Source organism: Indicator indicator, chromosome 5 (genome assembly GCF_027791375.1).
Source record: "Indicator indicator isolate 239-I01 chromosome 5, UM_Iind_1.1, whole genome shotgun sequence".
In the NCBI taxonomy this organism is placed as follows: domain Eukaryota; kingdom Metazoa; phylum Chordata; class Aves; order Piciformes; family Indicatoridae; genus Indicator; species Indicator indicator.
Window position 1 is genome coordinate 19,568,333 of NC_072014.1, and position 72,089 is coordinate 19,640,421.

Consider the following 72,089-nt stretch of genomic DNA (forward strand, 5'->3'; position numbering starts at 1 on the left):
TTTTAACCTGATAGTGCATGCTAATACTTAATCAATTAATCAGGCCTTTGATCTTCACAATGCAGTTGATATTTCTGTCGTGATTTGAATTCTAGTTATATGAATGTGTTTATCTTTTTCCAGAAGTTTCTAGACTGTGCAGCATCTAACATAAGATACTTTCAGGTCTTAAATGTTATCGTACGTAATTTTAGAAATATTTTCGGTTTTCATGATACTTCTGTGACAGTGTTGAACAGCCTGAAATGTGGTGTTCTTATGAATCATTTTAATTACATTTTGGGTGCATCTTGTGCATAAAATCCCTTTTCTGTCATCAGCTATTAGTTCTCTTCCTTCCACTATTAATTATTTTAAACTTAGAAATGTATGAATTTTTAGCTCCAAGAAGCATTAGTAACTTAAGTATTACTTCTAGTGTAATTTGAAAAAAAAATCGTTTCTTCAAATAATCTTGGGTTTCTGTATAGATGTGGTACATTAACTGTTTTCAAAAGAGCAAACATGATTCAGTACTATTCTGCAACAATGAGTACATTTCAAGTTATCATTGTCATCCTGCCTAACTTAACTATTTTTGTTTCAAATCAATAATATGCTCTCTAAGGAGGGATTAGATATAGTTAGTGATAGAAATATGAGCCCATATTTAATAATTATGCAATAAAGATATTTTTTCAAGTTTCTAGCTTTGTTCTATGTCAGTTTCATAGTTTAGCCTAAGAAGTCTTTCATTAGTTTCAGTTCCGATAGGAGTTTCTCTTCAGTAAGTTGTTCCACGCAGTGTAGTATGTTCCCCTTGCTAGGTAAATGCCAATGGTCATTATTATTGCTTACAGGAAAGAAAAAGATTGTCCTGTTTAATGAGCAATGAGAGTCCTGTAATGGGATATTTATGATATATTTAAAGATTTTTAAATTTTAATTAAATTCTTAATTGTTGTATTCAATTTTAGACTATCTGGAAAAAAAATAAAAAGTAACTTTTTGTTAGGCCTTTAAAAAAAATCGTTAAAATAATATAGCAAAAGGAGACTGGATTTCTGATTTTCGTTAGGTTGATGACCAACATTAAGATGCTCAAGCCTAGACAAATGAGCTGTGGGAAGGTAAGTCCTAGTGTCACTCTAAGCAAACTGTGAAAATATTAGTGGACTATTAACCCCTGCATATTTGTTCTCTGAGGATTATTGTCCTTTTACTTGAATCCTCAAGAGATGTATTTGCATAGCATGAATTTCCAGTAAGTCAAAGAAAGATCAAGGTGCCTCTGAAAAATACTTAAGCTCTAGGCACTTGATTTAGGAGCTGCCATATTCAGCCAACAGGCAATGTTAGGCCTAAGGGCCTTTCTTCACTCCATTACTGCTCTCTGTTTACCAGAAATACACCTTCATGTGGAAAAAGCCTGCTCCTTTAGCAAAGCTGAAGTAACTTAATTGCTTTGTTTCTAGCTATGTAACTGCCTGTCCAACTGGCTTTCTTGTTCTGCTTTGAACTTGTGAAGTGAATTGTCCTCAGTTCTTACATCTTTTCTTCTTGTCCATATGCTCTCCCCTTTATAGAATCTTAGACAAACCATAGAAGGAATGGAAGTAACTTTAGGCATCAGTTATAAGCAGTTAACTAATACAATCAGGAACAAGTGCCCAACATTCGCCTTTTCTAAAGAAAAGAATTCTGAACTTTATGCTATAGGCATTACATCCTTCCTCTCTGAAACAGATCCCATGGCTTCTAGGAAATAGCACAGGCATTCTATTAAGCAATGGAGTATAAAGAAGGAGCTCCTATTTTCCTGTTCACCAGTTTTTGAAATTTACGACCTTCATATAGTCTAGTCTAAGGCTTATAGTTTTGTGGCAGAATCTACTGAGTACTTCCTGGTACTCTGGGTTTCTTTATGAGGAGGAATAGTTTAATTTTTTCAGTATTTTCCCACCATCCTCATTCAGTTTCATTTTTTGGGAATTCTAAATTCTGCAGTTACACAAATACAGTCAGTCAGAACCCTTTTGAAAGTCGGTGGTAGTGGTCAAGTATTGATCACACCACTTTTGCTTGACCTTTCTTCTTTTGCTTTATAGGAAACTGAAAAAAAGAACTATTCTTGTCCTGGCAGGTAAGTGAAACAATGATTTTTATTTTTTTTTCTTTTAAAATACAAAACTTCATTGTATTTACTTCTTATTAAGTGGTGTATTTTACCTACTACCTTCTGATTTTTACTGAAAGCCAAACTTGGCAGTCTGCCTCAAGAGAAAATTTTGGAGATAAAGATATTCTGAAAATGTGGGAGATTATTAAAATTTATGCTGTGCAATGCTGTGTGCAGGTATTGAAAGTATAAAAAGCATCCTGTTCATTTTGATTTGCATTGATTTGGTTGCATGACAACGAATCATAGAATCAACCAGGTTGGAAGAGACCTCCAAGATCATCCAGTCCAACCTATCACCTATCCGTAGCCAATCAACTAGACCATGGCACTAAGTGCCCCATCCAGTCTTGAGCATCTCCAGGGACGGTGACTCCACCACCTCCCTGGGCACCCCATTCCACTGGGCAGCTATCTTAATTTTTAAGACTTAAAAATTACTAATTTTTTTCTTTTTAACTTTTTTCCTTCCTCTCATATAAAGAGCATGCTTAGTTACGGAACTAAGCAAAACACTAAATTCACCTATTCAGGTAGTCATTAAGAGAATGTTCTTTACTGTGGCAAATATATACAGTCCACTTCACTTTGAAAAGTATGTAAGTAAGTAGAACTCTTAGAGCTGATAAAGACATTGAAAAATTTTAACCTTTCTCTTTTGTGCTTCAGATTCTTGTTATACAATTAAGCTTTAAAGTAAAATACTGAAAATCTTATACTACCTAAAACGATTACACGCTATGATGGGATCTACAGGGAAGCTCACCAAGTGTTAATAATTCTGTAGGCAGTAAGGGTTTGTGTCTTGCAGTAAGAATGGACACAATCTCAGATAAAATAAAAGGAAATGTTGAGTAGACATGATTGGTCTTGAGGGAATGCAAACATCCGTAGGAAATACATCACCGATACTGTAACTTCAGCAGTTTGTAATGTATAGACCCCAAGGGAAACTTGATGCTTGACTGGCTACTGTAATTCTGATTTGTATTAATGGCCTTAATAAATTTTTTTGTCTCAACTTTAATTTTTTTTTTTTTTCAAATCAGAATATACAGATATTTTTTGAGCTGGAGCCACATGTGAGTGAGTGGTCAGTCTAGCTGCAAAACTAGCAGCTTGTATGCATCACATGTAAGCACTAGTAGATAAATCAGCTACTAGTGCAGGTGGCAGACTGTGAGGTTGTCCTCTCTGTGCTGTCCACTTTAGAGGAGTGGCACACTTGTGAGAATGTGCATCACTGCTTGCTTGCTGGCCAATAGAGGAATGCTGACCTTGGAAAGTTTTATGGCTTATTTGTTTGTTTTGTTTTACTTTGTTGGGGTTTTTTGTGTGTGTTTGTATGTTTATGGTTGTCTTTGTCCTATCTGTGTTCATTTCAAGCTGTTTACTTGCATGCTCTTTTGTGCCAGCCCTAAGTTACAAGAGGGCAGCTTCTGTATTGCTATAGTGCTTAGAATAAGTAATTACAGGGCAAAGGCTGCACAGCCCATGAGCAGGTTGGTGCATAGAGGGGTTTTGGTATTCAGCATACTTTATATAGGTAAAGTCTTCAGAAGCTTTAGCTACAAGTGTGATAAAACTTTAGAGGATACGTGCAAAGAAGGGTTTTTCTCAGTAAATTTGGAGAGGCTTTTGCAAGGATTGTCAATATTTACATATTTTCAGCAGCTATTTAAATAAATGCCTAATAAAAAATGTCTTATTATGAGGTGTCAGTTATGTTTTCCATCCTCCTGTATGCAGACATATTAAGATAAAACAGAAGATCTTTATGAGTAAAATAAGATAACAAGACATTGGTTAAGTCAGTGTATGATTCTATTCTTTTACAAATTGACTACGGGAAAGTATTTTAGAAGCAAGTGTCAGAGTATGACTTAGTAGTTTCCAGAAAGGGTACTAAAGATATTTAATTAAAATCTTACAAAATATGCAAATAATTGCTGAGCTGTTTTGTAGCAGGCTAATGTGCTACAAACACATTTTCATATTAAAAAGACATCTTTATTTTTTAAATAAGTATGCTGTCCTAAATATCAATAATTTACTTGCAAACCCATTTTCATTCCTCTGTATTATATATAAATGTGTATATATACTTATTTATATATTTTAATGATTGCTTTTCAAAGTGATAGAAGAGGCTTATGCCATTTTAAATAGGTGTGATGTGAAAATACTTTACTTCTGCGTTGAAAGTATAGTGCAGACACCAAAAAAACCTGTGATTGCTTTCTGATTTAAGTACGAAAGTTGATCATACTGCCGAGGTTATTTCATGTTTTTCCCATGTTCAGTCTGATTCTGTTTCTCAGTGTAGCTCAAAAGTATTCCATATATAGGTTTCCTTATGCTATTGAATGGAGTTTGGAGTTGGAAAGCTTATAGGGGAAGGTTTCAGTTTAGTGGCCTGTAGTAAGAATCATTTCACTGACTTCAGTTTATCTGAAGAGCTAAGTTTGGCTGGAGTTTCACATTCAAATTGGATTGCTTCGTCTCTAGCAATCTTGTTAGCAGTTTACATCCTTTATTTCCCATTTAGCTGGATGAGTAACATTTCTGTCAAGATGGTGTTTAAGTTGCTATTTTGGTTTTCAGGGGAAGAATATTTTATAAATTTTTTGTTCTTTTGGAGCACTCAATAGCCTTCAATAGCACTCAATAGTCTTCAATAGCCTTTTGAAATCAGAGTGGCTATCACAAACTTCTCTTCTGAAAATTTGTGTTTGTGTGTTAATCTTGTTATTCCTGTCAGGCAACAAACAGTTCCAGAGGAAAAGAGAAAACAAAAGCTATAGAATCAGTTTGTTGTAGCAGCAGCAGGTTTAGTTGTTGGTCTGTAAAGTTAACTACCGTAAGTCTTCTAACCTGTCAGAAGATTACCCAAGTTTGGATTGTCTTTTGCTGTTGTTTACCTCTGTTTCTAGTTGACATCTTTAGGGTGCACTTCAACCTTCAGAGTTTTCTTGGATTGCTCACAATTTCATGCAATCAAAACTTAGAATAAGGATGGAGATTTCACAGCCCCACTGGGCAACTGTGCCAGTGTTCAGCATCCTTCACTGTGCAATTAAAAAAAAAAATTCTTCCTCCCCTATACTTCCTCTTAACTTTCTTAGTGTGGTTCATGAGTGTTATATCTCATCCCTTTGTGGTATGCTACCCAGGGTCTGGATCTGTCTTCTGTTACAATACATTAGATAGCATAAGACAGCAAGTAGATCTTTCCTTAGCCTCTGTTTTCCATGCTGGACAAACTTTGCTTCCTGATATTCCTCTTGTATGTAACAGTCCAGCTCTTTAATTATTTTGGCAGGGTCCCTGCCAATTTATCTCCAATTTGTCATCTGTCTTGAGGGGCTCAATACTGGACACAGGGCTCCAGCTGTAGCCCCGTAAGTGCCAGATAAAGGAGCATAATCACTTGCTTTCATCTGATTGCTATGATCTTACTAATTGAACCCAGTAGGCTGTTAGCCTTCAATGCTGCAAGCAACGTGATGCTGAATTGTGTTCAGTTTGTTGTCCACCAGGAGTTACAAGTTCTGCCCCAGAGCTGTTTGACGGCCAGCTGGCTCTCAGCCTCTGCTGTTGCATGGAGTTATTTTGCTCTAGGTGCAAGTTTTGCATTTGTCTTTGTAATAGGTAAATACAGTCTTTAGCAATTTGGCTACACTAACGAGTGTGAGCCCTTTGTTTTCCAATCTTGTCAGATCCAGTTTCTGTTCAGATTTATAATGTCTAAGGTCTTGCTGGAATGCACGAGTGAACTTCTTTTCTAAGTGCAACGATTTCAGTGCTTCAGGATGCTTCCCCCCCCGCCAAATGTTAGCTGGCATCCCTTTACAAGGCATTGCCTCACAAAATCCCTTGTGGCATGCAGTCAAACAATATTAGAAAGATCAGAAAGTTAGTGTATCTCCATTTTTTTCCAGTAAACTTGCCAAGAGGACAGTATTTTCTATTTTTTTTTTCCTTTTTTACAAGGATTGATTTTCAGTTTATAAATCAGACACTGAAAATGCACAGACTCCACAAACCAAAACACGGATGTGGATTTCATATGTAAATATGTGTTTTAATAAAACTCCTTTAAAAGAGAAAATGTGTGGACGTGAAAAATTGATTTTTACAGCTTATGACCTATGTTGGAATAGATTTCATAGCTGATACTATGCACTATGCCCTATATGCATGTTTGTTAATCAGAATATTCATCATTTGGGTAGTGTCATCCCCCTGGCTCCCAATCCCTTCTTACACTTTCAGACATTTTTGATACAGATGTAGCTCTTTTGTTCATAATCTATGTGCATATTATAGTCATGTATGGTATAGCATGTATATGGTGCCTCATGACCAAGATTTTACAATCTTGTTAAATCTGTTAGATTTAAACCTGCGTTTTTTTAAATCTATTTTATTGCTGAACAAGTTTAATAAGCCCATGGGATACCTTTAAGTGTCTGTTGAAGTTTCAGATCATAGAAGGATGTGATCCTAAAGCTTCATTCATAAGGGCCTTATTTCTTACGCTGAATACTTATTCAGGAGCATTCAGGTTTTCCCCGTTACCTTCCTAATACTCTTATTGGTGACAGCACCAAGTTAGTAGTTTGAACAATTCAAGAAATACTTATCCCTTCAGAAATTCTAGACAGGTTATGAACTCTTTGGAAAGAAGAGTTGAACAGTTTCCATCCCTTATTTGCTTTAGTATCCTTTCTGTAGGATGTAAACATTTCTCTGATTTCCCTGGGTTGATAGTGCCAAAGACTCTAAAGTTCCTGGCAGACGTTCATCTCTCCTTGGCTTGTGATCAGTATCCTCACTCTGTTGAATGTATATATTTAGAAATGACACTTTGGAGTCTCATCCACTCTTGTTTTGCTTCTTTGTCATTCAGTGCCCATGATGAAGGACACTGGGATCTCCTTCTCCTTGAAGTAATGTTCAAAAAATCTGTACAGTAGATTTTTGCTGTACAGGCACAGACAAAAAAGATCAGGTAATGTGTTCCTTACAGATCTCTGAGGTACTAAGTCCTAAATTGCTTGCACTTACTTAATCCGTCTTGTGCCTAGTGCTAAATGATGTACCAGAAATACGCCGCCTTAGGATGGTTAGAGAGTTTCAGAAGCCTTGCAGCTTTTCATGACCAGCCTACTGAAGGAGAGATGGATTTATTCTGCTTGTAATCTTTAATCATAAAGACATCTTTATTCATCTTTATTTGCTTCATCAAGCTAAGCAGTGTTCAGAACTAACATTGTTAGATCTCCATACAAACACTCACATTTAAAGATGAATGTATTTCCTCCAGGGTAAAGCCACAGATGGGTTGAGAGTGCTTGTCATCTCCCGGCTAATTAGCTAATTTGGTACATTCATTCTCCATCTCCTTCTACCACCCCCACAGGTTATTTAACCTTAAAATGAGGTAACAGTGTTGAGAATAGTTACTCATCACTGTTGGGTTTAGTGATGTGACAACACCACCTTGATTTTATACGTTCATTGTACCACAACTTTTTTTGTCATTGATGTCATAGCATCCACACACTAGTTCTGTGCATTGTCCAGTGCATGTCGTCTCAATTCTGTCTGTGTCCCTCTTTCTTTTCCTGAAGTGGAATGATGCTACCTTGTGATACCTGTTCTGTGCTTGCAGGATGAGAGAGTAGAAGCATCTCTTTACATCTGAGACACATAACTTTAGAGGATGTATTGAATTAAACTGCTTCTTTGAAAAATGTTGTGTTTCATGGGTGAATAGTGGTCATTATATCATTTGTCTTTAAAAAAATCATCTATTATTACATGTTTAACATGCAGATTATTTAATATTTTCTTTCAATTGCAGTTCATTGACATGAAAAAGAGGATATGATAGTTTGCCCTGTGAAACAGATTTATATGTGAAATCTGGCAGGTACGTGTATTAATGTGTGTGATGAGTATGCAAAGCAATACAAAATATAATTAGTCTCTAAAATATTTTTTTAGCCTGTTGGTAATTTAGTTATATAGCTGAAACATAGCTACAAAAACATGCACTTCAGTAAAATTTATAACAGTTTACATAAAGGAACATCTACAAACTTTTCTTCAAGGATGCATTTTAAAGATTATTAAAAGACTAGGGAATCAACCACTTTTTTCTCTACTGTTGCACTGTATCCTTGACTACTTGGTATTGCCTATTGCTTTTTTCATTACAATGTATTTTCATTTCACTGGCAAATTGTCTTACTATGTTTTCAGATACTTTCTGCAATTAGACATACTACATACGAGTATTTGCGTTTCTGATGAGATGTTATGTTCAAAACCTACTGTCTCTGCTGTGTTTCTTATACCTTCCTGACAGAGCTTGGAATCCAGAATCTACTTGTATCCTGGATATTTAGATTCTTAGTGTAGCCAGAAGGCAGAAATTCTTGCCGCATAGACTATTAAAATATTCTGTGAATGTTGATGTATTGATAATTTATTGCAATCTCAGTATAATTCATTCCACTCTCATTTTAAATACAGGTAGCACAACGACCTGTGGAATATGAGTGATGACAAACCCTTTTTATGCACTGCCCCTGGATGTGGCCAGGTAATGGTCTGACTTGAAGTTACTAATGTTGATCAAATAAATACAGACCAGTGAAACATATGTCTAGGGATCAAAGAAAAGCAGATTTATGATAATTAGTAGGAAGTGTCTGTGTTTTGCTGAAAAGTGGATGGCAGCAAGAATTTCTAGCATTCTTTGTGTTTATTCCAAAAATGTTATCCAGAGAAGAAAATTGCTTACCAAATTGCCCTTTGTTCGCTGAAAACAATTTCATCTGTTAGCCCTGCTTCATTTTCTTTCATTAAAAAAAAAAGGGCAAGAAACATCCTAATTAGTATCAAGTAACCTGTATTTTTCAGAATATTACAGTGTTCATGGGGAGCTCATTATGAAGCTTGCCTGTCACTGATATTCACAACTGTAGTCACTGCACATAATCACATAATTTTGTATTTATGTATAGGAAGGTGCTAACAGTATGCATGCTACAAAATGTGTTTCAATGCCTGTTGTAGTTTTAATATATTCTATAAAATAGCATTAGTAGATACAGAGCTGAATATGAGCAGAAAAGTAAAAACATTGAGTCTTTTAGCAGTTTGTTGCTTAAAAGGAAGCTGTCTTAACATTTTAGGAACCTGAAAACAAATGAATTTGCATTAACTGCTACATGAGATAGACCTCCCTGCATCCTTTTATATAGAAGTGATTTTTAAAACAAGCCATATTTTTTCATTATATAAGTACGTTTGGATTTATTTTGATTTTGAGTTCAAAATATTTCATTTGGATTCTGAAAACTTTTTTTTTAATGGTAAATGATAGCTTACCATTAAATTAGTGGAGTCTTCTGTATTTTAAGTGGGAAAGGACTAAGATTTGTTTTGTCTGATATGTTCAGAGGCATTAAAAATAACAGAAGAGAACTGCTTTCTAAGCAACATGTTTGTCCTCATCCTCTTTGAATCTCATTTCAATGTAAGCTCTGTCAAAAGATGCATCATGGGACTACAGCAGTTCTTGCTTCCATTGAAGGAGAGAGAAGTTCATGTCCCTGAACATGGTCAAGGCTTCTCCAGATGACAGCTTGTGCTGTAGAATGACGAGAGAGAGTCAGGTTCTGGAGATCCTATTCCCTCTGAAGGAGGCTGTCCATCACATAGTAAGGACAGAAAGATGTACTTTAGTCTTAGTGTGATAAAACAAGAAAGTTTCTGACTTAGAATATATCTAGAGATAAGGTACAGGAGCTATGGAGAGCTGGAGATTTGGAACCCTGGAGAACAGAGTTCCATGAAAAAAAAAAAGTGCCTGGCCTGTATCACCCTGTCTTTCAGTGATCCTTCATTTTTAATTTCCCTCTCAGCTGCACATACACATGTCCTTTTCTCACAGAAATATTCTGGATGTCTGTGTTCTGAGGTCAACTAAGCTTCTTGTATTATTCTCTAAGAGATGACACTCCACATGTATCAGTTACAGAATATGTGTTGAGTGACTTTATTATTGAGGAATAATCAGAAACATATTTTGGGAGTCAGATGTTCACTCAGAAAAGTAAGGATTTGAATATTCTGTAAAACATATTATTTTTAGGAAAAGAAACATTGGGAAACATTTTCTTAAATTACCTTATTTGAAACACAAACTTCACCCACAATTAGAGGTGCATAGCAAAGTTCAAGTTAGCTGTTCTTGCTTGTAAGAATATGTTTTACAGCACCTAGTTTGTATGCTTACCTCTTTTGTTTGTAGAATGTACCTCAAATTTTGGGGGAAGGATGCCCAAAATTGGCATACTTCTGAAAACCTGAGAGATTTTTAAAATCCTGCTTAGCTCATTCACAGCTTTTCAATTGTCTGACATTGTTCTAGTGTTTCCCATTCTATCTGCCTCTTACCATAAGTAGTAAATAATCAGTGGCAGGAGCTATACTTTACGCTCTTAGATACTGCGAAGCCTGTGTTTGTGATTACAGATCAATTCTCATTATTGTGGTAATACATACAATAGAGAAATCGAATAGTGGTAATCAGTTACTAAATATTGTCAAGATCCATTAGTGTAGCAAATGGCTGTTTGCAAATGCTTGATGAAGTCTGCAGCACTCTGAAATTTTATCTTGGACTTTTGATGAATGCAGGTATTTATACTACCATTTCCCTGGTATCATTACTATTTAGTTACTGTGAACATCATTTGAGTTTTATAATGTGGCTGCTTGGTACAGTTTACTAAGGAACAAGACATATCTGCCTGGGAGGGTTGTCTGTTAGTGTAGTAATGATAGGTTTATGTGTTGTACAAATGACTTTCTGTAGAGTTGCATTTTCTTTGTTTACGCTCAAAATTACAACTATTTCTTAAAACTTTCTGCTGCAGCGTTTTACCAATGAGGATCATTTGGCTGTCCATAAACATAAACATGAGATGACACTGAAATTTGGTCCGGCTCGTAATGATAGTGTCATTGTGGCTGGTTAGTATATACTTTTATAATTAGTTTACTCATTTTCCTGATGGAATGAACATACCTTTAATGTGTTTTCTGAAGATAATGCATAGAATTATGCTAAGAGAACATGAAACATTTCCTTCACTGTAGTTGTTTGCAATGTATGCTTAGGCAATATTTTTTTTGCATAATTAGCATTTGTCAGAATTTGCAGACAGTATTATTCTTCATAAGTAGATTTTATTTGGATTGGATACATAATTAAATATTTTCCAATTATCCATATTTTAATAATTAACTGATGTTAATTGTTTGTCCAGGATCAGAAGTAATCATCAAGGGATAATTGATTACATTGTAAATTCTAAAGTTCATGAATGAAGATTGGTCATGCTAATTATTCTAAAGTTATAGCCACTTTGTTTTCTTGTTTTGTGTTTGGGGTTTTAGTTGGCTGGTTTGGTGTTTTGTTTGTTTGTGGGGTTTTTTGTTTGTTGGTTTTTTTTTTTTTCCCCAGTGATGGAACAGCATAACTCAACTTCACAAAGGGTTTCAGACGTTTTCTGAATTTTTTCCCTTGGAAGTGGCTAATTTGTTAGGACAAGCAGACAAAAAAAAGAGGATTTACACATTTTAAAATTCTAGGTGGAGTCCTTGGCAATTAAACCAGAGGAAATAAAACCTTTCAAATAATCAGATGTTTGAGGATGAAACTATGGCAGTGTCTTTCTCTTTGCAGCCACTCCAGCTTCTGTTAGTAAGGGTGCACATAATACCACTTTAGAGTGTTTTAAATGCATGCAACTCTGTGGAAAATGTGATTAGTTTTGACCCAGTAATCATAGTTAAATAAGGGGAATTTACCCAGTACCAAAAACGTTATAGAAAGACTTTTGTGAAACCTGTTTGTTGCAGCAGTCACCCAGATACCAGAAGTCTTGTGATTCCAGCTTGACTATACAGGCATCATGGGAGTAAAACAATCTTGTGTACAGTATCACACTTTACTCCTTCTAGAAGTTCCAGGCACTTGAAAGCAATCACTACTGTTTTCACAGTATGAGAACAAAGAAGCAAACTTTGTGAGCTGTGCACTTTTCTCTCTTTTTAATTTTTTTTTCCTTTCCTTTAATTAAAGCCTTCATGTAGGCCTTATCTTTATGTGAAAATAAAGTCTGCTTGCTCACAGAAATGATGTGCTGCTCTGGACTAGGCACTTGAGAATAGCTCCCTCTGGTTTCTGGACACAGCAGAAATGCTTCGCACTCGCAAAACTCGGGGGCTTACTGGTTTGCAAACTTCAGTTGCTTGTCTCCAGCAGGTGGAGTATGCCTTCTGGTTTCTGCCCTGCAAGGCAAAAGAGAGTTCTTAACCATGCCTCTTTTTTAAAATTTTTTTATTTCCAGAAAATATTTACTGTAAGTAGGTTTATAAATAGTATTTTAAAAATAAAATTGTGGGGGTTTCATACACTTCATTTCAGATCAGACGCCAACGCCAACTCGATTCTTGAAGAACTGTGAGGAAGTGGGCTTATTCAATGAATTAGCAAGTCCTTTTGAGAATGAGTTTAAAAAGGCTTCTGAAGATGACATTAAAAAAGTACGTTCAAAATTTTTTTTCTTCTCAGAGCTTCTACTTTTTTTCTTATCAGAAATTCCATTTCAAAAATAAAACTTTAAGTTTATGTATTGCCTTCTAAACTATACCAGTAATCATTTGCCAACTGCTTATATATCTTGTATAGAAAAAAATGCAAATGATAAGATTACTCTTCTGAAAGTTACCTTGCCTAATTAATTTTGCATAGCTAGCACAGACAATGGGACACATTGACTGTCTTAATTCTTCAGGGATGCAGTCTATATTTGTTGAAGTTAATTGTTGGCTTTGATTGACATTTCATTAGGAAAAAAATGTGTCTGAAAAGTAAAGCTTTTTCAGAAATAAAAGCAGACCATGTGAAAAGAATAGTGAGTGAACACGTTATTTTGATTAGCTTTAAAATACTGATGTTATTCTGAGAATTAAGTCATGATAATGAGAATTAAAGAGTTACTACATTTAAAGAAATGTCAGTAATTTGGCTGTAATTATGTTATCTATGTGTTGAAATTGCTTTTCCCTAGAAATTATTGATCTGCTTACTCTAAAGTACAGATTGTAATACAAGAAAAATTTGGACCGTATTAGTGTAGTGACCTCATGGGGGTTTTTTGAACTTCCCTCACATTTAAATGTGGTTTCTTCTATTTATTTTAGTACTTCCCAGGTATCTGCATTTTCTTTGTTTCAGTAAAGGTTTTAATAGGTACTTGTGAATAGGGTGGATTATTATCCATTCCTGACGATGCCTCACCCCTTGCTTTGTTACTGCAACTATACCAATCATGATTTTTTTTTTTTTTAATTAATGTGTACTAACTGCTCTTAAATCACTACATATGGTAATACTGCTTTACTCGTATTTTCTGTGTAATTCACCACTTCCTTGGAGGAGGTTATAGGTCCTGCAAAATACTTTAAACATTTTAACAATTTCTCTAATTTATACTAAATTTCCAAGCTGCCTGCTGTGTTATGAGAAGAAACACAGTCCTGCCGTATCTCTGCCTGATTAATCCACATAAGCAATCATGGCAGTGAGTGGTAAAATTTACCATAATAGTACACTTTCTAGGAGGTTGATGATTTAGGGTTTTTTTCTGTACTATTTCACATTCATATGTGATATGAAAAGAGATTCTACTTCTAACAGTCTTCCCAGCCCAATAGTAATATATTCCTTCGGAAAACCAGGAAACAAATTGAAAAAAGGCATCTGGAAAAACATAAACTGGAGATGAGCATTGGAGGAAGTTTCTTCCAAAAGTATTTGGATAGCAGGATAGACAGGAGTATAGGCTTTCAAATATTAACTTCTTTGTGGCATTTCAGATCTCCTAGTGAGTTTTAACTGTGTAGTAATATATAACTTGCTTTTTCAATAATTACTTGCTTCAATAAGATTTAAATTAATTGTCCACAGTAGCTTTCTTAATTTGAAAATGTAGTTAGGATTTTGTGCTCTGTGGCATGTGATTTAACAACTTATAGAAAAATAATGCTTCTGTTTAACTGTAATTTTAAAGTTTAGCAGTCCTTTCTCAACTGTAATTCTCCTGTGAATCTTGAGAAAGGAAAACTTTTAGAGTGCTTTTAGTTCTCAAGAAGAAAATACTTAGTCTGACATTGGTGTTGAAAGACCAAGTGTTACTGAAGATGGTGTTCATGGAAAAGTAACCTTGCCTGTTAATGCACCTGCATCAAGATCTTCCAAACATCAGCACCTCTCTGTTGTTACAAATCTCATATTTCTCTTTAGCTGTTTACACTTCCTTGCATATTTTAATATTTTTAGAGATTCAGTAATTTTGTTTTACACTGTTGCTCTTAGATGCCTCTAGATCTGTCTCCTCTTGCAACACCAATTATAAGAAATAAAATTGAAGAGCCTTCTGTTGTAGAGACAACTCATCAAGATAGTCCTTTACCTCATCCTGAGTCTACTACTAATGATGAAAAGGTAGGAACTTTTTTGTTAATTTGTTGTACATGATGATAGTCTCACTGCTTAGCTGGTTGATAGGAAATGTTTGCCATATTTGTTTGGGCACATGTTTAATTTGTTCGACTCTTTAGTTAGCCTTGTTCATTATAATTATTTCTTTGCCTTGCACTGGCCATTGAGTAAAGCTATAAAGGAAGTAAAATTTAACATTCATGCTATGTTTGAAAAGGCATCATTCATAAAAAAGCAATGTAAGTTCAATTTCTTTGATTTTTTTTTTTTTTAAATAATGTCAATCGTTTGCGACACTTCATGTGTACGTTTTTCTGTTTATCCTGTGTTCAACTGTAAATTGTTCTGCAGAACAGCAGGGGATGTTCTGGAAAAATGTATAGGGATGAATGGGCTTTCATTCAAAGCTAATGCACCAGATAATTTTGCTTGAAATTTTATACTCTTTAGGCTATGGCAGTGTATGTTTAAAATGGTCATCTCAGGCATTTGCTAGTTAAGCACTGAATATTGTTTACTAGAAGACTGAGGTATTGTCTGTCACTGAAGGAAGCTGCAATCAAATCAGTTTTAGAACTATTGCTCTAAAGAAGAAATACGAAGTTAATTGTAATGCTAACTTCAGTATGTGCCTTGTAGTGTTTTGATCCTGTGGAGTTTGCTTGAAGAACATGAAATTAAGTAAAATCAATGAAATTAATTATTTCTATTCTTACTTCAATAAATAAAAATGTTAGGAGCAGAACATAATAAAGCAATATGGTTGCTCTAGTCAATCTTTAATATACATTTTCAGTGGGGGGTTGGCATTTGAGAGATTAAGCTACCTTATTCCCAAAATTCAGCAGGGCTTTTTAGGATCATAGGTTAATTTAGGTTGGATGGGACCTCAAGATTTTGTGGTCAGACTTTCCCCTCAAAGCAGGGGTTAGGTTTGTGATCAGATCAAGTTACTTGGGGCACTACACAGTTTGGCTGTGAAACCTCCAAGGAGGAAGGCTGCACAGCCTCTCAATGCAAACTGTTCCAATGCCAGGCTATTGTTGTAAATGTATTTCTCTTTGGATCCTATCTGTTTCTCTTTGGTTTCCAGTCTGGAAACCTCTCATGTTTCAGCTTATCCCCCTTACCCTGCCAAAAAGCACCAGCATGAGAAGAGACCTAAGAGTGTGACAGAAATTATAAGAGAGTTTTAGTTCAGCTTTGTCTTTACAAAGCTTCACTGAGTTTTATTAGTTAGCAAGGATGAGTAATCACAGGTAATCATGTAGTCTCAAAAAACAGTAAAAGGAATACACGAAGAGCTGCTTGGATTAAGCAAATCATAGTCGAAATCTTAAAACTTCTTTCTTTTATGTCGTCTTTATTTTAGAGGTTAGTTTGTTTTTTCACTGCTAATGCATATTCCCAGTACTCTTAATTTTGGCAGGGTATTAATATCTTTATACAGTAGTGGTTCAGTATTAATTAGCATAATTAGAAGTGAAAATTATATCTCAGTGCAAATACACCTCTTGAAAACACTTCTTAAATAATGATCCTCATCTGCAAAATATTTTCTAATTCAATAGTTTTTAGTTTCAAGAGTAAAATAATAAGAGAGGTTCTTTCAGTAAGTCTCTAATACCTTTGAATAGGCTTAAACTTCTTTTTGTAAAAGTGAGTAAAGTTATGATCACTTTGGCTTAATCTCGTGATTGCAAATTCACAGAATCACAGAATGACAGAATGTTAGGGGTTGGAAAGGACCTCCAGAGATCACCGAGTCCAACCTCTCTGCCCAAGCAGGATCACCTAGAACAGGACACACAGGAACGCATCCCGGCAGGTTTTGAAAGTCTCTGAGAAGGAGACCTCACAACCTCTCTGGGTAGCCTGTACCAGTGCTTTGTCACCCTCACCATAAAGAAGTCTCCTTGCGTTGAGGTGGAACCTCCTGTGTTCTAGCTTGTGCCCATTGTCGCTTGTCCTATCACTGGGCACCACAGAAAGGAGACTGGCACCTTTATGTTGACACCCACCCCCCAGATATTTATAATTGTTGATAAGATCTCCTCTCTGCTTTCCCTTCTCAAGACTAAACAGCCCCAGTTCTCTCAGTCTTTCTTCATAGGAGAGATGTTCATCCTTGCAGCTCTCGGTTGGACTCTCCCCAGCAGATCCTTGCCTTTCATGAATTGGGGAGCCCAAAACTGGGCACAGTATTCCAGGTGTGGTCTCATCAGGGCAGAGTAGAAGGGTAGGAGAACCTCCCTAGACCTGCTGAACACAGTTTTCTTAAAGCACCTCAGGATGCCGCTGGCGCTCTTGGCCACAAGGGCACATTGCTGTTCCATGGATACTAGATGTCTGCTAGGACTCCAAGGTCTTTCTCTATGGAGCTGCTTTCCAGCAGGATGACCACTAGTCTGTACTGGTGTTATTCCTCCCCATTTCTATTTTCAGCAGAACATATTTACAAACTTTTATTTCAGGCAGAATTTTTACTTAATTAGTGCAATGCTTTGAAAAGGATTATTTTTTTTCCCTTTTACTGAAATATAAAACTCTTTTAAAGGTTTTCTGGCTTAAAGCTGGAACAATGGACTGAAAATGAAATGTACACTATAAAATGTTTTCCATATTCAGAGTGTGGGTAGACATGATAGTGCTGATACTGCCATGCATATCTTAGAATTTATTTTTTATCAGGCATTAAGATTTTTTTCCAAGTAATAGTATCTTAGCATAAGTAGATCCAGGGTTTGCCATAAAACTAAAACTACTGTTGTGGGAACAATTTCAGTTTGAAGGTTTACATAATTCATCCAAAGGGTTTGGGTTTTTTTGGACTATTTTTAGTTGTAACTAACTCTACTTTCATAACATTGCAGAAATTCTGGTGTGTTCCATCAAACTGTTCATTTGATGGTTGGAATGAGTAGTCTATGACTGTGTTTTGCAAACTGATCCATCTTTGTTTTTCCTCAGGAAGTGTCTCTGCAGCAGACTGCACAGCCGACATCAACAATAGTTCGTCCAGCTTCGCTACAGGTTCCTAATGTACTCCTTACGAGTTCTGACTCAAGTGTTATTATTCAGCAGGCAATACCATCACCAACATCTAGTACTGTTATTACCCAAGCTCCATCCTCTAACAGACCAATAGTGTAAGTTACATCAATTTTAGTAACATACTCTCTTACAGAAATTGAAATATTTCATCTTGTTTACTTTCAGTTACTGGTTCTGCAGTTAATGTACAAATTTGGGGTGCTTTGGTATGATGTGGTGCTTTACCACATACAAAACATATAACTTTCACTACATGTGAAATATAATTCCATATTCTCCCCATCACTAAGTACATATTTTTGATCTTGAAGTAAACAGCACATTGCAACTGTAAACAAACAAAGCAATTTAAAATAATGTGTAAAGTTGTTCTCTTCTCTGGATAAGTTTTCTTTTATATAGTTCATTCCTTTTTCAGTCCAGTTCCAGGTCCTTTTCCTCTGCTGTTACATCTTCCTAATGGACAAACCATGCCTGTTGCTATTCCTGCATCTATCACAAATTCTAATGTGCATGTCCCTGCCGCAGTTCCAGTAAGTAAGCATGATGCTATATTAATTTCAAAGAGGAGCAGATTTGCATAAGTGCAGCATAGAGCTTAGTTTTAAGCAGCTTGATAGCTGTTTTGGCTTCAGAGGGTAGTGCTGTCATATGCTCTCTGTTATGATAACATACTCAGGTTTTCTTCATTTTTATACTTTATCTGGTCAGCTTGTTAGACCTGTCACCATGGTGCCTAGTATCCCAGGAATCCCAGGGCCTTCCTCCCCACAGCCAGTGCAGTCTGAGGCTAAATTGGTAAGTGAAAAACTCCATTATTCCTCAAGAAGAGTAACTTGAGAAACTGATTAAATTCCATTGTTCTTTAAAGCAAGTTTACTTTTCTTTTGTTAGTCTAGTTTCTGCAAGTACAAATTTTATAAAAACAGAAAAATAACAGCTGCAGTTATTTTACAGTTATTTCAAATTCTGGCCTATGTTATTTCTGTTATTAATGGTTGTTTTGATCCTAATTTTAATCATTCTTTTAAATGAACTAGTATTCTAACAAAATGCCTTCCCTGTATTAGACGACAGGAAATGTTGAAAGAAAGACAAGATTAGTTGCATCTTTACAGTGAACATCATCTTCAGGGAATCAGAATATATTTTTCTCCCAAAAAATATGATGTTTCTTTTAAAAACTAGGACAGGAAAAAAAATGTAACAGTGTTTTCCAAATCTCAGCTGTATATAGTCCATTTGCCAAGAGCTTTGTAATTATTTGCGTTACTGATATAGTTATGAAGTTGCTTTGTGTGGAGGTTGTTTCTGTTGCATTGGGGCAGTTTGGGGATTCTTTTGGAAATCACAAGTGAAAGAAGCAGAGGAAAGTTTGTTTTGTTTGTATTAATTTATTGAAAAATATTTTGCAACATTAGGTATTTGCTTCTTGCTTCTACTGTCTTGTTTGTTTCAGCTGTTCTAAAGCAATCTAAAATTTATTAAACATAACCCACTTATGTATTTACAACATGCCTCTGTAAACAGTATCTCTCTTGCAAAATAGTGTTCCTCTTCTGACTCTTACTTCATACTAATAGAGAATCAGGAACACCTGCTGTAGAGAGGGACAGAAAGGTAGGTTTGGTTTGTGCATTGTTGTTCCTCTAGGAATGGGAAAAGGCATCTTTTAACACCTGAGGAACTATTTAAATGTAACCAGCTCTGGTGAGATCCAGGAGAGAAGAATGTAAGAAAGTGAAAACAAGAACTTCTTTTTTTTTCAGAAATTGCACATTCCTTAGAGTCAGGAAACTTATGCACTGAGTTCTGCTTTGTGAATTCAGGAGGAACTGGTTCCAAATAATTTTTTAGATGGGCAAGGAATGAGATTTCAAAGCATATTACCAAATGATTTGCTCTTCAGAGTGTTAAAAGGTAGAAGGAAATATGTGTATATGGTGAAGACTGATCTCACATTGGAAGAAGCAATCACGCTGGAGCAAATAAAAACAATCTCAATAGTCATCTTGTTGGTATTTAGATAATTTATGCACTTCAGTGATTGCTTATCTTTTTTTTTTTTAAGCCTGTAAAAAGGGTAGTTGCAGTATTTCATCTTTGTTGCTTAATATAAAGCAAGAGCAGAATTCAGGAATATCAGAACTAAGCATATTTCTTATGCCTATTTACTTTTACATAGCACCTACTCACAAAAATAAAAGCCATAATTTCTTACCACTCCTAAAGTGAGAAGCTTTATGTAGAAAAGCTTACAATAGGGAGACTAACTTGCTATGCCATGTGATGCATTGTTGGCAGGTATGTGATGGTTTATTAACTGTAGAGTTTCATTTAATTTTTAAAACGTTAATCTTTGTGATGCTAAATTCTTTATTTTTTCGTGTTTGCTTGCCATGTCCTAAATTCAGCAAAGATAATCAGGTTTATTTTTCACTTGTGTTCTGGGTTAAGCCAACTGAAAACAATACTTAGTTTTACAGCTGCTTGTTTGCTTCTTATTTCATTAATAGTTAACATTTGAAGTTGAAGTGTAAGCTAATACACTGAAATTTCCTAAGTGAATAATCTGTGTTTCATCACAGTGTATGTTTAATCTATTAACAGGATACTGCAATTAGTGGATTTATTGTTACATTTAAGTCAGTGGAACACTTCCTGTGTCCTTTTGCCTACCATAGTCACATTTTTCCCTCATGCTGGGAGGCATGGTAAAGGAGTCCAGGAAGGCTGGACATACTGCAGAAAAGAAATCTTAAAGGTGCACAAGTATATCATCCCCATGTGCCAAAAGATGAGCTGATGGGAAAGGCCAGCCTGGCTGGAACTCTGGAAAACAAGGAAAACTTATGACCTTTAGAAGAAGAAGGTGGCAACTCAGGAGGACTACCAAGGGTGTTATGAGGGTATGCAAGAAGAAAATTGGGACTAAAGCCCAACTAGAATTTATTTAGGCTACTGCTGTGAGACAGTTAAAAATGTTTGTATAAATACATTAACAACAAAAGGAGACCTAAGGAGAGTCTCCATGCCTTATTGGATGTGGTGGTGAGATGTACAGGTTGAGGTACTGAATGCCTTCGTTTCAGTCTTTAGTAGTAGGACCAGTTGTTCACTGGGTACCCAGCCCCCTGAGCTGGAAGATGGGTATGAGGAGCCAGAATGAAACCCCCATAACCCCAAGCAAAGTGGTTAGTGACCTACTACAACACTTAGACACACAAGTCTACAAGGCTGGTCTGGATTCACCCACAGGTGCTGAGGGAGCTGGCAGAATTGTGCTCTTTAAGCTGCTTTCCATCATTTGCCAGCAATCCTGGCTAACTGGAGAGGTCCAGGTTGACTGAAGGTTAGCATATGTGACATCCATCCACAGGAAGGGCTGGAAGGAGGATGTGGGAAACTACAGGCCTGCCTGTCTGACCTCAGTGCTGCGGAAGGTCATGATGCAGATCCTCCTTAGTGCCATCCTATGGCACATACAGGATAGCTAGATTATCAGATCCAGTATGCATGGTTTTACAAGAGGCAGGCCCTGCTTGACAGATAGGATCTATGACAAGGTGACACATGTAGTGAATGAGGGAAAGGCTGTGAATATTGTCTACGTGGACTTTAGAGAAACCTTTGACACTGTCCAACAGCATTCTCCTGGAGGAACTGTCTGCTTGTGGCGCAGATGGGTGTACTTTTCACTAGGTAAAAAAACTGAATGGATGGCCAGGCCCAAAGAATGGTGGTCAGTGTAGTTAAATCCAGTTGCTGGTTGGTCACAAGTGGTGTTCCTCAGTGCTCAGTACTGGGTCTGGTTTTTTATCAGTTATGTGATGAGGGGATTGAGTTCATCCTTGGTAAGTTTGCAGATGACACTGTTGGGTGGGAGTGTTAATCTGCTTGAAGGTAGGGAGGCTCTGCAGAGGGGTCTGAACAGGCTAGATTGATGGGCTGAGGCTAATGGTATGAGATTCAACAAGACCAAGTGCTGGGTCCTGCACCTCGGTCACAACAACCCCATGCTTCAGGAAGAGGTCTGGAAAGCTGCCCAGGAGAAAAGGACTTGAGGATATGGTTGGCAGCCAGTACTCAGGTGGCCAAGAAGGCCAACAATGCCCTGGCCTGTATCAGAAATAGCATGACCAGAAGAACTAGGGCAGTGATTATCCCCATGTACTTGGCACTAATGAGGGCACACCTTGAGTACTGTGTTGTTGAGCCCCTTGCTACAAGAAAGAAATTGATGTGCTGGAGCATGTTCAAAGAAGGACAAAGAAGCTGGTAAAGGGTCTAGAGCAGAAATCTAATGAGAAGCAACTGAGGAAACTGGGGTTTTTTAGTCTGGAAAAGAGGAGGCTGAAGGTAAGACCTTAACACTCCCTACAACTACCTGAAAGGAGATTGCAGTGAGGTGGTTGTTGGTCTGTTCTCCCAAGTAATGAGTGATAGGACAAGAGGAAGTGGCCTCAAGTCATGCCAGGGGAGGTTTATGAAGTGTTTCTTCACTGAAAGGGTTGCCAACCATTGGAACAGGCTGCCCAAGGAAGTGATTGAGTCACCATCCCTGGAGGTATTTAAAAGACATTTCGGTGCAGCACATGGATTTGGCAGTTCTAGGTTAATAGTTGAACTTCATGGTATTAAAGGACTTTTCTAACCTCACTGATTCTATGATTCTATGAAATCTATCAGTTTAGTATTTAAAGAGTCTTTTGGACAGAAAGATGGATGAAAGGGTAAAGCTGTGATACTCCCTTCTCAGCAGTCAAGGAGTCAGGATTTTTATAGACCTTTGGAATTTTCTTGACTGTTGCATTATTTTGTGTTGCTTTTTATTTGGAGAACATTTTGTTGTTCTTTATAGACAGATCTTGCAGTCTCCAGGATTTTTTCATATTGGATTATAATATGTAGCAAATACAAAACATGCTTAAATAGTTTTCCTGACATTGCGACTATTCGTCAGATACTCAAGTGTGTTTGGTAAAATACATTTGAAAATAAATGTATTTTTTCATATCTTCAGGTGGTTTCATCACATGCTTTTGGCTGTTGTTTGAGTTTTTCTTTTATTCAAAGACTATACCTTCCTAATATGGCATTCTGCATTTTCTCTTATCACATGTATGACAATACTGTTTCAAGGTATTCTTAATTGACACAGATCTGTCTGCTTCAGAGGCAGAGTGAATTTATCTTTACAGTAACTTTGCCACTTTAAGCTGCAATATCCTCACATATATGTAGCTGTCATGTGTAGAAGGCACAATTCCATATGTTTTGAACTAAATACCTGGCACAAACCAAGGCAGGGACCAGGTGCTTCTCTTCATTTGTGGATTGTGCCTCTCTTACAGAGGCTTTCTCTGCAGTTCATTCCTTGCATGACATTTCAAGGAACTAACTTGTGTTATAGTTATGTAACAGGAAAAGCACTTTGAGTTCTGATTTAATTTCTCATCTCGATCATTCGTTTCTCTTACCTGTTTACAAAAAGCTACTGGTGTATAGACTTCCTTTTTTTATTTAAGTGAAGAAAAGAGCTAATTTTGATAGAAATCAAATTAGAGAATGTAATGACATTGCTTCTGAATGCTAGAGAGTTAAATAATTTAAATATGGGTTTGGGAAATTTAATTTCTATATTTTTTATTAATGGGGGAACAACACATTTTTCTCCTGATGAATACATGTTGTTTCCTTATGAGTTGTATATGTCTGTTTGCACCTAGGGCATCATATATTTTCTTTATATAAACCCACGAATGAACTACAGTAAAAAATAATGACGTCTTGATTTCTAAAAGCTAAAGCTTAAAATAACTAGCAGAAGATATCTCTGGTAATGGGCACAGGATGCCTTCCCATAACACAACTGAAGTTTTTGTTCAGCCGTCCTACAAGTCTTAAAACTCTTTAAAGATAGAGGAAGTGATAGCTTTTTTTTTTTTTTCCCCTGATATGGACAGCTTTTTGAGAATTCAGATTGTAGATGGGCTTTTTCAACATTTGGAAGTGTTTTTAGATTAGAGTGTGCAAGATTAATGCATAATCATCAGAACTGTGTTTTTGCTAAAACCTTTTGGTCTGCAGTGTCAACCTCTACAGCATGGCAATTTTGGTTATTCGTGTGAAGTGAGTTACTGAGATGTCACTTTCAGAACTCTGTTCTTTCTTTGCTTTAATGTTATTTTCTCTGGTTACCATTAAGCTGCCTGACAATAAACAATAACATGTATTCCACAGAGGGACAGTTGCATGTGAGAATAGGCTCACTGAGTGAAATAGCAGGTAGAAAAATACATACCAACTGTGAGGACTATGACTGAGCAGGGAGAAAAAAGAAAAAAAAAAGTTGTAAACAAACAAGAAAATAAAAGCCATGAGAGAAAAAAAAACTAAACACTTGCTCTGCAGTGAGCCAAATCCTTATGATTGGCAACATTATTGCAAAAGGCTCCTGACTGAAACAGCTTTTAGTGGAATTTAGTGGGAGAGTATTTTAAATAAAGTACAATCTCTGTGTCTGCTTCAAAAACATATAGCAGTGTATGTCAGTGCAAAATTTCAGTGTTATGGGATAATTACATGAAATTACATGAAATTTTAATTTTATTGTCCAATATTGAAGTTATTGTAGTGAACATAGCCAGTCAATTCACACCTGTGAAAGGCACTGTTACTATAGTTTTGAACATTCTTGGATCTATTTTCTCCTTTTACTTATAGAACTGAGGTAAAATATGGCTAGAGATTTTATTTAGATGCAAGCTGTCTTTTGCTGCTGTTATTTTGAAAATATCCTTGTATCTTGTACTGGGAGTGACATTCAATAGGAGTGAAAATGAGTTTCAGATTTCTGGACCACGCTTTGATATAAATTCTCAGTTTTTCTGACATGATTTCATATTTGTTGTTACACTAAAGAAACTTACTTCCACATACTTAAGTAAAATCAAATGCAGGTTAGTTTTGTGGTATTTTAGAGAAACTTAGAAGTAGACATAATAGCTGTGTTTAAGGAAAAAAAAAAACAAACACCCAAAACTCAACCCAACCAACCAAAAACCCTAAACCCACAACCAACCCACCAAACCAAAATACTACGGTAAGGATTCATAATTTTAAACATTACAGAATTGCTTCTGATCTTTTTGTGAAGGTCTGTAATTGTATGCTTACTGTGTATCAAATACCCCTAGTTGTAAACCCTCCTTTTTTTTTTTTTTTTTTTTTTTTTGAGTGTACAGCTTGTGGATGTACACTTAATATTGAGACTGTTCTGCATGGATTGTAGAAGTTTCCAGAGAACTTGAAAATCAGTTTAAAACTGACTGTTTTCCTCCATCTCCTCCTACATGTATAAAACCTTTTGTCACAATCTGAGAAATACCTTGCACACAGTGGGCAACCAGTAAGCTTTCTGCAGGAGGCTTCTACTGAAAAGTGACAGAGGGCAAGCTTGGCACATGTTCAGAAACCGACATTAACTTGCTGGAGCCTGGCATGGGACCTTGTGTTCAGCAGAATTCTTCTGACCTGTCTCTCTGCATGCCGAGCTAATCAGCAAACACCTAATGAGCCTACTCTAAAGAAACAGACCCTCTCACAACCTACTTCATTTTCATATGTTCTCTGGGGGTGGAGAGACAAGACTTCATAAGGACTGATGATGCTGCAAAGACCACAATAATGATAATTAACTTGCTGAATTTAGAAGATTATGCTGTTAATTAGTTGCAAAATAAAGATAAGTAATAGAGCAGCAGATGGTAGGATAACACCCAGGAGAAGGAGGGTTATTACTCTGATGAGCTTTTGTGGCAGATATGAAATATGGATCTGAGTTTTTCACAAATCGTTTCTGGAGCATATTATCTTTTTTCTGTAGCTCTTGATGGAGTGATCTAGTCCTACCAAATTTTGACAGATGCAATGAGGATTTATTTTCAAGGATATACATGAACAGTAAAACCTTACTAATAAATGCTTTAAAAGCTATTTAACTTTGAAAATACCAATTTTACTTTGCCTTTATTAACCAAGCGATATCAAACAAACCTTGGTTATTATCAGATTTCTGCATATAATAATTCTTGAATACATTTATTCTAATGCATGATTTTTAAAACTGAGATTCTTGTCATATTTGGGGTAACTGTCGCCCTACTCACAGGAAGTAACAATATCCATACAATATTTTACTCCAGCAATACCTTATAAAATACGAAACTTTTTAAATGCATGAGCAGAATAACTCTTTGTGAAAATTTGTAGATATTCCTCAGATTTTCACAATATTTCTCCATTCATGAGTAACTTTAATCATAACTCTTTGAATTGCAGCTTTTAAACCCTGTAATATAAATCTAAACCAATTTCCTGCGTCCATAGTACATTACATTTAACATTGTAATTTAAAAAAGGAGATTACTTACAAAATAATATTTAAATAGCAGCATTACAGTAAGGGAAGTTAAGCCCTAGTTTGATTGCACTATCCCTACTGTCTTGGTTTTGACTCCTGAAAGTTTGTCATGTCCTGCTAAACAGCATGTTATGGTACAAGAGATAATTCTAACATCATTCAGACAACAAATTAAAATACATTGTGAAAAATCAGATGTTAGTAGCTTGAAGAAATTATATTGGATAAAATGTTTAAGGACTGGGACTAGTTAGAATTTTACAGAGTTGGGGGGAATCATCAACCTTTAAGTTGTCATTAGATCATAGTGTGTGGGTTTAATACTTTTAGTTAGACAGTTAGAAAACACATAGGCCTTGTCTCCAGCTTTTTAACTGGAGACAGGGACTGGATTAGGAAGGTAGAAGTTAATTCTTGAGTTTGTAAAGAAAAGTGTTAAAACAACTGTATGAGGGCTTAGGATTTTCAGAGCACTGTACATAAACTAAGAATTACGAGCATGTTACCTTAAAAATTTGTATGGACCTGCCCTAATGCTTGCAGCTATCCTAAATATTTTTTCTTAAGAGCTGAGCACTGAGGAAATTACTATAAATTTGTTTTGTATACTTTTCTGAAAGCACTTTCTTCATTCTGGGATATTTATGGAGTTGATAAAAAAATGAGGTGGGGAACAGAACTTCATTAGCACTGAATTTTTATGTACAGTTAAACAGTCCCTCTCTGGAGTAATGTGTGGTGTTAATTCAATCTAGAGCAGTCACTACAGGAAAGACTTCTCTTGTAGAAGTCACTGCCTAAAGCTGGCAGAGGAATGTTGGACTTTCTCAGTTCAACTTGTACAGTTCATATGGGATAACTACTGGTAGTGGTGCTACAGTTAACTGTATATGGCAGTTGATATAACTTGGCATATTGCAGACCTGAGGATTTTTTGCTCTTCTGATGGAGGTTATCTGCAGTCGGCTGCTCTAATTGTAGAGTAGTAACTAGGAAAACCTATCACCATGCAGGATAGGAGAAAGCTTTGACTGTATTCCAGTGGCTTAATTGCAAAGGGACATGACATACTGCAGTTTGTAGAGAGTATATACATAAATAGGTGCAAAGTCTCCTGCTTCTTTTGAGCTGGCTAAATACAGCATTTTTAAGCCTCTGCATTTTTAAGACATTCTATTAGCATTAGTATTTCGGCAACACTTGGTTCGTATTCCAAAATATGGTTATACAGGTAGGTTATCAAAGTTTTCATAAATTAATGTATTAAGTCCTTAATCCTTTCTTAAACTTGTACTGAACTCTTTAAAAATCCAGTGCTTGGTAGAAAAAAACATTCGTTAATACCATTTGTCTAGCAAGGTAAATTCTTCAGTAAAACTGAAAATTTCATGGTAAATTACACAATATAAAGAATCTGGAATTGCAATCAATTGTATCTACTGAAATGCAGTATAACACTTTATCCAGATTCAGAATTTGTCGTAAATATATTAACTCTTAGTTTTAAGAGATTTCGCAAATAGTTGAATGAAATTTTCAAGACAGTCAATAAAATGCTTTAATATACTGGGTTAAGTTGTCAATAATGGATGTATTATGTACAGTTGAATTTTGAAGTTACTATTCTTCATAGTGGCTGTGTACAATGAAGGAAGACCTTCAAACCTTTTAGGAAGTTTTTAATGTACATAGCAAGCCATAACAGTTCCTTTGCATATTTTTATGTAAGTAAAAGCTAATTACATATAACCTGAAGCTTGTTATTGTTTTGTGCATTATTGAGATGCTTCAGCAAATACCTTGGCTTTTATCTAATGATTACTCGTGGGATGGATTTTAGAGGTGAGTATTTGTAAAGACCATGAAAAAGTGGAGTCATAAGAAACTGTTATTAAATGGATAATGAACACTAGAATTTTTAAACTAGAAAGATGTTTATGTTCTGTTTTTCACCTATTTTCCCTCATGTGATTGTTCTCTTTCTAATCTGTGCCTTGTGTAATACTCAGGAAGTGTTTGTTCATGGGCTTCTAGTCATCTTTTTGTGGGCACAGTTCACAAAGAAAGCTTTCTCTTTACTTCTCCCTAAAGCTTACTATCCTTCTTTCTGAGAGCCTCTGTAAAGCCTCTTTGTTGTTGTCATGCAAGAATTTGTCTCTATGCCTAGATCACTGTTAAAAGCCTGTAAAAAGAAAAAACTATTTTAGAGTTGGAGCTCTTGTTTCAAAAATGGAAGTAATTAGTGATATAAATAGTTTTCAAGTTAGCCTGATAGAATATTTCTTTTGTTGTTCTTCTTTCAGAGATTGAAAGCAGCCTTGACCCAGCAGCACCCTCAGGTAACAAATGGAGATACTGCTAAGGGACATCCGAGTGGGTTGGTTAGGAGTCAGTCAGAGGAACCACGACCGCAATCGCTACAACAACCTGCAACTTCAACAACTGAAACACCGGTACGACAAGTGTTCATCTAGTTCTTGTTCCATTCTTTGTTATGCAAGAAGAAATCTTTTTGACTCTTGATTTGTTTAATAGAGGTTAACATGTGCTACAGACTATTCTTGGGAGTCATAGTTCTGTAGCAGTTCTAACTGCATCAGCTAACATGCTTGTGTTAATTTGCTCAAACCATCTTTTCTGGGCTATCACCCAGAGTTTCAAGCTGTGTGATTAAGTGTACTGTGTCTTCCTGGGTAGGGAAAAGAAAGTTCCAAGTTTAGGAATGATGATAGATGTGCTGTTGCTTGGGATGATAGATAAGAACGGGAATAAATCTGCTTCGAGTCAGACTGGAAGCAGGAGTGCTGCTGGAGGAAAGATACTTCCCTGGGTGAATCCTGGAGGATTGTTGCTGTTCAGCTTCTAAAAAAACTTTCTCAAATGTGTTTTCAAAATGCTTTTAAAAACCTTGAAGAGTTATTCATAGCATAATACCAATATTATAAAAGCTGTATACATATCCTGGAGCTGGAATGACCTGCATCTGCAGCAGAAGCACTCAGATTCTTAGAATGGCCAGTGAAATCCAATAATGGAACATAAAGAGGAAAAAGGTTACCCTTGGTAGCTCTCTTAAGGCTGCTATTCTCTCATACTATCTCACCTCAATTTTAAAAGAATATTTTCATATCATTACATAGGAGAATTTTCAAGATGAAGAGGTTGCTGTTTGGTTATTTCATAACAACTTTATGATGGGGATTTTAAAATAAAGTAAAATTTGCAAGTATTTCATTGCTAAAAGGCTGAGTTGAGTTTCCAGGGGGTTTCAGTTATTATCTATGTAGAATTTATGCCAAATAGCTATGTCAACTGGTACATGTTTGGATGTTTTTAAAATTAAAACTTTATGTGCTAGACCTGTGAACATGCAGACAGTTATATTCTGTCTGTTCTGTACCTTTAAGGGATTTTAACATTGATGGGTTGAGGTCAGTTGTATGAGGTTTAACAAGACCAAGTACTGGGTCCAGCGCTTCAGTCACAACTACTGGGAAGGCTGGAAAGTTGCCTCATGGAAAAGGACCCGGGGGGTGCTGGTTGACAGCTGTCTGAACATGAGCCAGCAGTGTACTCAAGTGACCAAGAAGGCCAACAGCATCTTGGCCTGTATCACGACTAGTGTGGCCAGCAGCAGTAGGAAAGTGACTGTTCCCCTGTACTCAGCACTGGTGAGGTCATACCTCAAATGCTGTGTTCAGGTTTGGGCCCCATTGAGTTGCTGGACCATGTTCAGAGAAGGGCAGCAAAGCTGATGAAGTGTCTAGAGAGCAGGTCTTACAAGGAGCAGCAGAGGGAACAGGGATTGTTTAGTTAGGAGAAGAGAGGGCTGAAGGGAAACCTCATGGCTCTCTGCAATTACCTGAAAGGAGATTGTAGTGAGGTGGGAGTCAGTCCCTTCTCTCTAGTATCAGGTGATAGGATGAGAGGAAATGGCCTGAAATTGTGTCAGGGGAGGTTTAGGTTGGGTATTAGGAAAAATTTCTTTATGGAAAGAGTGGTCAGGTATCCAAGGAGATGGTGGAGTCACCGTCACTGGGGGTATTGAAGAAACGCATAGACATGGCATTTCAGGACGTGGTTTGATGGCCATGGTAATATTAGGTCAGTGGCTGGACTTGATGATCTTAGAGGTCTTTTCCAAACAGAACAATTCTATGATTCTATGATGATAAATTTACTGTTTCCAGGCATCACCAGCTCAGCCTACACCACAAACACCAAATACAGGTGGTCGGCGAAGAAGAGCTGCCAATGAAGACCCTGATGAGAAAAGGAGAAAGTTTCTGGAGCGAAACCGTGCTGCTGCTTCCAGATGCCGACAGAAACGGAAAGTCTGGGTGCAGTCGTTGGAGAAAAAAGCCGAGGACCTGAGCTCACTAAATGGCCAGTTACAGGTATACTTTTTACTTTGAGTGAAAATGAATACATTTTTCCATTCTTAGACAGTGACCCTGGATCAGTGGAACTTAAACTTCACATGAAATCTAAATTGTAAATGGCTTTGTAACTGGCTGCTCAGCTCAGAATTGAAAATTCAGCACTAATTGCATATAGCAGCAAAATAAGAATTGAAGAAAATACTCAGATTTCAAGATGTGTAAACTTCAGGATCATACTCTTCTGTCCTTTGTTCCATTTTAAATAACTTTCAGACTGTGGTACTAACCAAAGAGGACAAGATGTGTTGGAGTAAAGGCTTATTACAAACTAATAGCCTTACCTTAAAAACATCTTCTTCTGAGTTAGTTAAATAAGACTTGGTTTTATTTCCTTTGGTTCTTTTTAACTTCACTTTTTTTCCTTTAAAGTGAATGTAGTGCTCGTGAAAGGTGCCAGATTGACATCACTGGAAACTGAAGGCCTCTTTTGTCCACAGAACAGGTACAGCACAGGCAGTGGCAGTGCAAATTTCACCACACTGCCCTCCCAGTGTGCGTAAATCCTTTAGTGAGAGTGTACTGTAAAAGGGTAGTCTAGTGTATGTTGCAAGTCATTTTTCCACCTCATCTGAGGTTGTCGATCTTGGAAAGTTGTCATGTGGACACACTTTCCCCCCTGTAAAACAATCCATGACCCTTTTGTTTAATCCTCTAATAAATGTTAAAGCATACTTTCTTAATGTTTTCCAGCAGCACATGAGAATTGGCACAAATTATTTTTTCAGATTAAAAGTCCTAAAAGCTTTGTTTGGAAAATTACAGAAAGGAAAAATGACATCATTTCCTAAACAAAGCATTCATTGAGAAAATGCAATGGAAAGTATTTCGATAAAGTTTTACTTCTTGTTCCTTCATCAGAGCTGTTTACTGAGCCAAATTCATAGATCTTTTACTTCCCATTAAAACTCCTTTTCATGCTGTTTGATAAGGAAAATCAACAGCAAAGTAGAGCACAATGAAGTTACTTTTTATCATGTAATTGAAATTACAGTGTTATCAGTTGTCTTCATGTTCATGTCTTGAAAAACACTCAGCATCCCAGACTGTTAAACATAAGAAATTCCTGCCTAAGCATAGAATATGAAATAATTTCCTGTGTCCCAAGAATCATGACACTGTGCACCAGTATTAGTTAAATTTCTTGCAAATATATGGTCTTCTCATACCTGTTCACAGTCTTTGGATGCATTCCTTTAATGCCATCACAATCCTCTCTGTAAATCCATTAGTTACAAAATGGTATGTAGCACTATAGCTTAAATAAATCAAGAAAAAAGTGAAAGTAGATTTACAGGGAGAAAAACAACAAGATTTGGCTATACTTCTTTCTTTATTTGTTTGATTTGTTTTGGTTTTTAGTGAGAGTAATTGCTATGATGTGAGCTGCTTTGAACTTACACATACCGATTGTTATAGCCAAACATAATATTAAGTAGAGTAGCCAAAAGATTCCCAGTTTTCTGGTAACTGTTAGAAATAGTGAATTCAAGAAAACAAATTTTCTTGTGGTCTGCCAAAAGCAAAACCATTAACTGTGAAGAACAGAATGGCATATAAAGAAAATTGAATGTCAGAGAAATAATCTAACTGTACTTTTTGTGAAAATGTTTATCAGTCCTGTATTTCAACAATAGTTCTTCACTTGACAGGTTGATACAGGTGATCAGTGCAGTAATCATCTGTGATTACTTACTTTAACAGCAAATTTATTAAGTTTGGAGTTTTGCCTTAGTACAGTTCTATAGACTGTTAGTGTTTAGTAGTTCATATTTTGATATCTAAACAATCTCCCAGCAGGATTTACCAAAATGTGACATTTCCAAAAGCGTGGTGAGATTGTATAGCATTCATTGACTTCTTCCAATGCATCTGGTAGTTTTCTTGCAATGTCCATGTCAAAGCTTCTGATGTCATTAACGCTGGAAGATTTTGAAGAGGTTTACTTGGTTGATGTATATATTTTGTTCTGTAGTTTTCAGCTTTCTGTAGGTTAACTTCTCTTACTTTCTTCTTTTAAATGTTTGAAGGTAATTTCCTTTCTAAGGATTATTTTTTAAATTTTCATCATGCCAGTAATGTATTTAGGTTAGCTTGGCTGTCTTTATGCTAGGCTCTTCTATGTAAGTTTTTTTTCATGCTTTCCAACCTTCTAGATTTTATTTACTGTTTGGTTTTTGTGGGGTTTGTTTTCTACTAATGTGTTGATTTGTTTATTGATCTTAAATTTTACATGCCACATTGTATTGCTCTGTGCCTTGCACAATGATACTGCAAGGTGTGGTGTGCTGTATAATGTTAAGGATAGTGTTGGCATTGTGTCCCTCAGTGGGACTGGTGGCCACTCAGTCGTACTGCAGGATCAGATGCCAAAGTTCACTGTAGGGTCTGTATTTGGTCCCTGTTGCTTTAATAATCTTAGAGAGCAAGGTATTGGTGGAAGCATGGCCTGTCTTCCTCACGTGGTCATTGCAGGCCAGTCGAGTGGCTGTTTGTACGGATGCTTCAGAAGCTGCTTTAGGAAGGCTAAATTATGAAAGAAGCGCCCATAAGTTAAGGTCCTTTCCCATACAGGGATGTCTTGTTGAAGCTGCTCAAAAAGAACCCGAAGAGCAGAGTATAGCTCAACCACAAACAATCCCCTATCATTTTCCTGTCTCTGATGATAGTTTTGGTATATACACCTTACACATATTATCCCACCCTTGCTTGCTGAGTAAGGGTTAATCTGGTCCCACTGTTACATATGCATTTTGGATCGAGGGAGAAGTAGGCAGAAAGAGAAGAACATGGTGCACACTTGTGGTACACCTTCGGAAGAATGCAGAAGGGAAAGTATCATCTGAAAAGTGGAGTGCAAGTAAAAATAGATTTGCTTTCCTCCAGAAACCTACTTTCTAATACTAGCACATTTTGAAATGTGGGAGTATAAAAATTCTCCAGCATGTGAGGTATATTTTGTGCTTATTTAAACAGATATTGCTGCCTACACTTCAGTTGGTATCTCATTAATGAGGAGGATCTTTCCAGTGTGAAAACTCTGGAAAGAGTGCTTTTTCTAGAAAGAAGTGTTTTTTCTCATGCCCACTGTTGAAGTTTTATTCCATGTGTTTCTTGTTAGCCTATTTTCAACATAGTAACCACATGTTAAATGACTACATGTTAACATGTTATGAATGAGATGGAAGGGCTTGCTATTGTAACATCCATGATAAGAAACTACAATGTGTGTATGAGTTGGCTCTAACAACCCCTTTTTATTATCAGCTGCAAGTATTTTTAACTGTTAGTATGTAAATGACAACCATGGGTTATCATCGTTCACTGGCGTTGCTCTATTTTACTCTCAGGAATGTTTTGTGCATTGCATATAGTGCTGTTGAACACAGTGTTTGTGTTAATAACCAGGATAGCTATGTATTCAATAAGAATACCTCAAGTTCTGGGGGGTTTTAGTACAGAAATGCTGTTCCTTGTTGTTTTTTTTCTTTCTTTCCCAAATCTGCTTTAATGTAAAATAATATATTTGCTGCTTCTATTAGCCAAATTATTTATAGTAGAACTGACATTAATCTACAAACTACCTTTTCAAAAAATTTTCATAAACATTAGTATTACTTGAACAGTGACTTCATGCTTGTATGTGCTGTTTGTGTATGAAATTCTTTCTTAAAATGTGAAGATGAAGGTAGAAAATTTCTGAAAACATTTTCCTATTTGACCAATTCTTTCGCCAGCACTCCTTTAAACTAGCAGAAGTATGTTTGATATTCTTGGACATTGCTGGTTCTGTAGATTATCCAGAAGTGTCTCAAAACTACATCAGCACTTTCGGTTTTTTTCCCAATCTATGTCAGTTCTGTCTAGCTCTCTGGCTCCTCAGTAAATAACATGGTGATCTAAAAGGAGACTAAAAGCTGGACACAGAAGTAATGTGCTTTCTTAATAGTCCCAAGATTTCAGGACATACAAAGACAGCTGGTAGAGAATTGGTAGGGCTTTTGGTTGGGATTCTTTCATTGCCACCTTTTTTGTTTGCATTAACATTCTTCTTCAATTATAAACCTCCATGAAATCAGATTTTTCATCTTTCTTTTGGCACAGTAAAATGACTGAAATGGAAAGTAGTCCTTAATAGTTAAAAAGGGTCTTGCAGGTTGATGTCCTTTTTCTTCTAAAAGGAGATAAAAGACACAAATAGGAGCTTTTCTTTTAAAAAGATGATGTTTTAGGTACAGTATTTATAGACTATTACTTAGTGTGATGAAACCTAATAAATTCTGTTCTTAAAAATTGTTTTCCTTACTTTGGAATCCTTTTAGTTGTAAATCATCTCTTCTCTGACTGCATTGCCTCATTTCTATCTTGCAAGTAAATAGGTTTATTTTTCTCAGGTTTTGTTACAATCCAATCCTCCTGAGTTGGCTTTTTCTTCAACTTGCTCTCAAATGCATAAACATATGTGTTTACCAAACAGTTATGTCATGTGAGTGGTGTACTGTGCTAATGTGCAAAGGTTCTTAAAGTAATTTCAAGTATCAGCTGGAAAGGATTTATATTTAAAATAACCCATGAAAAGCATGTAATGTGAGAAGATATGGAGATCAGTGTTACAGATTAATTGATTCTCTAAATACACAGCCATTTTGTTTCTTTTTAAAGTGAAAATGGGTCTATCAGAATGCCATACCATTCTTAATTCGGATTGTCATATATAATGCTGTTAGGTAGCACTTCTCATCTATAGACATCAAAGTACTTTATGTGGAAGGTAAGTATCACTGTCCTCCATTTTACAAATGGGGAGATTGAAGCACAAAGAAGTAAAAGGACTTTGTTCAAGGTCACCCAATAGTGGGAAAGGCACAACCTGGAAATGAACCCAGTCACTACATGCTGCAGGTGCTGTCTTATACTTCACTTCAGCAACATAAGCTGACATTTAAGGATTCTGTTATTGTTATCCATATTCCTTTACACAACACTGTTATGTATGGTTCCGAAAGAGAAAATCAATTTGGAAATCAACAAATATTTACTAAATTACTTTCCAGTATATGAGATTTTCTTTTTCAAAGTCCCAGTATAAATACAGTCACCAAAAATCGTTCTGTGTTGGCTGATTTTATTTTTTTAACCTTTGTTAGTGTTGGCTCTGGCAGGCATCTCTTAAAATGTAGGTAGTTAAATGTTGCTTTACTCTGATTAGATTTCATCACAAAACCTTGCAGAAGAGTCTTACAGTAGCTGGATCATGTGAGGGAGGCTATATGTGGAGTCTGCATCTGCAGACTGAAAAACACATCTATTCTGCAAAAAAGCATTTCCTAGTTCAAGAAAATCATGACTTAGCCATGTTTCAGCTAATATTTACATGTTCTGAGATAAAAGAAATGTATACAGTTTTGCGATATATATGAAATGGAAACTTACTGTATTTTATTTACCCCTAAATGAACAACTGAAAATCCTATAAAACTTAATACTTACCTTCAAAATGGGTGTATATTGAGCCTGGTAAAGTGCATAACTTTCTTCTCCTTTAGAATGAAGTCACCCTGCTGAGAAATGAAGTGGCACAGCTGAAACAGCTTCTTCTGGCTCATAAAGATTGCCCTGTAACTGCCATGCAGAAGAAATCTGGCTATCATAGTGAGTAATGTTCCATTACCTATAGCCTTAGGCTGCATCAATGAAATACTGCCAAAGTGAACCGACTGAACGTTAAAATTGAGAAATGCAGTTCTAATATTGCATTAAAGATTTATTTTTTTAAATCTCAAAGGTTATTAGAAGACAGGCATGAATATGTGATATTTAGAAATATGTTTGCATTCTTTCTGTCAAAGTGTTGCATAACATTGAAGGTTTTATGTTGTTTGAATACATTTGATAATTAGGATTTAAGGACTATTGGTTACTACACCTGCTTTGGAAAATATAATTAGAATGCTAAGAGCACACAAAAAAAAACATTTTTTATACTTTATCTCAGCCTAGTACTCTGAAAGGTCCTTGTGGGTTTTTTCCTTCTTCATAATGAGATTTCAGTAGAGGTAATACAACAGCTGTCCTCATTTACCATAAGATCCAGGATCAGTCAAGCCATTAAAATAATCAGATGCAGGTTCATGGCTGCTACTGTACAATGTCTTCTAGGTTGTTTTGATTTCCACGGCGACTCCTTTTCTCTAAACAGGGCATTTTTAAAAAGCACTTCTGTTACTGAAGGGAATACTGAGAATTTTGGTAGAATTTTTTTTCTCATAAATACTTTTACTTAAAGCTGCTCATTTGCCTTTTTTTTTTCCCTTTTCATCCTTCCAGCATTTTAAAGGTTAATTATGCTTTTCCGACTTGTGACTTCCTTTTTGGATATGATACACAGTGCCAGAGCCAGCTGCTGCTGCTGTAGAGTAAATGGCCAATTTTGCCCATTGTACACAGATTTGTTACAAATAACTGAGCTGGGAATGCATTAGGCAACATTCATAATATATAACCCGCAGCTTTCCTTTTTATGATTTAGTGATATTTCAGGATATTTGTAAATGTGAAGATTGTTTCTGCCATATGTAGCCACTTCATTTTAATTTGCCAGTGTCAGTAATTCAGGAGAATAAAGGAACATTTTGTATTGCATGCAAACAGATCCTCAGGTGCTTGCGATAAAACTTAATGGCCACCATCTTTACTTGTAGTCATTGTAAGCAATTTCATCAGAATGGGCAATATTTTTTAATTTAAAAGATTCAGGAGATTTAGCAACTCTCTATTGCCCATATATATTTAGAATACTGATTTTGTCAGTTTTGAGTTTATAAATCTTGGTCCTTTGATCTCCAGTCATTTTGACAAGATGGAAAATAGCATCCTGTAGTAAATTGGAACAGTATAGAAATATGTTTGGGATTTATATTAACAATGATTGCTGCAGGGATGAGGCCATTATGGCTCCCATCTGACAGAACAACATAATTTGATATGGAAGCTACTAGGGGATAACATTATGCATGCAAAGCTTTAAAAAAAAACAAGCAACAAAAAAAACCCCGAACCCAAACTGTAGGTTTCTTGAATTTTGTTTTGATCATGTGTGATTCTGAACTGGCATGAAAAATACTTATGTCTTAAACTGGCAAACTGATTGCATCCTGAAATTTTCATTTCTTAGTTGAAGAATTAGCAAATGGCCTCTTTTGTAATAATTACTGCCCTCAGAATAGGGCTGTAATGTTCCTAATTCAGTAAAGAATGCAAAACAAGCAAGAACTAAGCTACTAATAAGTGGGAAAAACCTACATTTAGAAATAAAATAATAGTAAGCATGGAGATCAGAAGCATAGCTCACCTCGTTTCTTGAAAAGTCTCTTAAAAGTAAAGGTTCAGCATGAATGAGTTATAATGCCATCCCTCTGAAAGGACTTTATCACATTATCTCCATCTGAATATTGTCAGGAAAGCATGCTGGTAAGTGACAGAGCCACAGGAGAATTTATGCAAGGCAGAAATTGTTTGTTAATATTTTCATGGAAATGGTGTTCATGGAAAGTATTTTTAAATAAACATACTATGTTCATCAAGTAGTTTAAGTTGAATTGCTTCAAAAAATGTGTTGAGTGGTTTAATAGTCTGTCCCTGGGGAGAAAATTGAAGACACCAGATTACAGTGCTCCTGCAGTGCTGAATATCGTGTGCTGCTGAGACAGTGCTAGTTTATATCATGTAGACCATGTTTTAACAGCTAAAAGTCCACAGTTTAATGGGGGTTTATGTATGATGTACTTTAATAGGCACAAATAATGCATTGCTTTTCAGGGCATTTTAGGCACTGACTCCCACATATCTTTTAAGATCTTTTGAATTTCCCAGGCACATTTTTGTCTCAAGCCAAATTTTTCTTCTAAAATTGTTCTGGGAATCTTTTTTTTTTTTTTTTTGCTTATTTAAAAAGTGTTGTGCCTGATTCAAAAGAGGGTGTCATCAGGACAGAGAAACCAGAAATATGGTTATGGCACTTGGAGGGAATATGGATGAATTTCTTTTGCAATGTTTGAGTTTTCAGCCAGTTTAAGCTTTATTTCCCAGAGAAGGGAATGCATCTTTAAACTCGGGGCTGGGGAGAGGAAAGTGCCGTGCAGAGGAGAAATCTAAATGTTGTTCATTTATTTTTCATTTTAGCTATTCTACACCAGATTATTTCTAAAAGCCTTCTGCAGTTCTCGTGTATTTTCTTAGGCTTTTTCTGGCCTTGGAGCAGGAAAATGTTGAAAACTTCTGACAAGAAAATGCATCAGTGAAATCAGTTACCAAAAAAAAAACAACTTTAAAAAAAGATGCTTTTAGGTATTTCTTTGGTTATTTTTAAAAAAGACATAATATTCAAGAACATTTGTATGAAAGATAAGTAGAGGCTGCGGTGTAGATGGTGTTAAATGGGATTTTTTTTTTGTGTTCTTTGGGTAATTTTAAAAAATGGTAGAAGGTGATTAGCCAGTTTCACATCTCAAATAATTCGAACCACACAAATGACGGTTCTTAGAGCCTGTTTTGGACTGGCAACAGTCCTTCAGTGGCTGCAGGGGATATTCACAAAGGCCAGCACACTGGAATGAGCATTTAGTCTAGGCATAAATCAGTCTATCTTTAGTACATCCTCAGAAGTTCCCTCTGTGCTTTGGTTGGCATTTTTTAAACCCTTTCTGTAACTCAGTCTAGCCCACGCTCTCCTCTGTTACCAAAGTAGCTTGCTCCTTCTCATGACACAGCCCATCTAGGAACTAGCTGGCCTCCAGGACATTTGTGTGATGTAGGTCTGTAAATTTTCAGCCTTCTGATGTGCAGTACATGTTAATTTCTAATTTGGACTGTGCATTTTCCTTGGTTTGAGGCAAAGCTGTGGGAGCCATTAAAAAGGTAAAATGCCTAGGGTTTTTTCTATGTTAGTAGCTACATTATAATTCTAGTATGTATCAGGTACACTGTTGAAACCACAGTCCTGTGCCTGCCAATTCTCTGGTCAACTAAGAAAAAGATTCATTGGAACTTAAAATTTGACATTCCTGTGTTCTTCCAAAAGCCTTTGTTCTTTATTCTCAGTCTTTGGGCTTGAGAAAACAAGTCACCTTTGTAACGAGGTGACTTTAAGGATCTTCCATATTCAGTGAGTAGATTTTCTTGTTAGGTTTTAATTCTGCAAATGGAGTTTGGTTTTTGGGGTTTTTTTCAGGAAATGGCACTATAGTTTACCTTTTTTCACAAAGTTTGCATGAATTCCTTCTTGTTTTTACATAAGTTCTTATGTGTCTTGTTAGAAGTCTAGCAAAAATGAAATCTTGTTGAATAGCATTAACTGGACTGGCACTTGTTCACATGTTCAAGAAGAGAGTAGGTGTGGTACTTCAGGATGTAGTTTAGTGGTCATGGTAGTTGGGTTATGGTTGGACTCTTATCATCTTAAAGGTCTTTTCCAACCTTAATGATTCTATGATTCTGTGTTTTTCTGTTCTTGAATGGGCAAATCCTACTGAGGATCACAAATGTCTTTCAGAAGTATTTTCTTCTTTTTGCTGTGTACAGTTACCATGCTACCTTAGGATATGTGGTAATCATCCACAGACCTAGCGCATTATCAGCTGTCTCTGCCTCCCTTGAAAGATCTTTATTTGAAGAAATGCAGTATCTATGAAATAGTTGGCCTTATGGAGAAGTACATTATGATACTTTCAAATGATTATGTCCCTGTTTGTGTAGTAGAGGTGTAAGAGAAATTGGTGTATTGTTTGTGTAGACAGTATTTCCTAGAAAGAAATACAGGAATTTTGCTTGCTTACCCATCCTTTCTGACCTTACTGTTTGTTTCCAGAAGCAGTCAATAATATAAATGTTGTTTTCAGGCTTCAGAGGAACGTGTTGTTAGTATGCATGGCGTTGCTCAAGATCTTGGTGACTCAATTTGCTAATTTAATGAATTTTCCTACCCATAGCTAGTATGTCCTATAAACCTCAGTACATCATAAACTAAATCTCCTCATCATTTGTTCATGCTTAGTGCTCCACTTTAGTTGCTGCTGTTAGCCTGGTTGTTTATGGAGAGAAGAGGCTCTGATACCACAGTGTTGTTCATCTTTCAGTGTGTCATCTTTTCCATCTCCTCTTCCCCTGGGTAACTTCTGAATTTGTATGCCAGTCTCAAGCACATCTGAAAGGGATCACAAAGAGAAGTCTAGAGAAAATCAAGCTTTGTTCCATTCCTGCGACACATGCAATAGTTCATGCTTCTTCTGGCTGTGTTTCTATCTTTCTGTCCTCTTACATTACACAAATCACCAGTAACCTTTTAAAAGGGACTTCCAGTATTCCATCTGTATGCTGAGTTTAAGTGTAGAAAGTCAATGTATAAAACTGTGGAGAGAAATACTTTAAAAAAAAAAAAAACAACATTAAGTAGCACAGAATGATACTAAATAGTTAAAGTTGCTGTTCATACTTTAAGTGTGAAACAGTATGCTTATTTTCTTTTTTTGTTTGTTTGGGTTTTGGTTTTTTATTCTTTAACTCAGCTTTTTTGCTTGACAGTGTCAAGTTACAATGGCTTGCCTGACTTTGGCCATTCTGGAAAAAAGGATAATTTTAGCATGTCTAGGATGTCTGTGCAAGAGAGGCATTTTAAGTCATGCTTATGTTGCAGATTCTAGTTTTGCGCAATGAGCATTATTCTTTAATCTGATTATTCTGTCATGACTTTAACTGCAGTAAATAGGCATATGTTAAAAATGTAAAGTAAATTCATGTAGCACCAAGGCATCCTGTAGCATTTTTAATCTATAAGCATTGCTTACTGACATGGACATTCTTCACTAGCACCAGCTGATATACTAGATATGAAATGGGACTATTTTAATCACCACTGAAGATGTGAAAAATGTTTGTTTCCTGAATATGCCATACAGCAGTCCATATTTTTTGCTTACCAAGTAGTATTTTCTTTACCAAATGAAAATAAGATTATTTTGCGATTCGTACTGCATTATACCGTGCATTTTAATTATTTAGGCCATGACTGCTGCTACCTGGGACGAGGCAGTGTACGTTCGGGGGGGGAAAAATACATTCATTGTTCTTCTTCAGCTGCAGATAAAGACGACAGTTCAGAAGACATATCAGTGCCAAGCAGTCCACACACAGAAGCTATTCAGCACAGTTCTGTCAGCACCTCCAACGGCGTAAGCTCAACTTCCAAGGCAGAAGCAGTGGCCACCTCCGTTCTCACCCAGATGGCAGACCAGAGCACAGAGCCAGGCCTCTCCCAGATCGTCATGGCTCCTCCCTCCCAGTCGCAGCCTTCAGGAAGTTGATTAAAAACTTGCATTGCATCAGTTTCTTAGATACACATTTGTGACTTTAAAGGGAAATCAGCAAAAGACCAGTCTCCATCTAGGAGAAATTGTAGCTTAAATTTACTCATTTTTTTTTTAAATCCACCTTAAATCTGGCTTTAACGATTGGCAGGTGAAGCTGAGACAGAACACCAGTTCTAGTCCCTTTGCAAAAGACTTTTTTTTAATTATTATTAGTTTTACTAGTTCTTTTTTGTGCTTAACGTGTAAAGTGTGTGTACAGTACAATGTGGTTATTTCATTTTTAATTGGTATTATTTGAACAAACATTGGGGTGAATTACTAAAGGTCATCCCCAAGACTGTGATAGTAATATTATGTGACATTTTTATACCAAAGTTCTGCATAGTCCCTATTGACTTTGTAACATAAGCAAGGTCATAAAGCACTAGGCAAGAGAAAGACAGTAACAGTAAATTTGCTTTTAGTCTTTTTGCCTTTTTGTTGTTTTGCACATTATGAGAGGAAGAACATTGGGAGAAAAACATTTGGGTTTTTTATGTATTGCATTTTGGTTGGCTTTTTAACTGTTGGGGGTTTTAATTTTTTTAATAGGGCCAGTACAGTATATAAGATACAGTACTCTTATGCACATACCTATCCTAGATGATCATTACTAAATAGATTTGATTTTTTTTAATTTTATTTTATTTTAAATTGATGTCAGGTGTTATTTTTTTTTCCCCTCCAACACTTCAGTTCTTGGGGAAGGAGAGCTTTATTTCTCCAGTCAGAATAGGATATCTCTAATTACCCTTTGTTGCTAGGCTGAAACCAGTAAGCGTATTGTTAAATACAGGGTTACCAAGTGTGGAATAGTTAGTATTCCAAAGTAGGGTTGATATTTTGTGGATTTTTGAGTCGTAAACTAAGGAGTTTACTCATGGGTTTGGATGCCAGAAAAGCCTAAAAATCTTCTTCAGACAACTCAAGACTTTTTTTTTTTTTTTTTTGGTCATTGTCTTGTATTTGCAGGCTAACTTGTACTTAATTCTTGTGTAAGCACTGTCATCTTTTAGTAGCAAAAATTTTGATACCTTTCTTGTGGAAAAAAAAAAAAAAGAATCAGTATCTACCGTATCTTGGAAACAATGTAATTATAATGTGGTGTGTGTGGTGTGTGTGTGAGAATGGTTCAGTAGTTAATGCCAGCAGTCTTTTGCTTGAATGTTTAAAGATGCCTTCAATGTGATGCTGGCTGATAGGTGATTGCAGTTTTAAAATGTTATTTACTGTGCGAACTTGGATAACTAACATTCCATGATGTAGTTTGTTTCTGATGAGATGATTGTAGGTACACTTTTTCTCATTATCCAGTCATCTGTAGGATATTGAGTTTTTTAAATGTGCCATTATCTATTTTGATTCTGTACTCATGTTCAAAATACAGTACAATATTTTACAATAGAATAAGTTGTTTAAAAAAAAAAAAAGTAGAGGTGTGCTTTCAGGTCAGAAAACTTTGTATAATAGCAAAAACAGATGCATAGTAGCAACTGGCAGTAAAGCAGGATTCCATTATGTATATAACAAAGATTTAATGCATTTATAATGGGTTGTGTAGTTCATTTGCTCTTCCTTCTCCACACTATATTATGTGTTTTTAAGTGTCGGTGCCATCAAGTTTCTGTTTGATTCAGTTTTAAATCTAAAAATGTAATTGATGCACAGGAAAAAAAACTCATCATTTCTACAATATATATACAACCATGCTATAATTAAAACTGGACAAAGTCGTCTATGTATCATTGCAGGGCTTTAAGCATGAAAATAATAGGGATTTTGAATATTTTGTATTTTAAAACTAAGAAAGTTGAGTTGATAACCTCATGCATTTAAAAGTCTTACTTTCCCAGTCTCAAGATAAAAGGCTGTAACAGTTATTGAACGTTTCCAGGATGGTGAAATGCAATGGACCTCTTGTGAGAAGGAAATCAATTGCAAAGGCACAAAATGTGAATTCTGCAAGAAAGCTATACAGTCACTTTTCATTGTAGTTTCGGTGGACTAGATAAGGCCTCATTGATTATATTATAATTTGCTCTCCTAAACACACAAAGGCTTTTAAATCATATTTATAGAAGTGGAGTTTTTTTATAACAAAACTGTCACGCTTGTAAAATAAGTCTACATAAGTGTATAGGAGACATGTAAACAGTTAATGAATTTAACAGTGGGGCTGGCAAAAGAACCATTAAAATCTGTGTTCAGCAAATAGAGCAAAGTTATTAGTCGTACTACCATGGGTTCCGTTTTGAGACGTATGTCACACTACTTCTGTACTTAGCATTTTGGGTCTTTACATTTGACATGTTTCACAAACTGTACTGTTTTATTTTATGTGCAGTTTGCATGAGTAAATCATCAAAGAGAATAAAATCTATCTTTAAGTTATGTTCCTATTTTAATGAAATTATAATTGTTCTAAAAGGCAGCACTGTCTTCAGACTTATTTCTTTACCCTTGAAATTATCAGCATTTTTCTGGAAGTCATTAATATGATGTCAAGGTAATGTTATGTAAAGAAGAATGCATGTGGTTCTTTAGGAAATAAGACAAATTCCATTGCTCTGCAGTTGAGCTCCAGCAGCTTCTGAGAAACAAGCTTTGTATTGTCGGTTCCAGGAGCCCAAGGTAATCCATAGATAAAGGAGCTCATAAACATGAACTATTTCTGGTTGCCCTTAGTTCCACAGGAAAAGCTCTGTGTGTAATCAGAATTTCCAGCTAACTTCCGGTTATCTTACCTTATTATACGTGAGGCCAAGAAATAACAGCTGTGGTCAGATGAACTGCCCACAGTTGTTTTGTGAAAGATTGAGAAAAAAGCCCCTGCCCTTATACTTCATTTTTTGAATATTAAAAATGGTTTGGGCTTATTTAGGAATGTTGGAAACAAAAATGAAGTGGCACATTCTGTTCTATCAGCATTTGAAAAGCTTTTGAGAGAACCCTGAATACAGAGGCTTTGAAGGAAACTCAGAGGATGGAGTTGCTGTGTACTTACTGAATGTTTCGACCAAACGAAATTAAACTGCACACAACTTTGAACCCAATGTGAGAATAATGCTGGAGGCTTCTTGTTGCTTCATTATGTTCTTTTTCTGAGTATAGGAGCTATTTATGCTTGTCACTCCAAGGGGAAACCACAAAGGCTGTATAACAGGGCAACTGGGAGGGAGGGAAAACTAACCCACTTTAAATGCCTACACTGTGGAAAGACCTGATTTACACCTATCTAATCCAAGCAAGCTTTTTCTCTTTAAAATGCTAATAGAGGCTGGGCAAAGAAAGGTATTGCCCTGATGGAAGAAGATGACAGAAGTGTTGGATGAGCAGTGCTTTCAGCTACCAGGACTGCAGAAGTAATTTGCTTAGAGACAGACACAAACATTTTAATTGGTCATCATAAATGATAATGAGGAGAAAAGATAGTGAAATTAAGTGCATCCTAATAAAGTAAGGTATGTTAAATTGCACTGAAGGAAACTTCAGTGCTTCTTGACATGATTAATATACTCATGACAATGTGTCTAATGAAGGTTGTTTGCATTTATGTGCTGCCTGTTGCTTCCCTCAGCAGAGAAATGATTTGAACTGTGCTCATTTGCATTGCAGAACAGCAAGTGTAAGACTGGCTTACAGTAGTCTTTACATTTATTTTTAACCATTTTATCAGCAGTAGTACAGCTATGGTGTCTTTAACCTGTGTCTTGTATAATACTGGGTAGCTTAGGTCCAGATAACACTATCATGAAATAATTTTGATTTTCCAAGTTTTATATTCTTTGATAAAATTACAAGGGACTTACTATTTTTTCATTTTAATACAACTTTATTCTTTTTTTCTTCAGAGAAATTAAGATCATGACCTTTCTCTTCCTTCACTTTCTTCCTCTTCAAAATATTTTTGTGTGATGAGCCCCTGAAAGTGTTTATATATTTAGAATGAAATTTCTTCTTTTGTGTATTGTGTTCTCCTTGGTTATGTTAAGTCACTATTGCAAGCTTTCAAGAAGTTAAGAAAGAAAGAAATTTCTGTGTGCTGTGTATCATCAGCTAAAATAGATATGAGAAGCTTATGAAATCCTAAGATTTATATCTTCCTTGAACAAGATCTCTTAGTAAATAGGTCTGAAAGGACATCCTGAATCTCCAGTATAGAAGTTTTAGTGTTAACAGCAATTTCATGATTGCAGGCTGTATGTTGATGGCTTCATTATTCTGCAAAGTGCAACTACCTTCAAAAAGAGTTTGTAATTTCCTAGGTACGGGGTTAGTTATCTGATGACATGGCTGTGAACAGAATAGCAGGACACATAAACTTGATCTAATTGGTGTCATTATTTTATTTTAAACCTTGCTCAAAGTCTCCATCCCTCTTTATTACCATTTTTAGAATGATTGCTTTTCTGAGCGCTTCTTTTCCTGTTCCATTTTGGGGAAGAGGAGGGAGAGGGGACCAGAGGGTTCTTAGATTGTGGGTTTTTTTTTAATTACTTATAATTTAATCTGGAAATAAACACTTAAGTCTGAAAAGTGTTTTGAAATTATTATGCAAGAAACAGGAGCTTGAGCTCCGTAAGTTGATTGAAATGGTAACAAGCATAAAAGCTTGAAGCAGAGAGGACTCATCCTTCTAGGAAATTTGTTTTTAATACCAGACACAGCGCAGAGAGTGAGTATTTGTAACCACTTTGGACAGCAAGTGATAGCAGTGATAGTCCATCTTACAATTAATGAGCTTAAAGGACAGTACTGTGTAGCTTAAGGATATCTGTCAGTGCTAGACTGGGAAGATGAGCTTCAGGAATGAGTGTGCTGTCACATAGATACCTTCAGAGGAACAGAATTACAGGTAACCAGGTTTCCTTCGCCTAACTTGCCTAGGGCTAGCTTAATACATCAAAGTGCAAACATGAGCTATTACAATTCCATTTAATATCATCTATCCCCAGGTGAATTGAATGCAAGTCTGATGGGTGTGTTAAGCTATCCATAAGACAAAAGTTAACATCTGGGTTTTTTTCCTACTGCTTAAAAGGTCCCTGTCCTTATTTTGCTGCAAGCTAATAGTGGCATGATACATACATAGTATTCTCCTCCCTCTAGCTGAATCACTTATTCTGGACCATTACAGAAGGCAAAAATACTGTCTTAGATAAATTGCTGACTGATTCATTTTAAGAAACTGAATTATTTAAAAAGCTTAGTAATCTGTTTATGTTTAAAAATAAAATAGGAAATTACATCCATGTCCTACATCTAGGGTCCTAATTAAGGGGAAAAGGGAGATAAGTAAAATGAGAATGAGCCCTCTGCTTCAGCAGCAAACAAAATAAATTGCCTTTCTGAATAAATTGAGGAAATGAAATGGAGAGGGGAAGAAAAAGGTCCACACCATTTGCCCACTATTCCCTCTGAACCAGAAGGTGCTGTATTTCACATCTCAATTCACCAGCCCTTTGCTTTGACACTCTCTCTGACACACAGATTCATTCTGTGATGATCTATTTCTTCAAAACATTTACAGAGATGTTAGAAATATTTTGATCTCACTTGAGGTAAGTGGTATAAACATCCTGTTATTCATGAGTGCATGTTGAGCAAGATACTTTTAAAGGTGATATAGCACATAGTACAGTCATTCCAGTTGTCTGTAAAATGCCAGCAAACTTCATAGTCAGCATGGCTATGATTTCAAAACAAGTAAAAGGCTAATATTTCAGCTTTTCTTGGTTTTGGTCCTCTTTCAGCAAAACTGCTTTAAAGGGATAATGATTTTTGCCGAAGAAACAGATAATCCTTGTAAATGCCCAACAGATGCTGTATGTTTCACTGAATGATAGGAACATTTCCAACACTAGATCATTTTTGTTGAATATTTAATGAATCTCAAACTATTAAGCTTACAATTTATCACTTTCACATATATGTGAATATATAAAAGATTTCTTTATGATGCCTCTGTTTACCCAGACTTTCTAGAGCTCTGATTCTAAGAGGACTTAACTCTTTTTTTTTCTACTACAAATTATGCAGCGGTCTCATGAATACTATGTAAGATGGCTGCTGGCCATGAATCTTGGAGATGTTTCCAGTCACCACACAACCAGAATGCTATTTCCGAGTTGTCAGCATAGCTGTCTGTGTCACTTCTGCCTATTATATGGCACAGCGTTGGATTCCTTGGAATGTAAATGTTACACTGACATGGTTGCTTCTTTTCTATGGCCTCTTTAGATGCTGAGTAGCAGTTTGTTATGTAAACTCCGGACTTTCTTTGTTCTAAAGGTCTGGCAAAGTCACTTTGTTTCAGGAAAGGAATGCATGATCTTTACCTGTTGTAATTCTATGTCTAGTTTAGATTTCATTGGATGAGGGCACACACCACTGAAGCCAACTGCCCTTTGTAATATGCCAGGTGCCCAAACCCCTTTGTTAGGGTGCATAAAATCCTGTGGGTCTTGTCAGCCTAAGAAAATGCCACCACTTTGGCAGAGTTATATTGTTATAAATGCAAAATTTTAGAGATTGTAAAGTTTTGGGTTGACATGTCTGTTAATTTATTTCAGTCCAGCTTATGTTGCTGGAGAATAGTATTAAGCAAAATTAACTTTAAAAAAAAAAGTGTATGTGTATAATTACTAAACAAATGCAAAACCACCTAAAATTTTGCAGTATTCTATTTCTTTAAATATTTCGCTTAAACGAAAGCAGCTTTCCTACAATTAAAATTTCAAAGAAAATTGTGCCTGTTTTATGAAGGGGTGAAGATTAATTTTAGCCCAGTGAAGTTAGATTCCTTCTATAATGAGGCTTTCCCAAGCAAGTTACAAGGGTAGAATCCAATTTAGCCTGCTGTTAATCACCATAAATGCTTCTGTTGGTAAACATAATGTAGTCAATGAAAATTTGAGTGATTTGTAGACTTTCTGTGCATCATGAGCCAGCAATTATCTCTCATTTTTCCTCATAACTCAATATTGCATTTCTTCCTAAGGCCTGAAGTTACTCCTCAGAAGTCACTGTCAACCTAGAGCCTTACCATAGTATAGCCTAAGCAGGGAAGCCTTTTTCCATTAATATTTTCTCAATATTGCTCTTTAAGTGCTCAGAAATGAATGATGCTTGTGTTCATGGGTTATTTGAATACTCATGTAAGCTTCCACCCTGAAAGATTTTGATAACTGACCTACCAATAGCTACTCAGCGCTTCTGCAGCTAGCAGCAATTACCCCTGTCAAGTTGAAAGTCTGTGAAGAGCAACAGACTTTGGTGTGAAACATATACTTCAGATACATACATATTTTTAAAAAAGTGAAAGTGAAGTGTTTCTGAAACACAATGGTACGCAGTTTTTTATTGCACAAAAAAACTTAGTTGTTGTTCAAAGAACATACTTGGAATATATTTTGGGTTCTGTTGTGGGGTTTTCTGGTTATATTTTTTTCTTTCAGAATTTCAGTGGGAAATGAAGCTATATCAGTGTTCTGACTGCTGAATTTTGCTACGATGAACTGTTAATCAGACTGCTATATCCTCAGCACAGCAGTATTTATGATGATCTAATGGCAAAAACATCCTCATAATGATGTGTATATTTGCATACATGCAAAATTAAGTACATTTATTGAAGGTGTTTTGACTTTCTGCAATTAAGAGTTAACTGTCCTCTAGTCTCTTTTAAGGAACAGGTTAATAGTTCACTTCTCAGTCTCCCCTCTTGCGTGGTTTTAGTTCGACACTGAGAGGCTTATGAACGCTAAACAAGCTACCTACGTGTCACCCCAGGAGGTGCCCAGGAGAAGTCCACCAGGTGCAGTATCTAGGTATGATACCTTGTACTCTGCAAAGATTAAAAATGGGAATGTCATCTCATAAACCAGTGCAAAGTATAATATCAATAAGGAAATACTATGATGTCATTCTTTAATAACAATCAATTTGTAACAGCTCTGTTTCTGAACAGGAATTATTTTTTGTATTGCAATGTGTGTTAAGGATTTATCGAAAAATAACACAGGAAACACTGTGTACAGTTGCTGGAACATCACATCTCTGGCAGATTTCCATGGCATGCTTGAAGTCTGTGAACGGGGCTACATTTGTCTTCCATTTAAAAATGTGGAAGACGCTTGGTAAGTGCTGACTCCAGCTCAAACCCCTCTCTTATGGAGAAGAGGGTTGCAGAGTCACAAGCTATATCTAAATAAAGGGGATTTATAAATTTGGAAGTACAAGTGTCTTGGTTGAGTGATCTCTTGCTTATACAAGACTATGGACAATCAATTATTCATTGAATGAGTTAAGCAATTCCATTTCCCACTGTTTCTTAAGGTCTGTAACAAGTAATTGGAAACCTGGGAGTTTCTAATTTTCCAGGAACAAAATGCCATCTAGTGGCAACTGCTGCTTGTTTTGAGCAAATACAGGTTTTTATAGTGACAGAAAGATTTCATATCTCTTTTTCGTGACACACTACATTTTACAGCACATTAAGTTCTTGAGAGAAGAAGAGAAAAGATTGGGCAAGGGTCCAGCGTCCGCAAGGCTGTGCCCACAGGGGCTGGGATGCCACACAGCTGCTGCTTGGAAACAACCTCCCTTCTTCAGCTGCCAGCCTTGGTAGTGAAGCTTTTCAAACTCTACCACCCGGCTGAGATCACTGACCTGCTCACACCACATACAGGCATCTTCTCTGCTCTCCTCCAGCGCCAATGCCAGACTCGGACATTACGTCTAACCGGACACTTGGACAGCCACATGGTTGTGGGGGAACTCCATTTGAGTCCCCACATTCCTCTTGGCAGCGCCTTTTACCCATGTGGTCACAATGCTGGGCCTTCTGGGAAGGGACCTGTTACAATCAACTGAGCTGATGAAGTCAGTGAAGATGGCATGACATCAGTTTGCTGGCCTGTGAAGGAGTTTGTGGATAGATAAAAGAAATCCTGCATTATGTTTCTTGATTGTATGATATTTGAAGTAAACTGCAGCAGATTAAGCAGTCTGGTAAACAAGGGCACTCACAGCAGAGCTCACCAACAGGGTTTTGAGAGTTCACTGTGCTCGCTGCCTTTGCTGTGATGCCAGGACTGGCACTTGTCACACCCATCTGGCCCTCTAGGATGCTGCTGGTTTTCTTCCTAGGGCATGGCACTGGACATTGGGCAACAGCCAGCGCAGCTGCAAAGAAAGAGAGAAAAAGTGGAACTAGAGCAACACTGGTTTAGGTTGTGGTAAATTGTCATGAAAGCTTAGTTTGGCAGGTGGAACAGGGAGCGTTTGGGGAATGTTGGCACATACAGTCTGAAAAGCATCAAGAAGTATCTGCTTTGTCACAGCTGAAAAACCATGAGGAAATCCATAGACCTGGAACAGCTTCCTAAAGCCAAGTCACTTTCTCTGAGCAACAACTGTGGTCTTGCAGGTGTTCTGGCTACATCTGATCTCACTGTCAAGTTTTCAGAGCAGCAGGATGTCCTGAAGAGGGTATGATTCTTCACAGGTAGGAGGAAGGTGTTCTGTTGTGCACACAGAAAGGAAATCTTAAGAACTAATGGTCATGCGATCAAACCTTGAACTAAAGGGGAAAGAATGGTGAAAACTATCTGTTTACTAATGAGCCTTCTGAACTTTGAAGCTATCAAGCTAAATACAAATGTAGGTGAATCAATATATGGTGCCTAGGAAATGTTTTTTTCATTCCTTCCATTCCAAAGAACTGGACAAAGGACAGGCAATGTTACTTTTAATGTCTACATGTTTATTTGTCTTATGTGGGTAATGATTAGACTCTATAAAGAGAAAATCAATTTTAATGTATTAATGATTTTGATTTTGTCACTCCTGGAGAAGAAACATTGAATTTTTCTTGTCCAATGTTAAAACATTTTAGGACACATTCTTCTTAAAAATATGTCCATCTGGGAGCAGAAAGGAGACAAGCTTTCCTTTGGTGGACCAAAGAACCTGTTTCCTAAAAATAAGCAGCAAACTGGTGGTTAAAACTTTGCAGCAACTCACAGTAAACTGGTGAGGGACTGGGTCCCCCACCTCATGCAACACTGCATGGTGTTTGCCCAAGAGCTTTGCTTGGTGGCAACTTTTCAATACATATTTTCTTGACTTACTGGGGTTTAATAAATAATGTATTTACAAAAAAAAAAAAATAGGCAGCCTTTTGGAAATGCCCCCCCTTGTCAGTGACTTGTTGCTTCAGATAAACACTGAGTTCTGAAGTCATTGTATTTGCACAGGCTGACAGCATTGGTATGACATCTCTACTGCAGGGAGAAAGCCACTAGGTACTGAATTTTGGAATGACTAAAATAGGAATTAGTTTTCTGTGTGTCTGTGTGTTAGGGAATTATGGGAATTTACAATCAAAAACATGAGGCTGTCCAGGTCTGAGGTTGGTACAGTGATGTGCAAGTCAGATCTGCAGGCCAGTTGTTGTGCTCTCTGATTTTGTTTAAAATAAAACTACTGCATGCACAGCTGAAAAGTCACCAAGTCTTAGTAATTGTTTCTGGCATTGCCAATTTAGGACCTGGATATCTGCTAATTTAGTATTGCTTTGTTGAAAGGCTCTTCACGTGTCTTGGCTAACAATAAGCAAAATGGGCACAACCATAAGATGTATCTATTTTGTTATTAAAGAAAGGAAAAATAACACTTTTTTCCTTTTATTTTTTTCCTTTGTCTCCCCTTGTCCTCTCCCAGAAAACAAACAAACAAAAAAACCCCAGTAACGTCAGCTACAGAAAAAAAAGAATTGTGTCTCTGTGTGGCCCACACAATTTACTATGTTTTTTTGGCACAGATAAAAGGGCTTAGAAGGAATAAGGTAATTTTGTCCTTTCATAAAGAATCTTATTGTTGAAGACTCACTAAACTATTGTGAGACTGGCAGATCAACTAATAAATAGTGAAAATCTCACTCCTAATTAAATCTATTACTTGCAGGATTGGTTTACTTCATCTCCAGGAACTCTTGATTTGAACAGCTTGTTTAACAGGAAAAGCTACTGATCTTTTCAGTAACACTTTAGAATCATTAAAAGGAAACGCTTTAATCTCCTTCAGCCCTTTGAAGTTGCTTTGGTTAATGTCATCTCAACTGTGATCCTGAAGAGCTGATGCTGGTCTTGAAAGATACTTCCAAAGTTACACTGTGCTGCTTTTTGCAGTCTGCTGCTGTTACCTACCCATTTGCAGAGTTAGCTGTGGGAAGTGTAGTGAAGCAGAAAGTAACTGCTAGTGCATCTGTCTGCTTGCTTGTTTTGGATGATTTTATATTCTCCTTCAAAAGTTTTCCTGGTGGAAGAAAACACGTCTCCTAGACATTTGCTGAACTGCAAATCATTTATCTAGTGCTATCTCGACACTTTGAGACTTGGACTTAGAAGCGTCTTCAGGTCATTAAAGTTTATTCTACAAAGGCACTTGATAACTAGACTGTGTATATCTATACAGCAGGAAATTCTCAGAGCACTTTAAAATGCTCTTAAATATTTCCTGTGGTAAAAAACTTTGATATTCTTCAGAAGAACGCTAAGCATGCTAGAAGATGCAACTCTGTCTGAGAAGCAAGTTACTTGGCAGAACTAATATTCTCATTAAAAAGCATTATGTTTGACTTGCTTCAGTAACACATGCATTGGCTTCTCTAAGGATGCAGAAATCTCTTTGAAGGTTCTGCTATTAGAAAATAAAATAATTGCACCAAGAGCATGCAGGTTCTATATAGCACTTCAGAACTGCAGGTTTGGGTTGCATATGAGAAGGTTTAGTTCCTTTGGCAATTCTTCACAGTCAGCCAGTGGATCTAGAAGTCTCAGTGAAGTGCATGAAGAGCTGCCACCAATTCTGTAGCAAAGTTTATAGATTGAAGTAGAAGCTCAGAGTTCAAGACATTTTGAAAGTCAGGACTAGAAGTATCTTGCAGATTATTTTGGTGTTGATGTCTAGCTTGTTCTTAATTTTCAGTGTTAATAGATGAAATTATACTCGTAACAGTTTATTCCTAGGACTATTTTGCCAATGGCTTGCCTTCTGTTTTTAAACTTGCAATTACCTTTTTTTTCCCCAAATACATAGAAGCACTACTTCAACTAATGTCTTGATATGTATTTCTAAGCATGGCATAAAAAGGAAATATTATAAAAGTTAAAAAGAAGCTGTAAGCTGCGTTTTTACAGCCAGTATAAACACACTTTGGTGTTTTATAGCCATCAGTATTATCTCCTTTGACACTTGAGGCTTGTCCCTAGGAGACAGAAAGCAGAAACTTCCTGGAATTTCTTTAATTAGCCTGTTTGTTTCACTTAATAAAACAAGCAATCAAAAACATACTGTGTTTCATACACAGGACTCTTAAAAATGTAACTTAGAGTATGTAGCTCTCACATCTGAGCGAAAGTGCAAGCGATATTGACATCTCCTAGTATTTTAATAACTGATATTGCATTAGAAGTTTGTGCTGATGGGATATGCTACTAAATGTGCACATGAGTAATAAGAAAACTCATAAAGAGTCTGGTGGTAAAGTATATTCAGACCAGCTGCAAATAAAACCAACCTTTTGTAGTTATAAATACTTGAATCACTCACCTGTTTTGCTATTGCTCACTCTAAACATCACCTGGAACCTGTTCCAAGAGGAAAACCCTGAGTGTCAAGTAAAAACCCCAACATGCTGAGCAACCACAATCTACAGTGAGAATGATGGGGTGACCAGCACCATGTTTGTGTGCTTGCACCCTCAGGAAGCTCACGCCCTAATGAAATGTAAGTCTCTGTTTTGGTCAAATCTAGCACTTGATGTGATAATGATTACCAAAGAAATGCAGATAGCTCTGGATTTCCCCTTTCCATACAGCACACTTAATTTTCTAATCTTTTTCCAGCTTCTGTTCTTAGGAAGACCAGTCCTTCCTCAGCACAGCCGCAGTGCTGGAAGTACCTGTAAAATTGTGTTTGAAAGTAACTAGAGAACTTCATGAATGTTTATTAAATAAATAACAAGTTAAAGGTGACAGCCTGGAATAAAGTAGTTCTTGACTACCTCAAGATGGGTCAGGTTACCTGTCACAGAACCTGAAAGTAGCAACCTAATTCAGAGGAAATGAAGGTGTACTTCAGATGTACCTAGCCCAGGATTTACTGTTCTTCAGTCTACTTATTTCAGCAGTCTTAGAGCAGTGATGTTATTGAGGAGGAAAAGGTGGATGATGTTGTTGAACGTGCTGCTGGTTTTACCTGTTGCATGGGGGAATCTAGCTATAAAGAGTAATTCTGGTGCAAGCTTTCTTTTTAATGGAAATTACATCAAAGATTAAGATCGTATGATTTTGCCAAGATACATAACATCTACTATATCTTAGTTATAGTATCTGTTTGTGATTTAGTTATCATATTTATACACATGTAAATACGTTAACTGGGAGCCATAAATTAGAAGTCATAGAATCAACCAGATCCAAGATCATCCAGTCCAACTGATCACCTAGCCCTTAAGAATTATTTTAGAAAGAACTTTACTCAGGAAACATAGGCAAAAGGGAGCTTTTTCTTTGATGCAGTTCCATTCAAAATTGGCATAGTACCTCCCAATATCAATCTAAACACAGCAAAATTTGTAGATGTTAAGCAAACAGCTTTAGTTTAGTTTTAAAATTAAGATTGTGCTGCTTCCTCTTGGATCTAGAAAAAAAATATATCTCTAAAGGTTTTCATTGTCACTTATGTCTGTCAAACGTATTTTCATGACCCAGATAGTCACAAGCAGACATGTTAAGCCCATTTTTCATTTCAGTCATGTACATTACCTCCTGAGTACTAAACTTCTCTAAGTTGCTATGGGATATAGTGTGATTTTTGTGATCAGGGTAGTATGCCAAATGTGAGTTTCTAATGTGGCAGTTGTGATTTAAAACAGAAGTTATGGTGGATATGTTACACATATCTCACTTTTCTTTGACAATGATCATCAAATTTGACATGCAAGTTCCTCGCAGTAACTGTTACTGAGCTAGTCTGTACCTTGTAGATAAAAGGAAAAACAAACAAAACCAAACAAAAACCATAAAAACAAACAAACACCTCAAAATCTACAGACTAGCACAGATCCCAGTAAAATACTGTTTGTGTCTGGTTTGTAAAGGTTGTTCCTAGCCACTGCACTTGAGGTACAGATTCTTTCTCCCTTCATGTCTATACAGTGTTGGGCAATGATGTATTTAAGTAACTTATTTTGGCATTAATAATGAACTAGAACAGTGTCCAAAAGATAAGCTCAAATGCCAGTTCTCTCATTTAAGGGAGAATGATTATCCAAAATGCTCATAATGTGCAATGACAATTCTGGGTTTGGTGACAGGCTTGATGCTATGTTCAAAAAGCTGTGATCTACACAAGTATTAATTTTAACTAGAAAGTTTGGTAGTCAGCCTTCAAACTTTTTATTGATGACTTTTAAGCTGGACAGAAAAATTGAATTTATCTTACTGAAAAAGTGATAGAAATCTGCCTTGCTCTTTCAAGGAAATGCATGAATTCCTAATTTCCTCAGTAAGGCAGCTCTTGACCACATCCCTGACTTACCCCACGACATCCCAGCAATTATACATTAGAAGCTAAATTACATTCTGCAAGCAATGAGGCTTCTATGGTGCTGTTTTCCTGCTGTCAAAGGGGTCTGTTGCAGGAAGACACTAACTGTGATAAGATGCTACTTCTATTCATCAGGTAACATCTCACTGTGCCTTTACTTTTACTGCTTTCCATTAATACAGGACAGATTTAATTTATGGGTTTTTTTCCCTCATACAACATTATATTTACTAGCTGAGAGCCTTCCTTTAGAGTTGTGTATAAATCTTTAATTATGCCAGTGTTTAATTTTAAAATCTCATTTATCACTATATGATTAGTGAATTAGTTAAGGTTTGAAGAATAAATATCTGGTAATTAGAAGCAATTTTATACCAGACCCTCAGACAAGGTGGTGGATCAAAGAAAGGCCACTGTGGAAAACTGCTTAACATCAAGAATGAGGGGGCAAAAGAAAGGATGACAAAATAAAAAAAACCCACACAAAACAAAAAGCACTGGAAACCAATTCCATGTTGGCATAACAAAAAAAACCAAACCAAACAAAAAGCATTGGAAACCAACTCCAAATCTCAGTAATGAAATTTTATGCAAAGAATGAAGCCATAGTAACTGACTGGGGTATTTAAGGAGCCTCGAGGCTTGGGAGACAAGGAAAAAAATTAAAGACAGACAACAACCAGGCCAGAAAATAGCAGGTTATGTATATATTTCTCTTCCAGAGACTTTGTTCTTGAGGCACACTTTGTAAATACACCCCCAAATATTTCCTACCAAGTGACAAGAATGTGATGCTAACAAACCCATTTTGAAAAGGAGGGCTTTTCAGTGTCTGGATATCTAGGGGAATAAGACACCAAGCTCATCCTTGCTGCCATTTCAATCAAGGTCATACAAAATTGGCTTCTTTTTTAATTCCCTCCCCTGCAAGAGATCCAGACAAGCAGGGCCAGGCCTGGGCTTTGTGCTAGCTGCTCCAGAGCATCCAGGTTTCCTCCCCTCAACCCTGTGCCAGGTAACAAAGACTTAGTGTTCAGTAAGCGCCAGCTCTCTTCTAACGAAATTCCCAGAGTTCTAGTTAAATCATTGTTATTGTTGATGCACTAAGATCTGCTGCCTTGATAAGGCATTATGTAATTTTAAGATAACGTTGTTGTTAAACAGAAATTACCAGGAGCATTTCAGGTCCATTCAAAAATCAGGGTGTGGGGGAAGGGACCTTCACCTACTGAACTTCAGGCTGCTTTTTTATCTGATTTGTATCTTTGGTTTCTTCCTGCTGTGTCAAGGCTAGCAGCCTTTCTAAAAGCCAGAGTTGGCAACAAGTAAGATGGCACATACCATGTACAACCACCCTCCCTGCTAGCCTCAGCACCTTTCTTGTGCTAACACCTGCAAAGGTCAGTTGAGAGCTCCAAGTATGAGCCTGCCCATGAAGTCTTGCCGAAAGCTGCTGCTCTTCTCTGCAGACTGCTGGAGCCTGCACCAAAACATCCTCCCAAACAAAGTGAATAATCTAATCAGAAATAATGACTGACCACGGTATGTTTTGAAAACTCAGATCAGCTGCAGAACTCTTCCTGGCACAGTAAAATATGACTTCAGTAACTAACTGACATTAGTAGCAAAGGCATTATTAGACAACTGAAACGACTAATGAAATTATTCAGGCTGATCTTAACAACCCTAGTAGTGATAATGATTGTTATGAAAAATAGTGTTATGCTCTCTGGCCAGGAAAGCATTTCTAATGTAAACATGTGGTTCAGTAAATAGCAATAAAGATTTTGGAGTAGTGGAAGAGTAAAAGCTGGCTACTTGATTGAAGGAAGTTGGAGTAAAAGCTTGAGATTTAGCTCCAGGAAATGTATTTTTTAAAAAAGAAAAAGAAGTATGAAGATCCAACTTACTTCCAAAAAGCAAAGCAAAACAAAACATTTCTGGCACACAAAGGTCAAGACATGTAGGCAGAATGGTAAAGATTTTTTTTTCTATTGCTTTCTTCCAAACCATTTTTCATCTATTGTTTACCTTCTTTTAGCCCTGCAACTAAAATATTCATTTTCAGTACTCCAGTTCCTCGATAAACTTTTGCACTTTATTCATGCAAAATGAAAATGTTTTATGAAATCAGGTCCATTGTGCTAGAATTCACTTGGGAAGGGAAAAAAATTAAAGGAAATGATCACTCTGGGATAAGATTTTTTTTTTTACCTTTGCATAATAAGCAAAATATATCAACATAGAGCCTACGTTTTGAAATATTTGACAAGCATAACAAAATCTCATGTTTTTCTTGTTGCATAAAACAAGATTTAAAGATACTGACCACACAATCTTTCTTGTTCTCTACGGGAAGACTCGGTAGAATTCAGTGTGAATGTCCAGACTACACAGAATATCCACTTTTCAGACAGACCTTTATGTTCTTAGCTGCTTTTTTGAAAGAAATTTATTTTATGTACTTGACCCTGAGCTGCATTCACATGCCTGGACCCATTAATTTCAGCAGCTGTCTGTGCAGCCTATGTACTTGCCCTTCTTCTTTCAGCCTGTTCTATGGCAAAACCCTTGTAATGAACACATACCTCCCTTTGCACACTGCTGCGGTAGCCCCTACAGTGACCCCAGGGAAGGGGGGCCAGGCTGTACGATGCTCTTAAAAACACCTGCACAAACTGCTTGCCTTGGCTGCTGTCTCCAAAGCCTCTGTTGAATGTTGTGGATTAGCACAGATGTAAAGGATTACATTTGAGTAAACAGTTTGCATCCCTGTGCTCGGGCTGGATTTGAATTCTCGGCACACAAAGCTCACATCTGAGAGGCACGGTAGCACCTGAAACTGAGAAACTACTGTATCATTAAACAAGGGAGGTCTGATTATCCTGCATATATTGGGCAAGATCTGCAGAGTAGTAACTAACCTCAGCGTTAAATATCTGCTTTCATGTTCAAAATGCAAACCGTATAACCGAGTTACACAGGCCACGATGCTATCTTTGATTAAATACTGTTAGTGCTGAAATTTACAGTCTTGGACAGCGAAAACTGACAGCAGCCGGTCTGGCTGAAATTTCACACACCAAAACATTTTGAGGTAAATGCTACAGTTTTGCTCTTCTCATGCTTGCTGTCATTTGAGTGAAAATTTTCACACCTCCAATAAAAAGCCATGTTTCTCACAAGGCCGTTCGTCCTTCTCCTGTAGGAAGTATGCGCAGCTCTACCGAGGCTCAAGAAGCGCAGGGCGACGCTTGCTGAACAGAGCCCGGTGCCCCGAGAGTGGCTTCCACAGAGAATCTCCCCAGCGGAAAGCAGTCGTCCGAGACAGCTCTATAGAGTGCCCGAAGGACAAGCCGTGTACTGCCGGTGCCACGTACATGTGAGGAGATGGGACCAAACCTTCCACCTTGTCCCGCGGCCAGGATACCCCACCCGACCGCCCTGCACGAGGGGACGGCGCTTCCCTTTGTGCCCCGGCGGGCCGGCCACGTTGCCATGGGAACCGTCCCGCCGGCTGCGGCGGGAGGAAGGCGGGTCGTGTGGCGGCGCAAGATGGCTCCCCGAGGCGGCGGGCCGCAGCGTGAGCGCGGGCGGGGATGGGGGGCGGGAGAGGGGAGTTCCCCGCCGCTGCCGCGCATCTCCGACGGTCGTGCCCCCTCCCTAACTCCCTAGGGCCCTGCTCTCCCCAGCGCCGCGGGCTGCGGCCGCCCCGCTCCGCCCCGCCCCGCGGCAGCAAGTAGCAGCGGGCGCCGGTGCCGCGGGGCGCCCTGACAGCCCCGCGTCCAACTTGTGTTGCAGGCTCGCCCCGCCGCTGATGCGAGAGCTGCCGCGCCAATGCCAGCCCCGCGCAGCCCAGCCAGCCCCCGCCGCCCTCCGGGCCCGCCCCGCCGCCGCCGCGATGGCTCTGACCTTGTTCGGTGAGTACCCCCCGGCGCGGGGCTGCCGTCCCCCATTGTCTGCTGCACGGCAGCGGCTGGGCGTGGGCGCCGGCTCGAAGGGCTGCCGCAGGCCGAGGCCCGCCGCACCGCACCGCCCCGCGCCTGGGGGTGGCTGTGGGGAATGATGCGCCCCGGAGGCAGCTCCAGGTGCCGCGGCGTGGGCTCGGGCTGCGAGGCGCGATAGACAAATAAAAGTTAACGGTGCCTCGGCAAGCCTGACGGTCGCTGAGGAGGTGCAATGCGAAGGCTCGGGCTGGCTACTGTGGGACCCCGCTCTCCTAGGAGGGTCGCGGTACGGGGCTTAGTTGCGTATAACGGTCAGATGCATTTCGGTTATTGTGTTTAAAAGCTCTCCTTCAAGAAAGGACGCTTTGAGGAGATTGCGAGTGTTGTTGTGGTTGGCTTCACAACCTGAGACAGCGTAGTGGGAACCTGTGAAAACTGTACTTCTAACTGTTGAACGTGTGGGCTCTCATAAGTAAGGTTGTAAGATTGCTAACGCTTCGTATGCTGAGTTTTACAGTGGAGGGAGGAAAAAAAAACACGAATAGCTTCTAGAAACACTTGGTAAATGCAACAATGCAAAGGAAAGCAGAAATTAGTATAATGAGCATCTGTCCAAAATTGACAGGATAATCGGGGAACTCTTTCTTGTAAGGAGCTCATGCACCAGAAGCAGTTTCTAGTGAATAGTTTAAGTGATGATATGAAGTCTGGAGTGTTGTGGATTTTACTTCCTGTGTAAACAAATGTTCTGATTCTTGGGCCGGTGCAATTTCTTAAAATACCAAAAATGTTTTAGTGGGTTTTCTTAAAATTTGACACCTGCTGTGTTACTGTGGCACATTAAGCCTTGCCTAAAAACAAGTTTAGCACATGTAGCGAGATAGCTCTTCATAGATAAAAATCCATGCACTGCTGGGTTTAGTTGCAGAGCTGTTACTTCTATTTCCTGCCTGAGTTTTTAAGGATACAAAAGGTGGCAAATCATAGTTTGCAGTGGAGTAAACTGTCACTGTCATCATAGGCCTGTGGTCACATGAGCCACCTGTCTTCTGGAGGAGTTGGTGCAGGTATGGGGAGGTCTGCACACTCTCAGTTGCAGAGTGGGCGTCAAGCTCCTTTACTGATAAGCACAAGTAGTCATAGACTGCACTCAAATGGCAGATTTGCTTTAGTAAGATAGCCTACTGTACGTGTTACGTTATGTCATTGTAACTTCAGATTGCTGAGACAAGGTCTAGGCTGTTTTCTACAGGCACTCCAGGTAAATATAGTGGTCCTTAACAAAAATTAAAATTTTAGGCTTTTGAAAATTAGCACTTTTCCCATGGTGAGTAGTTAATGTGTTGTTACAATCTTTGGCTCAAAAAATTAATAATACTTTATTTTTTATTTTTAAACGAAGTGGCATTCCCAAGTCATGTAGCTGGTGTATTAAGGTTACATGATTCTTTTCTAATTCACATGTATTTTATCTATTTAATGACATGTTTCTATTAGTATATGTTTGCATTACTAACTAAATTGAATTAGATGATTCTTGTGAGCTATTGCATCTGTTGTTAAACTACATTAATATCTGTGAAAGGGAATGAGCAAGGAGAAGATAGAGTGGGGTGCCCCGTTCTGTGTAGATTTTAAACACTATCTTGTCATGGGTAAAACCTCAAGATTTCATGCTTTAAGAAAACACAAAGCAACGATAAAACAATGCAAAAAATAAGGCTAATGTGTCTCACCAAATTAACGTGGTGCCTTTCAAAAAGATAAAAGCTTTAGAGTACATCTTGAACTATAGATGTAAGAGCAGGAGTGGGAGCTGTATAAATTCAGGAATGTTTGCAGATGAGGGGTGATTAACTTCTGGTTGAGGTGGCACAGGTTAGTGTGTCACTGTGTGTCCTCCTGGCTATAACAAAGATGGACCACAACATATTTGGTTTGAACCTCAAGAGCAGAATTCAGTCTTTGTCTTGAATTTTGGCTGCCTATGAGTAGTTACATTTTCAGTTACTGCACCAGAGCTGACCCATAGTAACTCATTAAAAATATCACTCAGGAAAGAGCGTCTTTTGACTTGTTTCAGTGTAACCCTCTACCAAAAAAACATCAGCAAGTCTGGGGAAAGGCAGAATAACTAGGTCTAAATTAATCTATCTGTTTTGAGGTATTAAGCAGCTATAATTTTACTATTCTTAATTCACACCTGTCTTTTACCTGTAAAACTGTCCTGAGAAAAGAGGTCCTGAGAGATTTATTGGCTTTGATTCTGCTTCTTCATATAAATTCTAGGCTAAATACAGTGTTTCTTTTTTTTTCTAATCCATAATGATATATCACAATGAACCAAATTTCACATATTCTGGGGCTGCTTCTAATAGGATGTGCTATAAAGCATGTAAAACTTGAGATAAATTGCCATGTCAGCTTGGGGGAGAATGGAGAGAACTCTGAAGCAGTCAGAGATGGAAGATCATGGAAGCTGTTGGCTGAGGAAGTACCTCCGTTATCTATCACCCATGTTGGGTGCTTCAGGCAAGAATGTCATCTCAACAGAGTTTATAGCTGCATAAAGTTAACAGTGGCAGAAATGGCCTATTACGACCATAGGTGATCACCCATATGCAACATGGCTTTTTGTGATAGCAGTAGAAGTAGGGTTTCACCAGTACCTTGAGTTTGTGTTCTAGTGGGGATTTATCTAACAGAGGAAAGCATATTCTGTCCTAGGACTGTATCAGTGGAAAACTGGAAGGCAGTCAAGATATCTGGAAGAGTGGCAACAGCCTGATCCTATGTTTGTTGCAAATAATAGACATAGTGAGTTTGATACCCATATTTGTGAATTGCCTGCCAGGAGTTGGTGGGGATTTTTAAAATGTCTTTTCCCTCAAAACTGTGGTCTTTCATACCCAATGTGTATAAATGTCTGGAGCTTTAGCAGATGTCCAATTCTAGTGTTGTTTTTCATGCTACATCAGATTCACATTCCCTTGCAAAAGATTGTGGTGATTATAGGTGTGGCCTTCTTTTTCTCTAGCCATTTCTTCCTGCCTTCTGAGGTGTCCTTCTCTGCTATTTGGACACAAAGTTCAGTGGCTTCATGCCTAGCCTTTGTGAATCTGGGCTGAAACCACTTGTCTGGTTTATCAGGAAAGCAGATAAAGGATACCCACTGGTTCTGCTCGGCTGAATCCCTGTGAGGGGTAGGAGCTTCACAGAGACAGGAAGAGCAGTAAGAGATGTTTTTATGGCTAGACTTCCTAGAGCCTACCTTTAATACCTTAAGCTGTGAGATCTCACAGTAACATGGCTGAGGTGTGTGCTGTCATTCCACTGGAATGACTGAAGTATGGGAAAGATAACAATGTTGAGGAAAAAGAAGGGGAAGTGTTAAGCTACTGTTGTTTGCTTCTCTGAATGCCCTGAGAAGTGTTTTAAGAAAGTTAGCGTTGTGCTTTGAAAGAAAGGGGGTTTTGTTTCATTTTAGTGCTTAGGAGCTGTTCTTATGTTTTATGAATTCCCTTTCTGTTCATTTGTTTGCTCATCAACCCTTTTGTGTGAACAAAGGAAGACATTTCAAAAAGGGCAGGAGAAATCTTCATGGACATATTTGTCATTAGTTATTCATGCCTTCTTGCTCAGAGCCTGCCAGTGGATGAAAACTCACTCTCCTGAATATTGGTGGTTAAGAAATGAGAAGTGAAGCAATTCTCTTTTAATCTTTGAAGTGCTTGCATTCTGAGTGGCTGCAGATGAATGGGATTAGAGACAGAGCTGTAGCCAGCATGACAGATATGGCTATTTAAGGAGATGATGAACAAGGGCAGTTTTTAGAGAAATTTATAGGGAATATATCAGATGAAACAAAACAAGCAATATATTGTGACAGTCAGGAATGGTAGGGACAAAGAAACCAATTATCCTTCCATTTCAGGTGTCCATACATTGTTGAAAGAGCATGCAAATATTAATTTGCCAACTTAACAGAATTCCTTTCCACAGCTGTGAGCTCTGGTATTATAATGCACAGAAGTAATTTTCTGTTAATCTATCTACTACTGTGGGGATGGTGCAAACTTTATGAAATTAGTTCTTGCATACTTGAAATGCTAATTAACAGATTACTATTTTAAGTCCTATGCATCTGTGATTACTGTTCTCTGTGCAAACCATACTTACTGTCTCACAGCTGCATCAAAAAGTAGAGTGTGCTTATGGTGGTACAAGCACGTATTTTCTACTGAGACAATCCTAAAGACATTGTAGAGAAATTAAATCAATTGATTGTTCCCTAAATAAATGTTTTGCTTGCTTAGGGAAGGCTTTTAAATTTTACAGTGCTTGATTGGCTTAGTCACAGGAACATAGGAAATAAATGTTATTCTAAAAAATGCTCACAACAGGTAATGCCTGCAGTCTCTCTGCAAGATAGGAAATACTAAAAAAATTACCTGCTTATTTCTTGTGTTATGTGCAGAGCCTTCTGAGAACAGAAGGTAAATGGATCACTTTCAATTCAAGTTGTTCTCCTCTGTATTTTTATGCATAGTCCTGAACTACACTTAAAACTTGTGGCCAATTGAGATGGTAAAAGTCTACTGGCAGAGCCTCTTAGCTAAAGGGCCAGTCTGTGCCAGAAAAGCATTCTTTGAATCTGTTCCTTAATTAAAGTAGGTAATGGAATTTGGTCATGAATTGTGGCATTTACATTGTGGGTTTTTTCTCACTAGGGGAAACAGAAATGTAGAATGCTGTAGGAATTGTATCCATCACTGATGATTCTAAGCAAAAAAACAAACCAAACTAACCAAACAAAAAGCCACTCACCCAGACAAAAAAAAACCCAAACCAAACAAAAAACCACCCCACCAACAAAAAAACACCCACAAACAAACAAAATCCCCCCCCAAAACATAGAAAGATCTTCACTGCTTCTCTTGTGTCTTGAGGAGGTTTATAAAGTGAATACATGCCTCACACTGCACTGCATAGGCTAGATCATTTTTACTAGTAAAGCACTGGATTCAAAGAGATCTTTTAAAGTCAGTTACAGTAGGTGCTCTTGCAGCATTTATACTTTGCTTAAAATGCTGGGGCTTCATTCAGCATCAACTGACTCAGGCTAATTTTAAAGGAGATTTAAGCAACTGAGCATCTAGTCACAACAGAGACTTCAAATAGTTTAATTAGACAAAGAAATTTAGGCATATTGGTATAATGTTTGAGTTTTGGTTTTGAACAAGATCTTAAAATGAAGATGATTTAAAAAAAAATAATAGATACCATGTTAGAGATAAATTCAATCTTCCAACTCCTTTTTATATATCTGGGAGAGAAAGTGCCCAAGTGCTGAGAATCATGATTGTTTTTTCCTAGGTGCTGTACTAACCTTACCTAGTTTATAGAACCTAATGAAGCAAATAAGGAGAGCGACTTTGAAAAGGTTTTGCTGGCAATGTAATCTAAAGGAAAAAAATCAAAAAGGAAACCTGCATAGGAACTGGGAAAAGAAGATGGATCTATTAACTAGCAAATTGGAATCAAATACCAGAGAAGTGACACTAGCACTTATAAAAGAGGGTGAAGAAATTTCATTCATGGCTTCTCAGCTTACCACTTAGAAGTGTGTCTCAGGCAGAGGCTGGTATAAAATTGAGTTTTCTGTTAGTTGTATACAATAGAATATTGTATAAGAATCTTGAGAAATCCAGTTTGAGGATTGTTGCTGAAGCTGGAAAGGGCAGACCCAATTGTGTGCTCAAGTAATGAATTAAGACAAAGTTTTGCAGTTTTCCCCAAAGAGATTCTTGTGATATCAGCTGAAGCAGACCATTGAACAAACACATCCCTTTCCTTCTTGGCATCAAGTCACTCTAGGAAGCAGAGACAGTCTGCATAGCACAGAATCTCATCTGATGATGTTGAGGAGAAATACTCTCTGGATCTGAGGATCCAGGAGGAGTTGCCAAGCTTTGTTGATATACACAGCACATACTAACTCTATCAAAGATTTCTTAACTATTTTTTAAGATGTAGTAAAAGATTTCCTTGTGATAGAAAGCACATCTCAGGGGCAAGAAAAGATTGTGTTTACATATAATTGCAGTACCATAGTTATGACAAATACTGCTGTGGTTGGTAACTGAAATTGCAAACCCAATACTAGCTTTTTGGAAGACTGTGTTATTTGTGCCAAATAAAAGCACATTAATCGGGATCCTCCAAGCGTGCAGGCGTGGGTGACTGCTGTAGAAGTGCGTTATTAGACGATTCTTTCTCCTTATTCTGAATTTGAGGATTGGCTTCTGCTTCTCAGGCTATTTAGCTGCTCCACCTTGTGGACAGAGATCTTACAGTTCTGCAGGAACGTGCCTTCAGATGAAACAACAAAGCCAAAACTTTGCCCAAGGGCAGTTTTGTAGTTATCAAAAGAATATTAGATGCTTCATGCTCCCTTGTAAAATCATAAACTGGCTTGGTTGTCATTTCAGTGGGGTGGATTGTACCTGCCTTGTACATCTTCATAAATGATGTCAGAAGATCAATAACCCTTCGGATTTTTGCTTTTTTGAGTCTGCCTTGAAAAAAGGAAAAGTGTAATTGAAAGCCAGTGAAATATTTAATATTCTAAAATATTTAACAGTGCTACTAGGACTTTGTAGTTGCATGACATTCAGGACCTGAGCACCCTCACTGGACGGAACCAAGAAGATGCTGGGAAGCGTTCCTGCAGTTCTCCATGCTGTCTCTTGAGGATTTATGTTAGAGTAGTGGATCCATGTCCTGATGTCAGTCAGGAGGAGGAGGGAATCTTGGAGTATTCTCCATGTGTGCAAGCCAATTGATTTCTGACATTTCCAGTACTAAAATATTTGTTCTTCCGGTTTGAATGAAAGAAGTGAGATTTCTGAGGTGATGTCATAGTTTTTGGAAAATGTGCCCATAAAATCTAATTTATTCCTGTGAAGGCCTGATTTCCATGATACGTTGGTCCCCAGGTATAGTTTTGTCTTTTCCTAGCTGTTCTGTGTTAACTATTGTGGAGAAACTTGAAGCTGCTGTGGCTGTCAGGGCTGGTTAGAGCTTCTGGTTAAATTTTGTTTCATCTGATAGGATGTCATAATGTGGTCTGGCTTTTCCCATGACCAAATCTTAGTCTCTGGGAGAATGCATTAGGAAAACTGCATTCTCTGGTTGTCGACCACTGTCAAAGTTGGAAGCTAAATCTTGCTGCTGAGAGTGAACAGTTAACTGTGTTTTGGTTTCAGTCATCTCTGTGAGGAAGTCCACAGTCACATTCATCTTTGCTGCAGGTGGTAGGATCCAGGTCTGCTTAAGACATCATGTGGTTGTAGATGGAAGTTCATGGTGCTGATGGGAGGTGGTCGTTCTGCGCTCCTGCTCCCCACCTCTATCTCCTTCCTGCCTGTAGGAAACTTTGCCATTCAGAAAGCTCAATTAAAAACATTGTTTCTGACCCTGACCAGGAACTGAATGCCCTGAAGCAGCTTGCCCACTGTAAAGGTAAAACACTGTTTCCTAAATACTGGAATTGTTTTGTTGCCCACTGCATAGTGGTATGCTATCATAGTTAAGCACAACAACTGCAACCATTTATATTGTGTAACAAGTAGGGTACATCATGTAGCAGTCTTTTGCAGCAGTGGAAAAGCAGGTATGAAATTACTCTTTATGCAGAGTAAGTGGATGACTGTGAAAAATGAAGTGATAGTATAGTTCTGACAAAAGAACCTTGTGCTTTGGTGCACCTAACCATTCCTTTCTCTCACATTGGCAGGGTACAAGGCAGTCAATGCTGAATTAATACCTGATAAGTATACATTTCAGAGCAGACTATGAAAGTTACTGGTAATTATTTGTCAGGGTCAGTGTTCCATTCCTTTTCATCTGTACATTATGTTTTCCTTAGGAATCTGAACACAATGTGTCAGTGCAATGCTGGGTCATTTTTCATTTAAAAACAAAAAACCCAACCAACCTAAAAATAAAAAAACAAGTCAACCATAAACAACCAATAAAACAAAACCCAGTAAAAGTTATAAACAGGATGTAGCTCTTCTTCACCTTTGCTTTACTGGCTGGACACACACACGAGTATGTCCTTCCAACAAAGGAAATGTGGTTTTTGACACAGCAATTAATTTTAGTGATTTCCTTTTCAGGTTTTTCAAAGAGTATATGTGTAAATAGGACTTCAAAGTGTTGAAAAAGTCTTTGTTGGTTTAACACGAGAGAAGCATTTCAAAATAAAATAGTGATTCCTCTTCTGGGTGAGAAAATATTCAGAAACTTTCTGTTGCATATTACTTCAATGCCAAAATATACTGGTAAGGAAATTATGGCAGGTACTTTTTTATTGAGAAATAATATTTGTAGTATAACAAGGTAATTAAAGATTTGTGAGTATGTTAACCAAAAAAACCCAAAACAACCAACCAACCAACACCAAGCCACAAAAAACAAGAGGAGAGGAAACTTATTATGACATTTCCAGTGTGAACTCATGTGCCTATAGCTCTGCTGTTGTTTTATTGTGGTTCTTGGGGAGCTGCACAGCTGTCTGCCCACACCATGTCAAAGCAACTTGTGGTCGCTGCCCCTTTTCAGTAACTTGGTGGAATACTTCTTATTCTTTAGCTTTGATTGAGACTGTGCTGTATAAGAAGATAACACTCACCTTGATCCACCTCCAGATGCATCAGATCAAAGCAGATCAGTTCATCCTGACTTTCTCTTCTGCAGGCTCAGAGTTTGCAGGAGGTGAAACAGTGTTGCTGCTGCCCCGAATCATGGTGACCCCCAGGTCTGAATAGAATATACTGCACTCTTGGGATGGTAACTCAGGGTGCTGCTTCCAGGCAGCCTCTGAAATGAGTAAGCTGTAGACTGCTCTGAGAGAGAGCTAGCACTGGCTAATTCAGGTGGTAAGTTTGTTGACATTGTTCTCAGGCTTTGTAGAAAGGTGTGTGAGAAGCAGGAAGATCTTTTTTAAAGATTGCTTTTTGAATGCTTTGTTGATGGGGTAGCTCTGCTGTTAGTCACAACTCTTAAGTGTAAAAACTGCCTTGTTTGGAAGGCATCTTCCTTCTCTCATTGCTGTGGAAGACATAAGCAGGGCTTGCCATGTCTCAGAGCCATGGTAGCATTTGCCCTTATTTCTGTAAGGAGATCCTGTATATCCTGATCTCTGACAGTTGCTTGCAGCATTCCACCTTCTGGCAGTTCCCATCTAGCTACATACATAGACCAAGACCATTTTTCAAGTATGAACTGGATTGTTTCATCTGTCACATCCCGTAGCTCTCCATGTATCTGTCTGAAATGTGTTTTCCTCCCAGTTGCACGTGACAGGATCCTTTTTATAAAGCCAAAGTGGAGATAAAGATGCAAAAGAGCTGTGACCCAAAGGGGTAACACTGGCTGGGGAATTACTTTGTTGGCAAGACCTGAGAATGGAGATAGCAATCTTTGATCTGCAGAATGATCTCTACATGAGACTCTTCTCTTGCCAGCAACTGTTCCTGTATACTGTTTAGACAAAGTCTGATTTTTCACTTGTGGACATTCCCATGGGATCACAGATCCCAAAATGATGCATCAATATCCCAGAAATACAGCTAGTAATTGTTGAAAGCCTCCTGATTAACATGATGCCATGATAAAGTGAAAGGTAATAGACCAAAGTTTCCATTATTTACAGACCACGTTGCACAGCTGCTCCACAGACTGGACCTCACACCTGCTCTCTCTGCTTTCTCTGGTTCCTGCCTAGTGCAGCAGATGAACCTGCCAAAGACAAAGAGAGTTACAAAAATGAGGGATTCAGTGCTATAAGCGGGAAGAGACTGGTGGGTAAATGTATTTTTGCCTTAGTTCTTTGACTGCATGGAACTGCCAGAAAGGAATGTGAAGTTTTCAGCTTATGGACCAGGAGCAACCTACTCTGTGCAACTGGAGGCCTCTTGAGTATTTTATATGAGACCAGGAAGAGGTAAGAAATAATACTTGCAGCTTTTAGACAGGAGAAAAGCTCACAGCCAAAGAAGAATGACTTTTAGAGTAAAATCTTAATTCCAGTTCAAGACAAAGCAGCCCACCACATTGTGTCTGTTTCCCTTTCTCTTGTCTCTGCCAATAGTGTTTTTTAGGTATTTTACGCATGACAACATGAAAACCAATCATGGTTCCAGGCAAGAGTACTTTACTTGGTAGTCTGTCCTCCTCCTTCCAGCCATGCATGTTTATGTACTGCATCTGTTCTGGAAATGAGGACATAAATACAAGCTGTAGTTTTGCATGAGCAATGGTGTGTGTTAATGCCAGTCTTTTAGAAAATGAAAAATCTGTTTGCAATAAGAATTGTAATAGGTTTATTATAACTCTGATGGTCTAAGAATTTAAATGGGTCAAGTTTGGGAAAGGAGAGGCAACACTATCTATTAGACCATCTGACACAGAGAGATGTGCTTTGGAACATGTGAGTCTGTCTTGAGGCCAGATACAACATCAGCCAGAAATCAAATCTGCTCTTAATTTTTTCCATGTGACTCAGATTTTTGCCTGGGCTGTTAATGGGTGATTTTGTTTTGTTTTATTTTTCCTCCAGAAGGCTAATGAATGCACAGCAGCTATCTTGGTCTAAAATGCAAGTTCTCAGCAGATTTTTACCAAGGGATAGGGAGTCAGGGTCAGTGTTGGGCTCTTTTGTTGGGGTTCTACTTTTGGTAAAATCACAATACGCTATTTAAAAAGTGGATTTTAGAGCAGGAAAATGAATGTAAGTTCTTTGTCTCAGTGCTGTGTTAAAAAATTCAAAGCAACCAACCAAATGGTGATAAAACATGCCTCCCCATTCAGCAAATTAGGGCATTATGCAGTAGATGGAAAGCTTGTATTTCAAAGGTGCCTGAAAGCTTGTCCTTTATTTAGGGACATTTCTGCTCAACCTTGACTGGACAGGCTTCTATTCATGGGAGGGGATTAATTTACAGCTGGACGACAATTTTATACCATGTAACATCTTTCTTTTTTATTATCAGGGTGATGGCTCAGAATATTTGTGTCATCAAGCTCCAGTCAATATTCCCTGTTGCATACGTTAGAGAAATGGAGACAAAAACGTACTGTTGTGAATGCCTTGAGGCTGTGGCTGTAACAGTTGGTGCTGGGTTACAATTATGGTAAAACTGATGTGCCCTTGTTGGTGGTATTAATGTTTGGAAGAAGTAAAACAAGTGCTGGGAAATGAGCTTGGTCTCTGTGCAGGCTTTTTGAAAACAGGAGACAGAGAAGGATTTGTGAAACAAAAAAATAGGAAAGGAAATGTCAAGGGGTAAATGTTTTCTCCTATATTATTCCTTGCCATGGTCGTAATAAGAGCAGTGTAAGAGCAATAACCTTGACAGGTATTTTTCCTGGCTTTCAAGAAAGCTTCA

At 37.5% G+C, this 72,089-nt stretch overlaps 1 protein-coding gene across 2 annotated transcripts; it reads left to right on the top strand.

Annotated features, from left to right (window-relative positions):
* Positions 1 to 8,065: 8,065 nt before the first annotated feature.
* Positions 8,066 to 42,091, top strand: ATF2 (activating transcription factor 2). 2 transcript variants are annotated; one of them, XM_054380708.1, is made up of 12 exons: positions 8,066 to 8,096; positions 8,702 to 8,771; positions 11,116 to 11,212; positions 12,672 to 12,790; positions 14,625 to 14,753; positions 17,721 to 17,899; positions 18,223 to 18,337; positions 18,516 to 18,602; positions 28,533 to 28,682; positions 30,420 to 30,626; positions 36,215 to 36,320; positions 41,799 to 42,091. In XM_054380708.1, the coding sequence occupies exons 2-12, from the start codon at positions 8,724 to 8,726 to the stop codon at positions 42,023 to 42,025; spliced, it is 1,464 nt and encodes a 487-aa protein (XP_054236683.1). In that variant the 5' UTR covers positions 8,066 to 8,096; positions 8,702 to 8,723; the 3' UTR covers positions 42,026 to 42,091. The 2 variants fall into 2 exon arrangements, with proteins under 2 accessions (XP_054236683.1, XP_054236684.1); XM_054380709.1 differs by lacking the exons at positions 8,066 to 8,096; positions 11,116 to 11,212 and having other exon boundaries at positions 8,747 to 8,771.
* Positions 42,092 to 72,089: the final 29,998 nt, after the last annotated feature.

Coding starts and splice junctions, on each gene's coding strand:
- ATF2 (XM_054380708.1), top strand. CDS start 8,724: ATGAGTGATGACAAACCCTTTTTATGCACTGCCCCTGGATGTGGCCAG. Junction 18,603..28,532: donor TGCAGTCTGAGGCTAAATTG/GTAAGTGAAAAA, acceptor TTCTTCTTTCAG/AGATTGAAAGCAGCCTTGAC. Junction 30,627..36,214: donor CACTAAATGGCCAGTTACAG/GTATACTTTTTA, acceptor CTTCTCCTTTAG/AATGAAGTCACCCTGCTGAG.